General features: G+C 39.3%; 2 protein-coding genes across 2 annotated transcripts in view; both read right to left on the bottom strand.

Annotated features, from left to right (window-relative positions):
- The window catches only part of LOC139725379 (uncharacterized), a gene marked incomplete at its 3' end in the record, with an annotated part of 20200 nt that extends 11346 nt beyond the window's left edge, over positions 1-8854 (bottom strand). Inside the window, exons 1-2 of the mRNA XM_071636463.1 lie at positions 8414-8854; positions 3693-3779 (exon numbers count right to left, since the gene is read on the bottom strand). Coding sequence (XP_071492564.1) covers positions 3693-3730 — 38 coding nt within the window. The remainder of the gene's footprint in view (positions 1-3692; positions 3780-8413) is intronic.
- Positions 8855-16493: 7639 nt separating this feature from the next.
- On the bottom strand, positions 16494-53996 carry LOC139725378 (calcium-activated chloride channel regulator 1-like). Its single transcript, XM_071636462.1, has 17 exons — positions 53902-53996; positions 51657-51900; positions 50969-51110; positions 47689-47828; positions 46500-46601; positions 37787-37963; positions 37128-37305; positions 35913-36028; positions 34016-34178; positions 31200-31459; positions 29590-29764; positions 27624-27808; positions 27055-27244; positions 26392-26514; positions 25779-25940; positions 18774-18923; positions 16494-16519 (listed from the first exon to the last, which is right to left on the bottom strand). The coding sequence occupies exons 1-17, from the start codon at positions 53994-53996 to the stop codon at positions 16494-16496; spliced, it is 2628 nt and encodes an 875-aa protein (XP_071492563.1).
- Positions 53997-72089: the final 18093 nt, after the last annotated feature.

Genomic DNA, 72089 nt, shown 5'->3' with positions numbered 1-72089 from the left:
GGCTACTACTAAAACACTGATCAATTCAGTGCTTATTTACGTCGATGTAGGGCAATTTGTCAATCAGTTGCAATGAAAACATCTCGACGGAAGAACTTCATGAATTTGAATAACAAAGCAGTACCCGCTGCATGCTATAAGGATTAGAACCACCACTTGCTGTCGGGCGAAAGCTCGGTGGTCTAGTGGAGACGCCTGTCCGGTGATCAGGAGGTCGTAGGTTCGAATCCTGCTCGAGTGTACGCCCATGATTTTTTATCATGGCTACTACTAAAACACTGATCAATTCAGTGCTTATTTACGTCGATGTAGGGCAATTTGTCAATCAGTTGCAATGAAAACATCTCGACGGAAGAACTTCATGAATTTGAATAACAAAGCAGTACCCGCTGCATGCTATAAGGATTAGAACCACCACTTGCTGTCGGGCGAAAGCTCGGTGGTCTAGTGGAGATGACGCCTGTACGGTGATCAGGAGGTCGTAGGTTCGAATCCTGCTCGAGTATGTACGCCCATGATTTTTTATCATGGCTACTACTAAAATACTGATCGATTCAGTGCTTATTTACGTCGATGTAGGGCAATTTGTCAATCAGTTGCAAAGAATAAGCAGTTGTGTTTGTAGTAATGGTCATACTTCTGGTTATTTTGGTCTGAGTCGAGGAGTAAGACAGGGAGACCCTATATCTCCATACTTGTTTATACTTTGTGTAGAAATACTTTCAAGTGCTGTACGTCAAAATAAACAAATTAGAGGTATAGAAATTGATGGGCATGCAGTAAACATAGTACAATATGCAGATGATACCACTTTGGTTTTGGCTGATTTAGAATCCGCAAAGGAAGCGTTTAATATAAATGAAGAATTTTTTTCAGGTCTTAGAATTAATAAAAGCAAAACGAATGCTATGTGGTTGGGATCAAAAAGAAATTGTAAACTTAAACCTCTTGATATTAATTTGCCATCTGAACCCTTTCGGGTATTGGGCTTATTATTGTCTTCCGATATGGAACAGATGATTTAAATTTTGAGAAATGTTTAGTAGATGTGAAAGTTATACTTAATGTTTGGAGAAAAAGGAATTTGAGTTTGATAGGGAAATACAAATAGTGAAAACATTTGCTATATCAAAATTTGTTTATTGTGGGTCCGTTTTGCCCATACCAAGTCATATACTGAAACAATTAGAGAGTGTTATTACAGATTTTGTATGGAATGGGAAAAATAGATATGTTAAAAAATTAACCCTATTGGTTCGTATGAACAAGGTGGTTTAAATATGATACATATCCCTTCTTTTTTCAATGCATTGAAGGTAAAATGGATTTCAAGATTTTGAATGAAAGTAGCTCTCTGTGGTCAGTTATCTTTAGGTATTTCATGAAGAAATTTGGAGGTCATTTTATCTTATATTGCAACATGTCTAAAAAGAGTTGTAAAACAATGGGCCAGTGCCCAAGTTTTTACAGGGATATACTGAGTGTCTATTTTGATTTTCGACTTTTAGATTCAAAACATACAGAAAAAAAGTGAGATTATTGTATGGAATAATGAATATGTTAGAGTAAATGGTAGAACGGTGTTTTTGGCAGAATTTGTTAGAGCTGGTTTATGGTATATTTCAGATCTGTTTGATAGAGAAGGCAGATTGATAGATTTCAACACATGGGTGAGGAGGGGAGTTGAAAAGCAAATGTATATGAAATGGTGCTCGATTGTTTCTGCTATTCCAAAAGAATTGAAGTTGAGATGCCTTTCCAATCGGGAAACGATACCAGCCTTAAAACTCAGTTGTGTTTTTAAGGGCAAAGAAGTAGACTTTGAGAAGCTAACAACGCAGATTATTTATTGTATTTTGAAAGGCAAAAATTTTGAGACTCCAACATCGGAAATCTATTGGAGTAATAAAATATGCGATAGATGATATTACATGGAAGCTTATATACAAAATGTTCTTTGTGTGTTTAGCTGATACTAAGAGCAGAACATTTCAGTATAAAATTAATACAAGAACACTTCTTTTGAACAAAAGATTACACAAAATGAAAATTGTTGACTCTGAATTGTGTACCTTTTGTAAGCAAGTGGAGGAAACGCTAGAACATATATTCGCTGAATGTCAACATGCATGTGATTTTTGGGAAGAGTTTTTGAAATGGTGGCATACAAAGTTTGACATAAATCTACAATTGAAGGAAGAAGAGATCTTGTTCGGTGTATTTGGTGGAAGCCAGTATAGGCCCCTTTTGAATCACTGTATAGTTATAGCCAAACAGATGATATTATATTGGGTATTTTGCCAACATTTGAACTGTTCTGGTCAAAGCTAAAAATCATATATGTGACTGAGAAGCAAATTGGTTTTCAAAATAGACAACTAAGTAAATTTGAAAGGAAGTGGATAAATATGCATGCCTCCTTAACATGACATTTTGGCCGTTACTTTTCTTTGGTATGTGATATGGATAGCATAAATCAATATGTTAAATGTGAAATTTAAAAAAGCACAAACTTGTGTGCACCTGCTATTTCTTCCCTCTTTTTTGTCTGTTTTTGGTTTTTGTTATGTAAAATTATGTACAATGATTATTATTGTTTTTGTGAAAGGATGGAAATTTAAAAAAAAAAGAAAGATAAAAAAAAAGAATGATGAGAGAAAAGTACATTTTTCAGCATACATAACAACGATTCAAACCACAGCTGTTATATTGTCACCTCATTCCTATAAGATATTTTTATGAAGGAGACCGATCATGCAATGATGTAATGACTGACTGGCTTATGTGGTTCTTTATTTTGACAATGAAATCATTTCTATATGCTATGTGTGATCCCGACGGCATTGCTTTCGTACGCAATCAGTGTGCCAACAATAATGGAATGTTTGGTCAATTTAGGGCTTACAACTAATGATGACTCATCATGGTAAATACAACGTGTACGACTTTGTTGCACAACTTTGAATAACACAGCCTTACATGTTCTGAATGTCGGCATCAATGAAGAAGAGGCTTGTCTCCTGTAAGCATTGACGTGTAAACACGTGGGCAGGTGATGGTACTTATCGATTATTCCATGACTAACGTTCTTCGTTTGTTATCTGAATTTGCGCAATGACATGTTGGTTACGTAACGCCCTTTATCTTGAACGAATTACGTTTATACATACACTTGGAGATTCAAAACTGTAGAAGACAACAAAATGTATAAGTCATATTTATTATGTCAAAGATGTTCCTTTTCTACCAGCCTGGGGTAAACTTAATTCAGTTTATTTCGAAATGTTTCGAATTATTTCGGACTGCAGCCCATTTAAACGTTGTAGGACTTATATACAGCGGGGAAGGAGCAGATGCCTGTGTTGAGTAATACAATTAAGGCATCATACAAAACGAACAAAAAAAGGTACATGAAACATGGAGCATCACATCGTGATTATGGTTGGCCACCAAGAGATGATAACACGACATTTTGTCAAAATGATACAAACTCACCACCTACAGAATACAGACCATTACCCGACTTGCGCCCTGTATTTCACGATTTACATAACAGAACACACCTCCTCATGAAAATACTCAGCATTTTCTATTCACGTTGTTGCGTTAGATATCGTGCATGCTAGTAAATGTATTCATGGTTTGTGGCCATCTGAATTTTAAGGATCTTATTCTTAATTTACTCTACTTACTCAACAGGACAGGAGCGAAGTTCCACGTCTCCAGCCATCTTGGGTATATCCCCAGCAGTTTTGATGTGAGACGACAAGAAGATCGATCTGAAAAGTCGAAAAGAAAATCGAGAAATTTTGATTTTCATTTCAAAGAAGAGTTTACCTAAGAAATGATATATTCATCAATGTTATGTAAAAAAAAAGTATTCGGGTTTATTGCTATTCCTGCAGCTGTTACCATTGCCATTTCCTACTTAACTCAATATCGTAGTCAATATTATATCATGATCTATGTCATTATTTCCACTGTAACAGTTCCTAATGAGTTCCCTTGTCGGCAATCATTTACCCTCAGTCTTAATTGACGCATAGCGAAAATAATGCGTCACACACGCGTATAGGAGTTACATGTATTATTATGTGAAACGACCCTCGACGAGTTGGTTAAAAAAACAATAGTGATAATGGTTAAACAATTCTTATAGGATAATCGAACAAACAGAACAGTGAACATGGTGAAAGTGTCCTTGGAATCGAATCAAATAACACATTATGACTCTTTACTGAAAGGAAAAATATAATCCTGCTGGAAATTACATAGACATGGGAAATCGCATACCACGCATCACCCTATTTTGGAGTTGTATTGATATACAGTGATGTGCTGACATTTTTTTTAACACACGTATTGAAACGCTCCTTAACAATGATATTACTTCGCAAAGCAGAGAGAGCGTAAAGTGATGACATCATTGACTCGTCTATTTTGACTTCAATTATGACAGATATTAGTGTTTCAGGAAGACGGGTCATTTTCTTATTCTTTTATCATTTGCTTGATTTCAATGGAGCTTTGACTGTCGTGTTCCGGTGTACCAGAACATGAAGAGGAGTTTTTCTTTTTGGCATGACAAATATCTACAATAATCACGTCAATACGTGACTCAACTGAACTTTCGATTTGTGGCACAGTCATTACCCGTGGCAGTTTTAAAAAATCCATTATTTTTGTTTTTTATCTCACTACGGCAGGACATTCGAAAATAAAACATTCGTGCTACTCGCTCGAAAGCCTTATTCAACTTCCTGTCTTATTTTCACTTTCGGTTTTTTTTTTTTTTTGTTTTGTTTTTTTTTTTTTGGGGGGGGGGAGGTATATAGAGTCCTGGTGCCACGTGAGAATTGAATGTAGGTCGTTTCCGTTGCAAATTATAATAAGAGGAAGTCCAATACCTGTATGCATAGAATTTATCCAACCTTTTTTTTTTTAGAGCAAAGCATTCATTCTACGATTCCGTTTCTGTTGTTGTTGTTGTTGTCCTTCGCGTCATTATAACAATTGTCTAAGTTGCTTTCAGCTGTCAACGATGTTGTCTGTATGGTAAGTTTGCTTATAGTCGCAGCGTGTGTGTGTATTGCTGTTCACTCAGACTGGAAGCTTTGTTCCATGTTGGTGTCCAGTATTAAAGTATGTGAAATGTTTGTTGACTTGCAGACAGTACAATATAGGAAGTACACGTCGTACACGTTCATCGTTGTTTGTGTAACAGCGAATATAAAGTACAATTGTTAATGATAGCTATGATATTGATAAAGACAATGCTGACGATAATAACGATAGTAAGATAAAATCAAAATGAACATAACTTTAGAATGTAATGGCATGTTCTTATTTATCAAAATTATGTAAGATGCGTAAATATTGAACGTCATTACAGTATATGCCTACATGTGGATATGTGGATTATATTCATTAAATGTGGAAACGCTAATGTGAGCTGTTTCAACAATACCGTCAGCTATGCTCAGACCCGATTTCTTTATGCCATGACTTTTAGTTCACGGGGTTCAGGCGATTGAAATTCCTACATACATGTAGTGTACTATACATAATCATTTTCAAGGTGTCCACCAGTGAATACTAGTGATGGAAAAGATGTCCACACTCCTTGACAGATTTACCAGCTCATCTGTGAAAGGTTTTGAAATGGATGTGCACAATGTACGCATGTTGTACAAATGGCCTGCCTACCTGCAGTCGTAGGACCGTTCGGCTGACCCATGAAATGTTACACAACAACAATCTTGGGGATTCCCAGAATGACTGTGGACTATGGACATGGGTGCGATGCTTCACTAGTATACAACATCACAGCTCACATTGCATCAGACTATCGTGTGCGCTGCTGCAGCGCTAAGATGGAATTACACTCTGACATTATGGGTTTAAGGAGGTGAAAGAGAGCTTCCACCTCCCTGGTTTAACCAAAAGTACACAAATAATGCAATTTCACAGGGCGTAAGTGATTATGAATTGATAAATCCGATAAAGTGAGGTTGATAATTCTACGCCCTTACCAAGTAACGTACATTATTTGTTTCATAATGGTGACATAATCTAAATTCCGCGGCAGATTTTTTCCAAGATTCCAAGGCCAGTGCCAGCTCAAGCTACACTTTAACTGAACCGCACACACAAACAAATATACATGTATTTATTTAAATTATTTGCAATACACGGGCAATGCATCTGAGCGCAGACGAGTCTCGTTAGTACTGGCCATTAGTATGCAATGTACTATCACCCGGTGAACGATAAAGTGGGCCCTTAGACCAAATGAATAACATATCAATATTCAAGTATGCAACAATTTGAACATGGTAAATACAAATGCACCAATCCAACGTAAGACTGGTAAATTGAAATAACTATTAACGAGTAAGCACAAGAGGTATGAAAGTGCTCATCATTGCAACATTGCAGCGCCCTTATCCAGTATCATTTTTTTTATAGACATACACTTGTGTACTACACATCGCAAACAAGGATAAACATTCATAGTGATAATAGAGAGACTCTTATAAAACGCCCATTCTACCTAAAAGCTCCTGCTTTTTACATTCTAATTACACACAAAACACACACACACACACACAAAACACCATAAAAGTTTAGTCTCCTGGCTATAACATGCAATCTTACACATATCTATAGATACCCATCCTTTCTACATAGATGCGCTGTATGCTGTATATTCCAGTATTATTTTTCTTTATTATTTTGTTCAACACTGGTATTCAGACTTGACCTCTATTTACGACATGTATATTGGTAGGAAATTTCAAATTCTTCCACCTATACCACAACGACACATTCTTTGCTTCTGAACATGACTCTGTCGCGTTAATTTCTGGGGTATGCTTATATCTAGGGGAAGAGGTTTCAACGCATGATAAGGTACATGTAGAGGAATCAACACACTAATTTCTGATACTGTTCAAAGAAGAAAAACAAACTAGATCAAATAATAAACCACAGGGTCAAAAGTTATGTCAATGGTTATAAGAATGCGGTCTTTAAACATTTTAGTTCCTTTCATTACCACAATGACCGTGTATTTTTATGTGTGGAAAGTATGGAAATACCAATCTACGTGTGTAATTTGCTCTGCGCATGTTTTTAGCTGTGTATGAAAAGTTTGAAGCATTTACTTGGATAGTAACCTCAATGAATAGTGATTTTACTTTTTTTCTTTAGTTATTTACTCTGTGGCCTCCAAACAATATGAAAACCATGATATAGCGCTCTGAGTACATCCGAAGTCTTCTTGAATTCTAAATTGATATGCGTTGTATAATGCTTCTGGAATTACCTGTCAATTCCTACTTGAAATAAATATGTTGTAAATTGACACTACATTGTATTGGCAACACTTTATGCAGAGTACATTCACTGTCTTTATATCCTGTACCACTTCATTCAACTATCAGTAAATCGACAGAAAGTTAAAGATACTTCATCGCTCTAAGCTTTTGAGCGTGAGCGTGTGCGTGTGTGTGTGTGTGTGTGTGTGTGTGTGTATGCAGTTGGATCTATCTCAGATGCTCATTACACTGTCTCGTTGCTCTGCCATCGCGGTTTTGGACGCTAGCTAGCAAACGTACCATTTCCGGTTTCAGAAAGTGGTTCCTATTTGACGTCTTGATACAGACAATGCTTTGACTGAACTGTCATTTACAACACATTTGAAAAGAATAACATGCATGTGCCAATATACATTGTGGATAAATCTTCTTCCGAGGCAATGACATATTAATACAACAGTATGTGACAACTATGAAAGGGGAACTTAAATTCTTAACCGATACCGGTATCCGTTCATCATAATTTTGACGGATAATGTGCATTTATTTATAGCATGTGGCCAAAATATATCAACAGTGTCAACTTTCAGGGCATACAATCTACAAATAAAGTTAATTTGTGCGTTGTATATGTTGTGAAATAGATGGGCAGCACACTGTCCTCGTGGCTTCGGTAATATACCACACCAAAGGCCAAAAAAGCACTGTTCACCTCTGCAACTATTGTAAATATTAGTAATGGTGTGCCCCAAGGCAGTGTTTCAACTAAAGGTGACACGACATTATTTTGATCCTGCAACCCGACAATATTGGTTAAGAAGGTTAGAGTTGTGATTGGGTTTTACTTTTTAGGGTATACGGGTTTCGTTTGTGTGTAGAATATATGGTTTTAGCGTGCATAAGCAATTGTCGACTGAGCAAAATGTTCTTTGAAACCGTTTGAAACTATATGCAAATCGCCAACCTGCTTGACATACATGATTGTGCATCTTCTTCAAAGCAAAGTGCCGACAAAGAAATACACTGCAAAAGTTAATCGTATACATTATGGTATAGGTCAGTATACACGAATGGGGCACGAATGGTATACTCACCTCACCCAAACAGGAAGAATGTGGCACGTGTGTCGGTTGGGAGGTGGAGATATGGTACAGGTATATCGGTTTGAACGCAAGATCGGTCTGTATCTTGCCGTCGTCGGGTGTATGTTCAGAGGAGTAATCTAGTGGCTTCACGGAATCCTACGGAGGAGATCCGTGAATGTCAAAATATGATGGAAACTCCTCTAGATAGGAGTACCTTTCTGTCTAGGTCTCTACAAACTCGATGTACACTGCGGACAACAGTACCTCTTTCGATACTCGTGACTATTATAACAGCCCACAGTCAGACAGTACACGAAGTTTATTCCTTACGTTGGGTCTACACTGTATGTACAAATGACAGTGGAGATCAGACGGTGAAGAAAGCGTCCAGACACGTATACTACGATGTTTATTGTTCGCACCCAGCGGAGCTTTGCGGCTTGAATTCGGAAAGAGACTTCAGGCTTTTCCCAGCCCCCTATACTGGAGTATTGATCTGTCGCACTGACGCACAGCATACTCTATAGTACATCGGGCAACATACATAGAACAAGTGATACTGTATGTACCCAAGGAGGACCTAGGCAAAGAGTACCTCCTTGATGTACCTACGTCTACGGGCAAATATACTCATTGTACTGTAAGCAGCAATTACGTAATTGCTAGCAGAAGTCGCGCACAAGTTTGGTGCCACAATTCAATAGTACGTCGTGTAAGCAAGGAGGTACTAGGCGAGCCTAGTACTGTACCTCCTTTGCCAAGTACTGTCAGTGGCGTAGACAAATCTTCAAACATGGGGGAGAGGGAGGGTGATTTGCCGCGTGTCAGAGAGGCGATCCATGTATGTTTCATACACACTTTGTAATGGTTTAATGGAATTCTTTATTTGAATTTTATTCAATATCGGCACCATTTTCACAACGAAACGAGTGTATGAACAAAGATAAGCAGATGTGTTCTAAGTTTAGTGAATCACATTTTTCAGCATACAATAAAATATGTTATGCACATGCATCAACCATTATATGCAAAGTGATACAATATTCTGCTTAAATCTAATGACAATAATGATGATGATGATGATGATGATGATAATAATAATAATAATAATAATAATAATAATAATAATCATAATAAAGTTCTCCTGCAATGATCAACTTGATCACACTGTTCAATATCTGCTATATTAGACAAACTGCACAATTGATATTTATGATAATACAGCATTTCACCACAACCGCAAGCAGTAAACAAAAAACTCATAATTTTTTTTTTACCTATAACCCTTCCCTCATATATGATTTTGTTATACAAAACAGAATAATCACTACGTGTATATGCTTTATAATACAGTATATCGAAACAAACCGAAACTGATCTCTTATACCCTAACAATTACACCATCACGTACCCTAGGGATCCAGAGGGGGGCGCACTCTTTATTTTATGTTAAAACAAAAGAAATAACAAGAAGAAATGGGGGGGGGGGTACGTGCCCCCCCCCCCCCTTTAATTTTGTAAAGGCGCCTCCCCTTTATGGAATTCCTGGATCCGCCACTGCCCTAGTAAACTTTACCGTCCTATCAACTAAGGACTATACCCAACCCAACCCAACCCACGTAAGTATTTGCGACATCTCTTTAACATGATTATGTAATAATCTACCCCTGCTCACCTCCAAACACTCACCAAGAAATAGGCCCCTACAAATAACCAATATATGCACACACACACACACACACGCACACACACGCACACACACGTACACACTCGACAAAAGACACGCACATACACAAAAATTAACAAACAAACAAATACATTGTATACAAGCACATCCACATCAGATCACTGCATAGGGTCTACAGTTATCTTATTCCTTGACTTACACCAGAAACCGAAATTTTCTAAACGTTCGAAGTGGGGAAAAAGAGAGAAAATGCTAAGCAAAATTATGTCTCAGACAATTTTGTACATATTTCCCCACCAACTACAAAAATAAATCATTAAATTTACATATCTTCAAATGCTCTTATCTTTGCAAGTGTAACCCAAGCTTCCCTACTTTTATCGCAGTTTAGGTAAAAACGCTGTATTGTGTATAACGTGGTAAATTTGCAGTATTTCCTCTGGTCTACCAAGTCTCATAATACAATAAATCTCATAATCTTATCTCATTATTCAATCCTTATAAATAGCGTACCTGCTAAAGATAATGTATAGAGCTTATTATGTGTCACATGATTGTGTCCTACTCCGTGCATCCTGAAATGAATTGACTTGCATTGCGTTGAATTTATTTTAGTTTAATTCAATTTGATTTAATTTGATTACTTTAATTTCATTTCATTTAATTTGATTTAATTTGATTCAATTTGATTTAATTTAATTCAATTTAATTTAATTTAATTTATTTCAATTTAATTTTAATTTAATTTAATTTAATTTGATTGGATTGGATTGGATTGAATTGATTCCTTTACCACTACGTGTGAAGCTATATACGCCACAGACGCTTTATACCATATTAAAACAAATAGAGCCAACAAATTATATATGGTTTCGTCATACTTATGGGTAAAACAAGTGTCATGTCATGTCCTAGCGAGACCGCTACCACCAATTTCTGCTTGGTCCCAAATAAGAGGACAAACGTAGACTGCAGTGCGCTCAACGCGTAACTCTGTGAAATGGTAAATACCATACTCTTGATAACGACACAGTTCCAAAGTCAATCAAAGCCTAATATCATTGCACATAATTATCATGCGTGTGTATAGAATTCAAGATTGCCGTTCCTTTGGCTTCTTTGTTGTTTTTTCCTTCAGATTTGTAAAAGGAATAAGTTCGGGTGAGGGAACCCTGGTTCTAACCTCCATTATCATTACTATTTTGGTCAACTGAAAGGTTTTTCTATACGCTCAAATTTGATTTTAATGCAATGATGATTGAAATACAATGATTGCAATGATGACTGAAAGATGAAATATCATATCAGCACGAAGTCGTGAGCACGTCTGGATCTACACCAGTACATATAGGTCGGGTAATTAATTCTTCTTCTTCCAGGTGAAGTACTGACCTCTGGAAAGAGTATTTTCGTACTTTGTGCAGTGCTGAAACTAGTGTGCCATGCTGCATTGTTTGTTATATGTTCTGTGATATTTTGATTTCCCAGTACTTCAGGGATAAGATGTGGGATAAAAAAGGGAAGGGCTAGTAACTGATCAGTGGGGATCAGTGAAAATGCTGGGGATGATTGTTTCAATCCTTGTTGGATTCATTTAAGAGTACATTTATATCTATTGTTGTGTGAAAATTATTTGCTTCAGAACGGTCTCATATTCGAGTAATGTGGATTTAATGCCCCGTTACTGTACAGGCATGCTAACCTGGAATCATTAAACTGCACATTACTTGAATATGAGACCGTTCTAAAGCAAACAATAATTTTCACACAACAAATGTACTCTTAAATGAATCCCACAAGGATTGGAACAATCATCCCTCAGCATTCCCACTGATCAATTACTAGCCATCCCCTTTAAGGTCTGTTACTACTCTTTCATTTCATACGTGGGTTAGCACGTTTCTTCTGGGGACAATAATGCACAAAACAAACTTTGGGTTTTCTTTCTGAACGGTTTGACAACTTAATCATAATAATATGGCTTTATTCAGCCAGGGAGCAAAACCAGTTTTACCGAGAGGTTCCTGCTATTAGTATTTATAAGCGCTGCCTATAGTAGTCACGTATAGGGTCGAGATATCGGCGTAAAAATAAATAAATAAATAAAGCTACACACACGCGCGCACACACACACACACACACACACATACAAACAGATATATATTAATCGTCAGTGCAAGGATGTATGTGCAACCCTAGACGTCAAAACTTTGTCACGGTACAGCAGACAGTATGTGTGCCCCAAGACATTGAAAACCTTGCCAGTACTTGTGAACAACAGGAAAGTCCCTGCACGTTTTTGTTCTAGTTAACTGTATAAGCTACCGACTACTTCTTGAAGGGGATATCCAGTCCAAAATAAGTTAGTCTGACAAAAAGAGTAAAATCTTAAGAGTTCAAGGGTAAAAATTTGACTGAAATCGGGAAAAAATAAGAAAGTTATGAAATTTTTAAGTTTTGCTCATTTCTGCAAAGCAGTTCTTGCACAGTGCATATGGATGTGCAAATAAGTGAGCTGACCTTGTCATAACCTCACAATTTCCCATTGATAATGTACAAAAAGGGGCAAAAACAAAATCAGTGTTTCTGTCATTGAAGTCTGAAACATGGTTTTATTCCTGTTTGAATAACTTCAGAAGAGTGATGAGTTAGATATATCAGGATTTCAGCCCCGGGCATAATTGCGTTTGGATGAAAAACTGGAGATTTCAAAATGTTATGTATACAAACTACAAATAGCAAATTGTGAGGGGATGACATGGCCACTTTTCCATTTGCATATTCATATTGACCGTTCAAAAAACTATTTCCTCAAAAATTAGCGAAACTTGAAAATGTCATAACTTCCTTATCTTTTCATCCGACTTCAATCACAATTATACCGTTCAACTCGAAATATTTTACTCTTCCTTATCAGGCTAACTTATATTTGGAGTGGATTTCCCTTTTAAGTATATATATAGCTAATATGCCAGTGGCAATGGCGTAACGAAGATGCTATTATCCTGACATCTCGCTTGCATTTCCAGTGTTATATCGGTTGCTCAAGACAATAATGATAGCAGGTTATTTGGGGGCAATGGTACTGTATGTTATCTGAATGGTCTTACTATATTAACAACAACTAAACTAATGAAAAACCGCGGCTTGTGTCTCTCAACGATACAACGAGCTTAAAAAACCCACATGCATGCTATGCAGATTTTGAACCAAAAAACAAACACACACACACACACACACACATTTATATATGATATATATACTAGGTGTTTCAAAAAACATTTCCCACTTTTGATTCTTGATAATTCAAAAACTATATATCAGATAACACTGTCATTGATATGAGTGATAGCTGAATAGCGTACAATTTGGTTTAAGGTGGTTTAAATATGACAGCATAAATAAGTTTCATGAAATCCATGATTAATTTCACAGTTAGGTTCCAGACTTTGCTCTATTTTCAACCCTCTGTACAAAATTTCACTTTGCATAGGGGTCAATGGGTGTGTATGGGATTGTGTGGTTAACACCCTGACAATGGTCCTGAACAATGGCCAGGGTTTGAATGCTTTATTATTCATTCATGAGAAATTCCACTATCACAGCTAGTCTTTATTCAGCCTCTGGCAGTATCTGTGTAAAGTCAAACGCCTGTCGATACTGTCGTTGAGTCGCGTCAGTGCTCTCCCTACTTCTGAAAAACAAAATTACAATGATTGCCTTCTGTTCTATCGTAAACGTGGTGACAGGAAGTAAAGAAAATCAATTAGAGTATATATGCACTTGTGTATATGGAGCCTTAAATAAAGCTACTCTGAAACAAATCGCCCCAATGATAAATGCTGCTGAACTCTTTACCAAAAATGATCTCTTTTTATCGAAAAAGCGAAAAATTTGTCAGACTATTTAATTAGTAGACAGTTGTATTAAAATGAGGAACTTTAGATCATTTATGCTTATTTATATCCCAAATTTAGTGATATGTGAAGCAAAATTTGAAAATGATTGCAAGCTGGAATGAAATGTGGTGTTTGCAAGCACTTTACCGTGCATGAATTCAGACTAGCAGTGCCCAGGGAAATCCACATGAATTATTGATTAAGCGTTCATGTGACAGGGAGCGCCAGACTGACGCCTAGTCAACAGGTGGTTCAGGCATGTCCATTGTTCAGGGCCATTGTCAGCACACACTCACATACACATCATTGGTTCCTGTGCGAAGTTCCATTTTTGTACAGAGGGTTAAAATTTGACCAAAATCTGAAACCTTACTTCAAAATCAATCTTAGTTTTAATGAAACTGATTTATGCTTTCACGTGCAGATCACCTTCAACCAAATTGTCCACTATCCAGCTATTACTCATATCAATGACAGTTTTCTCGAATGAATAGTTTTTGAAATATTTATGATCAAAAGTGGAAAATGTTTTTTGAAACACCTAGTATATATATATATGTATGTATATACAGTATGTCCAAAACAAAAATACAATCCACTTTTCGCAATTTTAACACCCAATATGATTAAACTGTCTAAATGCTACTTCAGTGCCTTAAGATATAACATCTTCGCTCCATTTTGCACAAAACCCCATTCAATTTGGTTAAGTGGTCACACAGAAATGGGGATTGCTCTATGTCCTGCCATGAGTCTGATTCTACCAAGTTTAGCCCTTGAATGCTCTTGGAAATGCAAATTGATGTGTGAACACAATAGACAGAACTTGGTGAGAAGAAATTTCTGACATGCTCTACAAAATTCCTCGTTTCCCTTTGACCCTGAAGCAAATCGAATGGGGTTTTCTGTAAGATGTGGGCAATGAGTTATAGTTTCCTACGGTGAAATTGTTCAAGTTCAAGTTTACTTCATATTTCCACTTTCTCAGTGATGGGATTACAAAATAATTGACAGTAAAACAAGAATACAAAATATATACAACCATATCTTTTGATTGGAGAAGAAAGAGAAACAAGCATACTTAACACAAATGTATATGGTCATTATCATCTGAGGATATCACAAGTAAATGTCAGAAATATGATGGGCCTACATAAAAGCAAAGATGCTTCTAAAACTGTAGGTTCCCGTATTCATGGGCGTGGAATATTGTGCAGAGAACGGATATGGTTATCTTGACCAAGTAAAATTATACCAGTGCAAAAATCAATATTAAAAATTGACTACATGAATATCGCTCAAACCAGACTGTACATATTTCGCCGTGTTTACAAAAGAGTGCTATACCGTGTTTACAAAAGAGTGTTTACAAACGTGTTTACAAAAGAGTGCCAAAGTTGTATTTGTATTGATTCGCTACTTTTAAGATTATCATTGCACAAGGTACCGTTGTAATTTTTTGAGGACATACGGTAAATAAAGGGCGTATACATGTATCATTTTATAGGATTTACATTACATAGGTTAAGAATATGTGTGAATTTCGGAAAGCCTGCTGTTCTTCATGTATTGTTTGTTGTTGTTTTGGTACCTCTTTAGTTTGTTTGCATTTGTTTATGATTGTTGCAAAATGTAACTAGGCCAGTTAAAAAAAAAGATTACCTTTATCGTTTATGGCGCTGGCTTTCCTTATGTCCCATACATCTCCTGCGCTTTCTTGTGCCAGATATCTATGATGTCATCATTTCGTGAAATAATGTTTCGTATTGTATTCTAGTTATGATTCTAGGGTGTTAACATAAATGCTGTACTTTTTATGCAGTGTCTTTTTTTTATATGGGAAATAAACTTTAAAATTTAACTACATAAAATCCAAAGGAGATGTTTTATTCTATTGGAGTGATTGATTGATTGATTTTATTTTCCGTATAAAAACAATAACGGCTGGATGGCCAATATTCAGCGATGTCATTGGTCTTCCATTGGGTCCAGAACATAGAGGTAGAATACGAACATAATTATGAAGCACATAGATTGAGAAAAAACAACAACAACAAAAACAACAACAACATCGCATATTACAGCTGATTCAAGCAAGTAACAAAAGAAAAGGATACAAGGGAAAGAAAAGGAGAAAAAATAATAAAACATAACTTATAATAACCTGCGCTAATTCAAATGATTAATTGATATAGCTCTTTCTCATCAACAACAAAAAATAAATTGAAGGGGCAGTGACCTTAAAACATACTTATTTTTGATTTAAATGAATAAACACTGGGTGAAATCTTTGTATCCATTGGAAGGTCATTATATTCCTTAGCATATCTGTATTTAAATGAGTTCTTCAAATATTCAATTCTAGGTTTGGGAAATCTTAATTCATATTTTTTTTTCTTTCCACTCCTCCCCTGGAGGATTACAGTCATAATCGTGTGATAATATGGCTGTATTATAACATATCATATTTCTGATCTGAAGCAACAATCTTCATTGTTTCGGGCTACCTGGAATCTACCATCTCCACATCTGTCCAGGAAGACAACATTATTATGTTTCAGGGGGGCATTTCATGAAGCGTTTCGTCGGATATTTTGTCCGACAAACTGTTAAAAGCTACTGAAATCCTTGCATGATATTGGCTGAGAGCAAATTTGTCCGACAAGTTGTCAGACAAAATGCTTCATGAAATGCCCCCTGAGGTATCTTATTTCGGGTTATATTACAGATCGAAAGTATACTACGTTACTATGTTGTTTACATATTAATGTATCAAAAGAAATCAAATCCGACCAAGAGCAGGACACAATGCTGTACACATAGTCGTAAGCCCAAAGTATGTCCCAATTTAGCTTTACAAAAACGGGTCAACATCTGTTGCAAGGGTGCTTCCACTGTGTTAATTTTCAGTTTTTTAAATTAATTGAAAAATTTAACTCTCCACTCCCCTTGGATTGAAGGCAACACTTGTATTGATAAAATGATAACTACTCGAAAATATGGACAATGGTTTCTGTATTATCTAAAAAATGAATGTTGATTGGTGTAGTATAAATCAGGGGAAAAAGTGAATGATAATACCATAACCTCATGAATAATTACGTAGGATACGTGACTAATCCTCTACTTTTCAAAGGCATGTGCAACTTTGAAACCCCTAAAACTCCATCTTTATCTGATATCAATAAATCATCTTGTGTTATATCAGACTTAACTCTTCTTATTGTAAATCGCCTTGCCTTCTAATTTGGCGACTAAACAGCCGCTCCCCATGTTCCTACAGTCACGAAAGTCACGTATGCAACTCTGTTTGGTATACAGTATTACTAACACAAAGGTACAGACATCGACTGCGTGCTACATCGAAGAGCAAAACCGTTGCATATTATAACGTCATTTGTATGTAAATTGGTACAACTATAGAAATTAAATTTCCAGAGTTTGAAGGTAACATCTTTGCCATATCAGATTGGATAGAGACATACTAGCAGTGAAAGAGAAAAGGATGTATAATGTATATACAGGAAGTAATGGGGAATAAAAATGTTTTACATACGTTAACCACAGGGAATCTAGATTTCACGAGGTGCTTCTGCTTGTACACACGATACATACGACGGGTATGTCAAATAGAATGTTTTCACTCTATTACGGAAACGTCATAGATGAATAACATTCAGCAAATTTATTGGAAGATAACGTGAAGATGGAGCAATGTACGCATGTCAAATGCGTACATTTTATTCAAATACATGTATAACGTGTCCGACTGTCATGCAGTATATCAGTGTTTCTATGTTTGTTTGTTTTTTTCCTTCTTTTTGTTCTGAAAAGAATACAGGCCCTATAGACAAATTGAAGAAAACTCATAACTCAACCTTCACCCCTTTCATTGATATTCTCTTGATTTCAATAATATATACTTTCACTGAATAGTGGTTTGACTTCAACACACTTTGAATACCTGTCGATCTATTACTGCTTTTCCATCAGATTGTCAAATAATGGGTGATAAATATCGACGCATATCAGGTCTTCAAGGATTTCAATCGTAATTATATATTTGAGACATTTTGAATATGATATGGACATATATTTCTCATTTGATTACTCATAAGCGTGTATCTAAATGTGTATAACTACTATATGAAAGTATGTTTACCCATTATACGTATTATGATGCAACAAAACAGAGACACATTATAAACTCTACACTATTATACTGTTGTCATGTCAAAATATTACTTATATAACAGTTATGCTTTGTATATCTGAACTGTAAGGTATCCGAGATTATATATAGCCCGTTTAGTCCTTTATACTGTCCTCGTCTACTGTATGTGGCATCTAAGATGCGAATTCTAAGATCTCAATGAAAACTTTGAGAAACGACCTAGGAATTTTACATCTTGAGTACGATAAATATATGTAAGTATATAAGTATAAATATAATATGTGCCTCTTGTATCTTTGCACAACAGCACGCAATGGGTTCATGGATTCTTTGTCAACAGTGTGATTCGCCGCGTACGAATTGTTGCAAAAGCCATTTCTGTTTACGTTATTGCGTTCCTTTTTCAGGGACAAGATAGAGAAAGGGTACGATCTGAGTAGGTCTCTCCACCTATACTGGAATATAAATATCACAGTGCTGTAAGCGGAGAAAGTTATACGACGTATGCCGGATTTCGCACTCCATATCTATTTACAATGGCACTTCCGCACCTTCGCCAATGTCTGCAAGTGATAGCTGCTGCGGTCAGTATTATTATCAAAACGAGACCTGCAACAACTCCAGCGATGATATACACCGAGAAGCCTTCTCCGGGTGATGGGATAAGAAGCGATCCGGAAGACACAACGAGATTTGATCGCTCGTTCCGATTCCCTGCGTCGTCGAACGCGACCACTGCAAACGTGTACGTGATCGACCCTGGTTATCATAAACAAAGCAACATGTTTAAAAGGTTAAAACACACTGGAATTATCAAAAATGATGTTAGAAAGTAACTATTCATTGCTTATTGTTTTGTTTGATAGATACTTTATTTTCTGCAAATCAATATACATTGTACATAAACTGAATAATCGTGAACATGGGAAATATACAAAGTATATTTGAAACAGAGTCATTTGACTTGCATAAACAATGATATAAAAGGAAATTAATGATATTACAGTATGCATGTCTATGCAGCTGGGATTACAATAACAATATTATATTTTGGAAATGATAATGCAGAGGGCCGCCATTGTAAGCATTGCTTGAAAAGATGGCCGGCCCGAGGAAAAGGTAGGTATAGGTAAATTGGTAAACAATACAAATTCTGCTGCGAGGATAGCAGGGGAAAATAAACTCTGATGTGTGAAGGTGGTGAATGTGCGTGCGAGTGCTTGAGAGTGCACAGGGGCAGATAGGCTGGGATTTGGAATGATAAAATTGGTTTGCTGGAAGAGGGAATGACTTACGATGTTGCTACTATCGGGAGACCAACATAAGTCATATAAATTATTCGGACTTAATTCGTATTTGAAGTATACTGTGATAAAATATGCTTCTTTAAGTTTGCTTTGAATGAAAACAAGGAGGCACACTGTTTCAACTCTTCGGGAAGAGTGTTCCATGTATCCGGACCGTGATGTCTAATCGACTTTTGAGCAAGTAAAAGCTTTGGATTACTTAAATGAAAATCATGGGAACGACGGGTAGGGTATGAGTGAATATGATCATTAGTAACTAGGGCATTATGGAAAAATGGTAATAAATTTCGAATGTGTTTGTACATAAATATAGCAGTTAAATATGAATGTATATCATGGGCCTTTAGGGTTTTTAGGCGATAAAATATGGGATCAGTGTGAGCCAAAAAATTTGAATGTGTGCATATACGAAGAGCCTTCTTCTGAAGAAGAAAAATTGTGTTCAATTTGGTTTTGCTACAGTTGCCCCATACAATATTACAGTACATTACATATGGTAGAAATAAAGTGTTATATAACATCATTAAAGTTTGATCATTAATTAAGTATTTTATTCTCCTTAACACACCAGTTGCCTTAGATATTGCTGTTATAATATTCTGAACATGAGTATTCCAAGTTAGATTGTTATCTAGGGTCACTCCTAGGAACTTGGTTGAATGTTTCTCAGCAATGTTTATATCATCAATAGAAATACTTTGAGGAAGGGTGGGTTGAGATTGAAGCGTATGAAAATGTATAAAACATGTTTTATCAATATTCAATGAAAGCTTATTACTTCTAAACCATTTCGAAATATTACTTAATTCCATGTTAAATGTATCCACCAATGTTACAATATCCTTGTGGGAATAAAAAACATTGGTGTCGTCTGCAAATAAAATGAAGTTTAAACGAGGAGAGGAATTAATGATATCATTAATATAAATCAAAAAAAGTAGAGGCCCGAGGATAGATCCCTGAGGGACACCACATGACACGTTCAAATGAAACGAATGACTGGATTTAAATGCAACATATTGTTTTCGATGACTTAGATAACTTCTAAACCATGACAAAGTAATCCCTCTCACACCATAATTATGTAATTTTTCAAATAAAATGTCATGATCAATAGTGTCGAATGCTTTACTAAGATCCATAAAAACTCCAATTATGTGCTCCTTTTTAATAAGCGCATCAATAATATTATCAACAGATTTAATTATAGCATAATCGGTAGAAAATCCTTTCCTAAAGCCAAACTGATTCACATTTAATATTTCATTTTCAATCATAAACGAGGAGAGACGCTTATAAACTAATTTTTCTAAAATTTTCGATATTGCAGGTAACAATGAGATGGGTCTATAATTTTTCACCAGTGATGGATCTTCTCTTTTATAAATGGGGATAACTTTGGCGATTTTAAAAGAGTCTGGAAACTCACCGTTAAGTAAGGATAAATTAAATATATGGGTGAGAGGGGCTGCTAAGGGGTAGATTATTTTTTTCAAAAAATTCACCCTTAATTTGTCAGGCCCACAGGAATTACTACATTTCAGAGATCGAACAATATCAATAATTTCTGATTCATTTATTGGAGTAAAAAACAATGAGTTTTGATTACTTTCAGGTAAGTAATCTTTATAATTTTTGATATCATTTATGGGAATAGATGCAGCTAAAGAAGGACCAACATTAACAAAAAAATTGTTAAAAATATTTGCAATTTGATCAAAATTAGTAATAACTTTATCATTATGGGTAATGCTATCAGGACATTCCGTAGGTTTCTTTTTGAGTATTTCATTAACAATCCGCCAAAGAGCATTTTTATCATCCTTATTAGATTCGAGTTTATTTGAAATATATGATTTACGTGAAACTCGAATCAAAGAAGTTAATCTATTTCTATATGTTTTATACCTTTTCACGTTTTCAGGAGTAGGTTTCCTCAGAGATATTTTATAAAGACGGTTTCGAGTAAGAATGGAATGTATAAGACCTTGAGTAATCCACGGTTGCCGGGCTCTTTTCCTTCCATTTACTTTGGGAGTTAAAGGAATATGTTTATCATAATAATCTAATAGTTTTTGTAAAAAAATTTCGTAGGAAGAATTAACATCTTGGAGTTCAAAGACGTCATTCCATTGTTCTTCGAATAAATCTTTCAATTTGGATTCAGGGAAAATCACAGCACAACACACGCACTACTTGCCCTCATCGACAAAGTCACACACGCACTCGACACACGTTCACACACAATAGGTATCTTCTTGGACTTCTCCAAGGCCTTTGACACGATTAACCACGGAATACTTCTCGCCAAACTGTCTCATTATGGAATACGTGGAAAGGCCTTGGAGTGGTTCACGAGTTACCTATCAGAAAGATCCCAATTTGTACATGTCAACGGCTTTGACTCTCAAAGTAAAACAATTGCATGTGGTGTTCCACAAGGGAGCTTATTAGGCCCATTGTTATTCATTATTTATATTAATGATTTTCATAGATCCTCGGAGAAACTATCATTCATATTATTCGCGGATGACTCTAATCTTTTTTTTTCCCACCCTGACCCAAATATCTTAATAAGAACAGTCAATGAAGAATTGATAAAGGTCATACAATGGATATACGCAAACAAATTGTCATTAAATATTCAAAAAACAAAAGTTATGCTTTTTAGTAATTCTTTAGATAGCCTCCCAGGCAATATAACATTTGATACTACTCCCTTAGAAGAAGTTTCTTCTTTTAAATTTCTTGGTGTTTGCGTTGATAACAAGCTTTCATGGAGGAATCATATTGATAACATATGTAAAATTATTTCACGTAACATTGGCGTAATGAATAGATTAAAATATTATCTTCCTTCATCTGCATTATTAACTCTTTATTCTAGTTTGATACTCCCTTATTTAAACTACGGGATTCTTGCTTGGGGTAATACATACCAGATGTTACTTGATAAACTTCTTTTATTGCAAAAGAAAGCGCTTAGAATTGTTTTTAATTTACATACCCGAGAACATACAGATGCTTTGTTTTCTGACCATAAAATATTAAAAGTAAATGATTTGTATGTGTTTCAACTTGGTCAGTTTATGTTTAATTACAACAGTACCTTTTTACCTAAAATATTCCACGATTTATTCCATCGAAACAGTCATGTTCATAACTATCCCACGCGACGATCCGACGAATTCCATCTTCCGTTAATGAGAACCGCACATGCCCAAAATACATTTCTTTATACTGGACCCAGACTTTGGAATAATTTAGATAATAGTTTAAAAGATTCCCCCAAATTTGTCACATTTAAATATAAACTCAGAAAACATTTACTTTCTACTTATAATCTTAGATAATTTAAATTGCTATAATTTATGCTTGAGCTTTCACCTGTCCTGATGTCGCAGCACTTGGCGTGTTCTGTGTGCAGACCTCTCTTCTTTCTTCTCTCCTTTTCCTTTCCTGTCTATTGTTCTTCGTAGACTTGTATTGTTACCGTCTTCTCTCCTCTCGGTACTGTCTCGCGTCCAACAGTGTATATGCGTGTGGGTAATTGAATGTGTGTACGAATGTATTGTCCTTGTCTTATTTTCCCGGTACATGTGGTTCAATGAACAGTGTCCGGGCACTATAGCATTGGTATTTTATATTTTTTTTCCCGACCTGTGTATCTCAAAATAACTACATGTATATTGTTATAGAATAGTATATCATTCACTCATTATTTATCTAGCGATCCACGTCCGACAAGCTTTGCTTTTTAGTGGATCACTATTTTCCATGATCGAATTTACTTTCCGCTCGCCCACGTAGTATTTGTACAGTGTTCCTCTTTATTATTGTACATATATGTTGTTCTATAATTTGTCTCGTATATTACATGAATCTTTTGCAAGCGTTTGAACAATATCAGTTAATGACATGTATACATTGTACTATGTTTTTGATTTTCGTTGATTGGAAATAAACTATGATTGAATTGAATTGAATTGAATTGAAATCTTGATTCAATGACTCAATATTTTGTGGCGTTTCATTTCGATACATTTTCAAATATTGTTTGGGTTGGCGACGTATTGAAGTTATTACAGATTTATCATTAATCATAAAAATCGGTAAATGATCAGATATATCTGAATAAAGGATACCGTTGATACAGGTTTCAGTTATAACATTAGACAGTATATTATCTATTAATGTTTTACTGTTGGTGGTGTTATTTATTCTGGTAGGTTTATTGATGTGGGGATGCAGTGAATTGGAAAGTAATATGTCATGGAAATGGGTAGGTTGTAATAAATCTATATTGTAATCTCCCATCAAAAAAATGGATTTTCTTTCTCCAAAAATTTCGTTAACACATTGGTCGAAGTTGTCAATAAAAGATTGAACGTCATTTTGTGGAGGACGGTAAATAGTACCAACTATAATATTTTTCTCATTATCATTTAAGATTTCAATAAATAAACTTTCTGCTCCCTGAATACCCAAATCAGTTCGAATTTTAAATCTAATATGATTATTAACGTACATGGCAACCCCACCTCCTATGCCATGTTTTCTGTCATTACGAATAAAATTATAATTTTCAATGCCAAATAGGTCCGGGGAATTGGTGTGCAACCATGTTTCGGTGACTCCTATAACGGAGAATGGAAAATCATTGAGGGAACTTAAAAATAATTCAAACGTATCGAAATTTTTAGTTAAACTTCTTGAATTAAGGTGAATTAAACTGAAATTAGCACAAATCTGATTTGCCTTATTGAAAAAAAACTGACTGTTGAATTCATTGATAGTGAAATACTGGCTTGTGTGGTTGACTAGCTGTTGGTCATCTATTCCAAAATCAAAATCCATTTACAATGAGTGACATTACGCAGTAATGGCCTATCATGAAGTATGGTGCAACGGGAAGTGCAGTGCACACCGTATACACGGGATGTATACGATGAGGTGCATCGGTGCGTGACGTGCTGTAACTGACCATTAGGAGGAGTGACTGAAACAAAATTACTGACATGATCTGCAGGACTGCAGAGCATAGACACACAAAAACACAAGAAAGAAAAAAAAAAGTATTGAAGAGTAATAATCGACCGTAACTATCTGCCTTACGCAGAGCAACATAGAATCAAAACGGCAATAAACCAGCTCTGAATTTATCGGTTCTAACATTAACTTTAGAAAATAAACGTAAACTTTATAACTGAACTGAGAACAATATCACGATTTCGGTAATGAGAGTGACATGAACAGCAAAGTTTCTCGTAAATTTTACCACTGAATACCGGCAAAACCCGCGGTTGGTAAAGAGAGAGGGAGAGAGAGAGAGAGAGAGAGGAAGAGAGAGAATCTTTAGAGATTTTAAGAATAAAGTTTGAAACTTAAATCAAAATTGCAATGAGAAATCAATGTAAGTACACTATGGTCTAGCATCGACGTCAAGTCAATGAACCCATGGATCACCCCCCCCCCCCTCCACCCTCCGCAACAAGTCACCCAGTCAACCCGACGTATTGTATTATTGTGTTAAAGATATTACAGGGCTGAGAAGAAATATTCAGGTTTATCGGTTGACATTCATGGCAAGTTTGGAGGCAGTATCTCATAGAGATCTGACTTATTTCTACATACCTGTCAACGAACACATAGAATAGCAGGAATGATTTAATTTGTCCCCGGATGTAAGCATCGGTTTTTAACTCCCATCACTAGGAAAGTTTCTGCTTGGTATGTAAAGAGTCGTGCTTTCACGTGATTGACTGCGTAGCGCGGCCGCAAAGTAGATTCGCTTACACACAGTTCTCCAGCCTTTACGCAACACACGAATCTACGCATTTCTTTTTCTTTTTCACGTAGGCCAGTAGATTAATTTTTGAGTATTCCCAACATTATCGAAGTGTTTTGTTTCCACATTTTTTTACTTCATATGACTACTTATCTACTTTTTATTGCACGATTTTAAGGATTATTCCGTCAGTGGTATCTGTCTTGCTGTGTACCTCACTTTTCCATTTAGTACGACATATTTTGTGGATTGGAAATAAAATTTGTTGAAAAGAAGAAAAAAATCGATTGAAAAATGAAAACGACCTCGAAGGAGGCATACATGTATATCTATAGGGCAGATGAAAGATATAAGCCTGTACAGCCAATTATGCACTTACAACGATCATAAATATGTGCATATTTCCATATGCAAGTTAAAACGCACTTTCATATGCATGTGTATGCTCACCTGAGGACAGACAAACAATGATGAAGGTACACAAGTAAACATTTGACCAGTGAAAGTAAGTTTCATTACCCGTTTGATTGACACGGATAACGAAGAGTTCCACATGACCAGCCGGAGAGGGCGCGAATACGTCACCGAAGACAAACCAGTCATCGGGCACTGTTGGACTCTCTTCAAAGTTCTGACGCAGGTCCGTGAAATTTGTGGAATACCTTATTTCATAATGCGAAACTGCAAAGAGAGTATCAATATACAAGCTGATCGGTATGCTCGTAGCAACTTAAGGAGATATTTTCCCCAATGCACATGTGAACTGAGTGAATTCAGATATGCCTCAAATATGCCAAATCAATAAAAATTTCAATATATATATTTAAAAAAATGTCACTTGCTTCCTTTTGCCAAAGTAGGGCAGCATCGTTATTCGACCGTTTTCTTTGTTCTGTAGTGACGTCACTAATTAAAACAGACATATTCTTCTCATCCTGTGATGGCGGCACCAAAGAAAAAAAAACAACACTCTAAGCTATTACGTGATTATGTTTAACCAACCTACGTTTATTTCGCTAAACCATGCGATTGATAATACTTTATATGAACTGGTAAATCTTGAATATCATATGTGGCTCCAAAGGACAAGAAACTTGAAGTAAAACCTAAGCAGATTTGCCGATGTCCATACCATTTCCAACTGAGAGGTCATCTCCAGGAGCAGTGAAAGTCAAGTTGACCGTCTGCGTCACTGGGTCAACATGGGTTCCTGAGAGGTCAACAATTCGTGCTGGCGGGTAGAGATCGACCGCATCTATAAAAGTTATAAAAGTACAGGAGTTTACATTTTTCCACTTTCTGTGAAATCCGAGTTTAATTCTACTTATAATTTAGTATGAGTTATAACCGTACTATTATTTTTTTCTTCGGATAAATCTCTTTATATAAATTCTAGGAGACAGTTTTCCGACTGAATAGTGCCGATGATGAAGAGAACATGATCTAGCCTTGATTGCGAAAGACGAGGTGTCCCCTTTATTGAATAATTAGGGTCAGTTTTCAAACCTCAGACTTCAGTTGAGACTGTTGGCATGAATATGTATTTATGTAAATTAGAGTAACATGTTGAGCCCACGTGGAGCAGAAAATCAGAGAGGATTTTCGGACAGACATGGCGCTCGAGGGCAAGAATAAAGTTCAGTTGCTGTTACTCAAAGAAAGTCTCGTGGGGATCTGTTTCGTGTCATTGATGATACGTGTGACGTGTTGATTTGCCACCTTCTTTTCCTCGGGCCCATAACACTGTGGACACCTGAGTTTCTCTCCATATGAGTATTGGAGAATAGAATCATACCTGCGTCACACGTGGTTGCGTTCCGGCACTCAAAGCTACCGCCAATCGTTTCTCTGTTGAAATTTCCAGTCTGCTCGTACAAGATTTCCAGTGGTTGATAGACGCCGCCAACGGCGGGATTTGCAGGTGCCGGTGCTCCGGTTGTCACCCCTACCAAGACCCGTGTGCCGTCTTTAGCCTCGACTTCAATCTGTGAAGAGAATATGTGGCAGTTACGATAAGCACACACGCGACCTCCATTTTATATCCTATCCGAGGGGAAGAGTGTTTTGCCTCTTGCTAGAGAGGACGGTATGATTACACACACCATTCAGCTGACATATTGCTCAGTGAGACTCGGGTATCGAACTTGGGCCGCTTGGGTCGAAGGCAGAATCTTCAATGTAGAGACCGTTATCTTAATTCTTTTTGATGCTTCTTCATAATGTTATGAACTCGAAGGGGTGACGTTTTTAAAATGCCCCTTTTTTGTGTTAGGCTTTCCAATAGCTAATAAATGAAATTATATCTCTTTGAGATCTCCAAGACACTTGTCTTCGATTAACATTATAATGCGTGCGCACACAAACCTCGACGCCGTAACGCCCCGATCCGCTAAAGTCAGTGAAGTACGCGGAGTAGGTCCCGTCATTCATTCTAGAATCGGGCTCGGCGCCGTTATCTAAGGGTCGCAGGACTGTTTTCCCGACGCCACCGGCCAAAGAGTTAAGGGTGACAATTGCTGTGACGTCAGCTTCAATGACAGGTGCCGAACCTTCATGGGACAAACCATAAAGCCATGTGTGATAATACGCTGTATTAAATGGAAATATTTATATAACATTGACTGGCCTCGAGGGAGATATCAGAAAATATTGCCCAAACTGAAAGAATATCTATCTGGTATTTCCCTCAAGGCCAGTCAATATCATAATTATTACCTATCCCCTATAATCCCCATAATTGACAAATTGTTCATCAATGTATGTTATTCAACTCCAACTTCAAAGATACATATGTAGTTGTTACAGGCGAACTTCAAACATCTGAACGCTTTTACACTTTTTTTTGCTTCTGTTTCAATTTGGAGAGTTGTAATAACTGATGGTCACTGTGCAGTTATTGAGCACAAATGGACTAGTGCCGCTGGAAGTGGTCGACCTTGTATGAGTTGATTTATCGGCGTTCTTCTGCGGTGCGTGTAATCGACACGCAGCGACCTCCTTGAATGTTTTCTCTCCGTGGTCGATCGGAATGTTTACATGTAAAGCAGGGAGGTTAGATTCCACTCCTTCTCTTCCCACCTCCCTGTTTTGTAGTGCACTCCCGTTATAACGAACACGGTTATAACAAAATTCTGGTTCTAACGAAGTAAAAATTTGGGCTGCAATGTCATCCACTCTATGTATTTCTATTGTTTATTTGCTCGGTTATAACAAAATTCCGATATAACGAAATAAAACTGCCGGTCCCGAGGATTTCGTTACAATGGGAGTCCACTGAATATGTAAAAACCAGGATGCTCGTGATATGCTCTAATGTCGCCCGCTGAACTCCACGACCCTGCAAAATACCAACTGTAATTGCCTCGCAAAACTACCTCGTATAGGTAATAATAAGGATTGTTTTTTGATGGGGACGTTGTGAGAAAAAAAAAACTGATCTGCGCATGCGCAAAACCGCTTATCAAAATCGATCTCGGGTCGTCTGACTCTTCACGTCGGTTCTGGGCCATTTTAGCGTCCGCTCAAATTCAAGACGCAGAGAACTACTTGATGGAATACAATATTGAGGGGTGCCATTTTACTTTGCATAAGTTCCGTTTTCGCGAATCTACGGCACGAACATAAGGCTACTTTGCAGCAGGACGCAGGGAGAGAGGAGACAGGCCTACTTCGCAAATCGAAAGCTCCCTATTCAGGTCAAGTTGTGCAATTCACTCTATTAGTACATGAGTTTGTAAACTGCCAGTTTTGTCTTTTGTTTTCCATGTGACAAGATGGCTGAATAGTTGGTGTTTGTTACGCAAAAAAAAAAAATGAATAAATGAAAAGTAATGTCTCTGTATATCGCCGCGTAACGGAGTTCGATTGGCAAAGCTAGCATTATAATGGTTGCTACTTGATTTCACGAACCCATTACGAATATCATAACTTACAGAGACTGCGTTTATCGCCTCAGTTCAGAGATGATCATGATATATTGCATGGGAGCTGCTTATCTTTAAACGTAGATTTTATAGAGGAATATTGTTGTGTTTAACATTTTCTCACTTATTTGCTTCTGAAGTTTATTTTACCGAAATTATTTCTCACGATCGCATGTCCATTCTCTCCCTGTGAATACTTCCTCTAGCATTCGTTTCATCTCGCACCATTTGGTTCGAAACGATAAAAGCACCGTACGTTCAAACTGTAGCTCTAGATATTTAGGCCGATTGACAGATCTTTAGCATTTGCATTGCTTTTTTTTCAGGTTGATATTATGTCATCCTCCTTGTAAGAATAAACTATGATTATCAACATCACTGAAACATTGCATATGCTTCAGTCGTACCTCTGAACACCATCACGTAGAGAATCTGCTTCTCTGGCGGTGAGACAAACGGTAATGCCCACGCGCTGGTGACTTCAATGGGGGTGGCACCCTCTAGAACTTTCGGCTGGAAGATCACGCTGAAATCCCTGGTGTTTTCGTCGTCGTTAGTAACTTCCAATTCCCACTGTCCGGACTACAGTTATGAAAGTAAGTTCAATAATTTGAAATTGAGTGGAACATATTCAAAAGAATTTGTCACAGTACTCGATTGATGAAGCATAATGGACAATTATGATACCAGTAACAACGATCCGTGATCTGTTTTGATCTCACCAGGCTCAAAAGAAAGTGAGACCATCTTAACAGCTGATACTATTCTAATTTGCAAATAAAATCGTGATATTAGAGAAGGTGCCAAGAAGTTTATTGAGATGAGAATGTTAAGGGTTTTATTCTTGTTGTAGGAAACACATTCCAGTCAATCCCCCGATTTGGTACTGATATATGTTCAAGGTAGTATTAGTCCCCCTGCATGCTATCTGAAAGATTTAAATTAAGTGCTCTTTCGTTATGCTATAGTGGTTTTCTGGATATCACTGTCCTGTGATGACGTCGCGAATTCCTGTTGTCGTCTCCTCCAGCGCGATTGGCACCGAAACTTTAATAATTCGTAACTTTTGAATGGAATGCCCGATTTTCCTCAAAATTAACTTATTAAATTATTATTATTAAATTATTATTATTAAAATATTAACTTATTAAAATATTAACTTATTAAATTAACTTATAAAATTAAGTTCTACTGACAACGCTGCATTAACTTAATCTACATAATATTGCTTGTTATTACTCCCCTCTACGTGATGACGATACAAATCTTGAAAATGTAACACTGACATTATATACAATTAACAAACTTTCACTATTCCCAAAGACTCCACGAAGAAGGCTCGACAAACCCAAAATTGCAGGAAAAGATTTTAAGTTGTAATATGTTGTAAAGTCATATGACAAAAAGTCGATAAGAGACAAGAGGTTGATGTGTTGTATTTGCATATCACATAAATATTCAGAGACATAGGTATACAACTTATGCAAATGTGTTCATGTGTGAGGTATGTGTACAAGAGAATGGGGGCGTCACTGTCCGGAAATTGAGCAAAGATGGGCACACAATAAAGGAAACTTTCACATTCGAATCTGATCATAATTACAGGCTTCCTGATATTCGTGAGGGTACCTTAAGTCATCGTTTGACTTAAGTTTTCTCGGCTTCGGCAGCAGCTTTGTATTGGGAGGCAAAATCTTTTGCAGGCCAAAAATAGCAGGAAAACCTTGCAAAGCTTCATCTTAAAGATTCACATCTTCATGTAAGCTTCTAGTATGGTCCGGGTGTCATCGTGTGGCCTTTTATAGGCATCGTAATCACTCCGGCTCTTAATTGGCTATTGACCAAGTTCGGAGCCAACTTAATACGAAATTGACAATTTTATATTTTTCCGTCCCTCTTCTGTCAATTTCGGGACAGTCCGAAAGAGTGGCTTCGTGTACATCGCAGTTGGAAAATGATTCAATATCACAGGAATAAGTTTTCTTGAGTCATTGATATTGTCTGGATAATTCCTTACTGTTGTGTCCTCTTCTTGGATGTCAAACTGAATTTGTGTGAAGGATGGATTTGCTGTGATGACATCCGAAGAGCTGTTATACATTACTCCTGACGGACTGGTGAGGATCACGTCGTCGGGATTCAATTCTCCGGTAGTAGAGCTTACAACAGCTGTTAATCCGCCAGTCAGAGCAGGCTCCACATACGACACTGTTTTGTGGCTCTCTCCACCAGGGATTCCCACGAACTCGGAGCTCGTCGTAACTGCTGTCGGTGTAGCTTGATGGACATAAAGTGAATACGTAGATATAAATTTTCACGTCGGGGACGTTCAGAGGAAAAAAAAAATGGTCTGAGCATGCGCAGAATCGCGTATCAGACGCGATCTATTTATAGCTCGCGCGCCTGAGTTTTCACTATGCGTTCAGGGCTATTTTTACGTCCGCTCAGTTCACGACGTAGAGAGCTACTTGATGCACCGATCAATGGGGGCGCCATTTTCTTTTTTATACGTTGCGTCTCAGTTTAATCAGGGAGGTGAGCTCACCTCCCTGGCGTAATCTAAGACCCCGTTTACAGAGTGAGGCTCGGCCGCGGCCGAGCCGCGGCCTGGCCCAGCCCCGCTTCAGTGTAAACGCGCAAAAGGCCAAATGCGAGGCCAAAATTGGCCTCGCATTTGGCCTCGCTCTGGAGGTGGTCTCGGCCGCGGCCGAGCCGCGGCCGAGCCCGGCCTTTTCTCAGTGTAAACGCAAACTGGGCCAAATGCGCGGCCAATTTTAGTCTGGCTTCCAAACCCTCTGCCTGTACTATTTCACTAATCAGGATATTAACCCCCTCAACGTCGAAAACTAGTATAGTTTAAGGTGGTTTTGTCCTGCAAAGGATTTTTTCCTTCGACAAAGGCCTTTGCCCGAACGGCGAATTCGTCGCCGCGGTATTCAGTTGGCAAAGGGTCTGAAAACCAGACAATACCAAATTGGGTTTGCTTACAAGCAGAGCGCCACTACGACAAAATATTGAAAGGTTTTAATTAAAAGCGCGGCCGAGCCCAGCAGTGTAAACGGACAAAATTGCGGGGCTCGGCCGCACAATTGAGGCCGGGCACGGCCGCGGCCGAGCCGCGGCCGAGCCCGGCCCCGCACTGTAAACGGGGTCCTAAGCCCGCCGCGCACTACACGATTTTGCCCCGATTCACCGGTCTTGAGACGCACGACGCAGGGAAGAAGATTGAGAACGTCCAGCTCAAGCGTTGTCTCAAACGTCCGCGCTGCAAATCTAAAGCTCGTGTCATGCACGGAATCATTGATATAGTGTTGCTTCCTTAAAGTGAGGCAGTCCTCACGAATTTCAAAAAAAAAAAATAACTATGTTGTTGTTGGTACCTCCAATGAACTACTTTCACCAAAAACAAACTTTCAAATCATCAAATAAGCTCGTAAATTTTGATTGAAAAAGTGTGAATCTGCATGATGAATACGCTAATGAGCAAGTCTTGGCGGAGAGTCAGACGTCACCGAGGCACAACTCTTCCCAGCCGTGTTCTGCTCGTCATGCATACGCTCCCTAGTTATTCATGAATACATGTTTACTATTTATTTTTATATTAATTGTATATATAAATAAGCTTGAAATATTTTGTTTGAAATAATAAAACCACATATTGTCACATTTCATAAAAAAATCAGATATGATCATTTTGAACACTTAAACTGGTTTTCTGAGGCACGGCTGTCAACTTGAGAGTAGGGCATCAATGACGTTGCATCTTTTGGCAGGCTCTTACACGATCGCTTGCAGGAATTATTTTTTTTTCAAATCTCGTACAAAGACAGTGTTTGCTTTCCACGTGTATGGTGAAAGGTTCTATTTTTTACTCTTCTTAATTATCATACAGTGAAAATCCTCAGGACTACCTCCCTTTAAGTAAAACTTTGTTGTCATTGTATTGTATAAGAAGAAGACATATGGTACACTGACTATAGCTGAAAGTATATTTATCACCATCACCCCTACACCTTGCCAGGGAGGTGAACCTCACCTCCCTGACCTTGCCTAGTAAAGGCCCTCGATCGCTGCAGGATGGCTATAATGGGCGAGCGAAGCGAACTTAGCCGAGAGCGACGCCCACTAGGCTGGGCTCTCTTCATTAAACAGAAGGTCGCTACAAAAGGGTACACCTTGCCTCGAGGAGGTGTGGGGAATAGACACTTTCACCTTTTTTCTTGAGCTTACGGGGGATTTCACTCCTCATATGGGAATTCAGCTAAATCAAAAATGTATAAGAACACACCTTTAAACATCAAGGAATCTCAGACAATCCTAAAATATTTCAAGTTTCAAGTTTCATGAGACAGACTATGAACCTCAAAAGACAGAGTATTATAATAGTGTATAATCATCCTGAACTGTACTTATACTTTACCCAAAATATCAATTTTAATGAAAGATTTGGGATTGATAACAGAGCATCAAGAGGTAAACACCGAAACTATGCATGCATCATGATAGCGGTTTTCCTGGACAGGTTTGGGTCGTCAAACAGTTGGCACTGGTTAGTCGTTTACTCTTATATATCAACACACAAACACACACACACACTATATATATATATATATAATTATGTGTACATATAAACTCGGTTTCATAAAGATTGACGAGGATGTATATATGTTAGTGCAGTAGAGGGACACACAACAAGCAGGGCACAAGACTTAGAATTTTGAGGTCAACCTGAAAATGGAATGAGGATTTGGAAATCAATAATTAGGTATAATGAAAATTAATTGTGATTAAACTTGTGCTTGAGTACCAACGTTGCTAAATATCAGAACTTACCTCCGGTATCTGACGCGCATTCAATAAAAGACAGGAGGATGCCACTGGAGCTATCCAAGTGAGAGAAGTGTTTCCCATTTGTCGCTATTGCCAACTCTTCCAAATCTGCATCCGCATTTGGACCAACAGCAACAGTGCACACTCGCACGTTGGCAGCCAGAACCTGGACATAGATCAAGATATCGACTTTACCGTCACCACGTCAAAATAGCTTGCGTTTCTGATTTCGCATGCACTTCCAATTCGTCCAAGAGCTCGAGCTAGTCTGACATGAATCAATCAAGTTCAGTGTATCGCATGTTTTTAATCTTTTCAGAATCACGTGTAAACTTCATATAACTTTTATTTTTTGACTAAAGGGAGAGCAAGGCCTTTAAACTTGCGAATTCATCACTTTAGGACATGGCCACAAAATGTGCAAAGACTCGTCGCAGATCTCCAGCAGCCACAAATTTCTGGTGACCATCAACAAGCAATGGACGACCAAATCCCAAAAGTCTTGATCGGCGACTAGTTCCTCACCAATTAGCGATGAGCGTTTTGCTAATTCACGTTTTGCGGGGAATAATGATGTGACTTTTTGCAGAAAGGTTGCAAACTGTCCCCAATGGTGGGCTACCTATGAATACCACCGAACATTGGCGGTCAATCGGTTGCTGATTTTTGTTTGGGGCTCGGCAAAATAATTGCAGGATTAAACGTAGGCACTCTAGAAAAAGGGTTTCAGTACCATAATATTGTTATACATGTAATTAGGTTGGCTACTTCCTTGCAAAGGATAGGCGACCAGTCTGTAGGTGTTCAGCAATTTTTTTTTTTTGCAACTGGTTGCAGACCATATTCACGTCAATTCGGAGACCGCGGTTGGTGACCATTTCATGACCAATAACCACCCTGTTGCCGACCACTTTGGTCGGCAAAAGGTTTTTCTATGCAGCAACAAACCTCTGAACATCTTCTATCAGAAACCGATTGCCGACTACCGACAACCATGTTCCGAAGTTAAAAAAAAAAAAAAAAAAAAAAAAAAACCTTTTACGACCTGTGACAAGAAATGGCAGACAACTGATTTCAGCGGTCAAAGAATAGTCGGCGCCAGGTGTGATCAGGGCCGTAAATATTTTCCTCTATATCTTATCCCTGTTACAGATGAATCGCCGACCACAATAGTGAGTTCATGACAATTTCTTTTTAATATTTTTTATTCATTTTTTTTTGGTATCCCAGTCCGGCAGTCCTTTTTGTTCTAAATCTGTTGGAATATGATTCTTATTCTTTGGTGTTGTTTTTTTATGCTATCTATTTTACAGTATCCCCTGTACAGGAAAATGCATTGTTTTTAAACAGGACTTCGATGTATTAAGAGAGCTTTTAGCTGATCGTTTTTTATCTTGTATAAATATGTTTCAATAAATTAATGAATAAATATCTTTCTACATATGCATTTTTAGGTTGTGTCATTCAAAGTATAATGTATGGATTTTGGCCTATATAGATCCGACTTTCAATTGCATTGTGAAACTAATGCGTACCCAGGACAATTCTTAAAGTGTAAGGTTTACCAAGTTAATGATTAGCCTATCATGTCATTTATTGTGAAGAGAGGTTACTAAATTCAAGTATGTAACTGCAGGAAAATTATTTCCTGTTCATATGGTTGAATAATATGCTATGATTCATTTTCCAGACAACAGTCGTATAAAGAGCGCCGACCCGCTACTGCAGGCAGGACATCGTCGACGCTGCAACCTAGCAGGGGAAGTTAAGAGCCAAGCTCAAGTTAAAGTCCGAGGTTTTGAAATCTAGTAATGTTGCACTTGTTGCTTATCAGATCTTGGATCAAATCAGTGACAAATTATAATAGGAAATCACTGTTTTGGACGTAAACTTTTATTACCTCATCCATGGCGTGTGCAATAGTGACAGCACCGGTCTGTTCACCGTCCGTAATCAAAAAGAACCTTCGTCTAGAGGGCACGTCGTCTTCTAGGAGATCAGTTGCTTCGAGTATCCCTTTAAAACATGTGAAGTTACAATGTTATCAGCTTGCAGTCACATTTTCTTTTGAGATTGTCAATTGGCAGAAATGATATACATATCCATATTTAAGATAAACAAAAAATATGCAGCATATCAACTGCTATTTCTCTTTTGGATGCTATATCAGTTACATTACGGTACAAAACTTCGTGTTTCTTATTGCCGAAGACTCGAGTTTCCATTTTCTGCACTTGGTGCAATTTCAGCACGAAATGGAATTGTAAAAATCCACGCCTTAATCGGAGAATGAATCGAATTCACATTCACAATCGATGGGACATTTCTGGAACTGGCTGGTTTATTTGCTACTTACATCTAGTATTTTGGGAATATAGTCGAACTGTACACATTTTCTTGGGCATATATGCTGATACATTTTTATCATTTATCATAAACATAAACTGTTTAAGATTGCTCACATAGCATTTATGGAATTTTTAAAGTAACTCCATGAAATCTATATTGACTTGTTAACGATGGATAAAACAAAGGAAGTTATTGTGGGATTTGGCAAGCGTGTGCGCTCCTACCCACGCAGTGCAGTATTATTATAACGCTACAATCATTTTATTTGTCATAATTTCCATTCGCTGCTACCCACCAAGGTGAGAAACGAGATGCAAGCAAGTTAAGGGTCCTGCTCCCTTTTGTCCAGTTTGTGGGGTACGAGTTATCGTTGCCTTTGCTCTTTGACGTTCAATAAATGCGAAGTAAAGTACATCCATCTCATTTTCAGGTAAAGTGCGTCTACCACTTTCCCTTGACTGAGGACACGATCTGCAAAGTCTGTAGGCCTATTATGACTTGTCTGTGAAAATCTTATGAAAACAAATATTAACTTATGATCATGTAATATAAGTATGGTTAGAATAATGTATAAACTGTTGCCAGCGCTGTGCTCAATACGAAGAACAGCGAATGATCTGCAAGTTGCAGGTACAGTGTTGTCTTCTAAAAGGTGTAGTCCTTGCGTAATTACAGCTCGAGATTTTGCCTCGAGAACAGATCGATTCATGATTATTTTGAATTAAAGAATGAGAAATTTCAGTAGTGCTAGACACGTATAGCTCACCTGCTCCAATATTGGTGCCACCTGACGCTATGGAAGGGAGAGCATTCTCGAGAGATGTTCTGGTTTCGGTAGAGTCAATCACAGTAATGGGCTTCAACACCGTGGCGGTTAGAGCAAACCTGACTATACCTACTCTAGATCCATCAGGAAGCACATTTCTGATGAGGTATGAGGACGACTGGCAATAGAAAAAACAATGATGATTACAATACATATGTGAGAAAGATACATTACATTGACCTGCAGGTTTGCAGTCCTATAATCGATTCATTCTTTTATGTAATGCGCCTCCCCCCCCCCCCCCCGTCCGTGTTTAAGGGACATAAAACTATATAAGCATTCGTCAAAAGTGACAATGAACCATCAATAAGGCAGTTTGTTATTCACGTGCCGGGCATTCATGCTGATTTACATACTGTGACTTCCCATCTTCTGTACGATTGCTGAGTCAATAACCCCTATTATTCATGGTTTATATCCAAGTACGGATTAAAATCGTCAGTCACCATTTTCCAGTATGTGTGGGACCTTTACACGGAGGTTCGCACCTTTAACTTCGCGAGATATGGAATGGAGCGTTGAAGGGCGAAAAGTTCGACTGATGGATTGTTCTGACTCGTATAGGCCTATGTATATTTCGTAGTAGACGTCAGCCATACCTGTCTCAGAAGTTCTAGTCTCTCCGGAAATAGAATCATTGAACCTGATGTATCCAAGATTAAGATCGTCGTGGTTTCAGGGCTGTCTTTCAAAACAATGAATTCAGGTGTGGTGTCATCTCGTAACACCGGGTCAATATCTTCGGCTCCTTCGAAATCCTTGTGTTCCATGATAACCTTTTGAAGTAGTTTGAAATAAGGTGAGGTGAGGAAAATAGATATTTCATTAACGTGTGAAGGTCAGGTGATTGTGCTTGCAAGTAACAGTTAAGTAAGCCCTATAAGTACTTGTAACACATGGTAGGGCCTACTAGTATCACCCGTTTGAATGGGATTGCTTTTGTCATTGTCATTATAATTGTCAACGTTACCGTTAATTTTACTGCTATTTTAATAATGATTATCAATGATGACACTGGTACAAGATAAATTTGAAATACAGTATATCAAGGTATTACAAAACATTTATAGTATCGCACTTCTTTGTTATAACTGAAGCACTCTGGCTAAATACTTCATTTGTTTGTTTTTTCTCTCTCTCTGCTAGGAAGTTTGCAAACCAATTTGATGATTTCAGCGATAAAATTGTGATGCGTGTGTCCATCATGTGCTAATCAATTTCTACTGCATTGTACAGTACCACCACGCTCAGGCAACGTGTCAGTTTAAAGAGTTTCCTGATAACTGAGAAAAATCATTTCTATCAGCTAAAGAATGGGCACAGTAAAGAAATGAAAACAACTAGCAGTTCAAGAAAAATACCTTAAATCTATAAAAAGAAAAAGAAATATGATTAAGATTAACTTACAAGGTGTAGCGCAAAGACATTAATCGCAAAACCTTCAATATCAGACACTACTCAAAGCCATACGCAAGGAACAAAAGGAGAAACCAAACTTTAAGAGGGACGTAGGCCCTATTTTCTGCGGTATAAGCGAGGACGTGCAAAATCGGATGCACATTACGAGTTCGACACCCACGAATCATACAGCCCTCGAGTCATACTAGGTGTTTCGAAAAACATTTCCCACTTTTGATCGTTAATAATTCAAAAACTATTCATTCGATAAAACTGTTATTGATATGAGTAATAGCTGAATAGTGTATAATTTTGTTGAAGGTAATTTGAATGTGAAAGCATAAATTAGTTTCATTATATCTATAAGATTGATTTTGAAGTAAGGTTTCCGATTTTGGTCAAATTTTAACCCTCTGTACAAAAATTGAACTTTGCAGAGGAACCAATGATGTGTATGTGAGTGTGTGCTTACAATGGCCCTGAACAATGGACATGCCTGAACCACCTGTTGACTAGGCGTCAGTCTTGCGCTCCCAGGCACATGAATGCTTAATCAATAATTCATGTGGATTGCCCTGGGCACTGCTAGTCTGAATACATGAACGGTAAAGGGTAAAATGCATGCACATGGAAAAAGTAAGCACATGTTTCCATGTGCTTGCAAACACCACATTTCATTCCAGCTGGCAATCATTTTCAAATTTTGCTTCACATATCACTAAATTTGGGATATAAATAAGCATAAATGACCTAAAGTTCTTCATTTTAATACAACTGTCTACTAATAGTCTGACAAATTTGTCGCTTTTTCGATAAAAAGAGATCATTTTTGGTAAAGAGTTCAGCAGCATATTTCATTGGGGCGATTTGTTTCACAGTAGATTCATCTAAGGCTCCATATACACAAGTGTATACTCTAATTGATTTTCTTTGCTTCCTGTCACCATTTTAACGACAGAATAAAGACTAGTTGTGATAGTGGAATTTTGTACAGAGGGTTGAAAATAGAGCAAAATCTGGAACCTAACTGTGAAATCAATCATGGATTTCAAGAAACTGATCCATGCTTTCATATTTAAACCATCTTCAACAAAATTGTACATTATTCAGCTATCACTCATATCAATGACAGTGTTATCTGATATATAGTTTTTAAATTATTAAGAATAAAAAGTGGAAAATGTTTTTTGAAACACCTAGTACAATAAATGAGTCATACAGCCCATGAGTTTTACAGGCCACGAGTCATACAGCCCATGAGTTCGACACTAAGCAAACAAAACCCACGAGACCGACACATTAAGCCCCGTGATGTAAAGTCGAACTCGTGGGCTGTTTTTACCTAGTGTCGAGCTCATGGACCTTATTTGCCTAGTGTCCAACTCATGGGCTGTATGACTCGTGGGCTGTTTTACTCATGGACCTTTTTTTCAGTGTCCTAGTGGGCTGAATGACTAGTGGTTGTCGGTCTCGTTTCCCGCAAAATCAGAAGTCCTTGAACCTGAATTTGAACATTATTCCGTTTCATGGAAAAAAATTGTAAAAAAAGAAAGAATGAACACAGAAACCGAGTGTACACGCTTTGAATACATAATTGGTAATTGAAATGAAATGAAATGAAAAGAAATGAAATTTATTCATTCATATTCCACATAGTGGACATCTCATAAATATACAGGGTATAACACATAGTGGACATCATAACTATCAGAGTATAATATATACAAAATATCGTGATATCTTTAGATAAAATTACAACATGTACAAATGTGGAGGGGACTACAACAGAGACCAAGAGGTTGTTCCCGACATAGAGAAAGCGAACAATATTGTTTAGCAGTTGCGACGTGAGACAGAGGATAACAATGCAAAAACATAAACAAAAGAATGCGTTGTGAAAATACTGAAATCTGCAAATCTTGCATCAGTGATTAAGCTCACAGGGGGGAAACACATACTATGATTACGTGTATTCTATAGTATAAGATCTAATCATTTAACAGGTGTCTTTTGAGTTTCTTAGTGGCAGAATTGTAACTAGTATCTGGTAAAGAATTCCACAGAGAAGGGCCCTGCATGTCCAAGTGTGTGCATTATTATACAAATGATGCACAGGATAGAGTGTGTTAGTGAAGGTGCGGCGCGCTCGAGAGTATTGACAATGGTGCGACATGCACTCGGCTGCGCCTCGTGCATATCGCACCATTGTCAATACTCTCGAGCGCGCCGCACCTTCACTAACGCCACGAAATAATCCTGTGCATCATTTGTTTTATAAAATGGGTCGAAAACTAACAGCATTATTCACGTACCTTTGTGGGTCAATACCAGTCAGCTACATGTAGCACTCGCTCAAAAGTCAAGATGTCCGAAGATGTTCGTCCCAAACATTTACGCACGTCGCACTCGGAAATCCCGCACATAAGTACTGTACGTATGTATAAGAGTATACGTACGCCACGTGTTATGCACAAGAAAGGCCGCCGGCTGTTGTGGCAGCCCGAACTAGAAGTTGTTTACAGGATTGACAGCGCGTATAGTAGCGCGTGACGCACTTGTAACAACTGATTGAGTGCGCACTGCTAGTGTAAACATTGTGACGTACGTCAGGCCCCGGCCGTGCATTTACTAAGAAATTAATGCACGCACACGTGACTCATTTCAGCGCTTCCAATTGGCTACATTCTGGAACCCATTTTATAATATGTGACCGTGCACCTCAAAACGAACATAAAGTCGCACACATTGATTTTGCGTGAGGACTGAAAATAAGTGAAGTGGGTCAACCTAGCCGAACTTGACTTTTTCATATTTTCTGAAAGAGAGGGTCTTCTTTTACATTATGCTAAAATTTGGTATCATAAAACAGGCAGGAAAATGTGGTTTTTTTAGCAGTTTGTCTCGAACATTTTTGGTAGAATAGTGTGATTAGGTGTGTATTTAGAACCTCTTTTTCATTTCTGAAAAACTTCGTCCACACTCTTCACTTTCAACTCTAATAACTTTTGAAAGGATAACGCTACTGCTTTGAAAGTTGGAATTAATTATGGACAAAATGTGTTAATGAGGCATGCTTAATTTCAGTTTAATCTGATAATTCCTTCATTGTTGTTACTCTGGTGGTTTACTTCTTCTTTTTTGTCCCATTCATCGCACAGCCAGCACGGTTTGGTAAAGATTAAGCGCTTGAATAGACACTGTACTTCAGAGCCTCTTTTCTCAGTTCACACTTTTCCTGAGTTTGTGCTTTCTTTCCACTATTTAGATAGGTGGTTAGGAGAGTCCATTTGATTTGAGTTCTACATCATTTTAAAGCTTAAAGTCTGCTCTTTCAGAATATGGTCTTAACTACAAATTCATGTCTGGCGACTTTTTGTTTGTTTTGAGGTGCAGGGTCACATATACAAATGATGCACATGATAGAGTGCGTTAGTGAATTCACTAACGCCACGAAATAATCCTGTGCATCATTTGTTTTATAAAACGGGTCTATGAGTTATTTTTCACTTCCTACCTTTATAAAGCTCAGCCTCAGAAGTCAAACGTCGACCAAATTCAAGATGAACAGTGAAGTGAAGTGAAGACTAAACACCAACTCATGTACAAGTTCCAATATAATGTCATTGGCTTAATTGTTGTGGAAATGCACCTCACAGTTGTGGCAATGGAAGTGAGGTGTACGAACACGAGGCGAACACGAGGCGAGCTTTACAGAGACACTCCGATAATGGTACTCGTGAACCTGTTTATCTGTTTGACTTTGAGTCTGAGAACTCTGAATAGAAATTGACATTTCCTCTGACTCTCTTCCATGATCATGACCAGTGGCGTATCTAGGGAAAACGGCGCCCGGGGTAAGCGCGAAAATTGCGCCCCTAATTTCTGAAAAAGTGTTCAACCCATACCCCATCCCGGTAGGGACTTTAAAAAAAGTCCACATGATATGCTTTTTCAAGCACTTAAAAGGGGTCTTTTGAGGGTGATTTAAATGTAATAAATTTAGATAAATATTGGCGAGCGAGCCGAAAATTGTTGTATATTTCGCGTCATCATGACGTTTGGCTCTTATCTTTTCTTTTTTTCGATATATTTTGGCGAGCGAGCGCAGCGAGCGAGCCGAAAATTTTTGTATTTCAGCTTACAAAACATGGAATTCTTGTCATTTTTTGCTGATTAAATCTTACAATTCTAATCAAGATATAGTGACGGCCTTATAGACAACGATCTATACCAACAAACTGAGAACTTGAAAAAATACTCTAAATTAGTACGCACGAGTGAGCCAAAATTTGTATATTTCCGCGCCATGATCACGTTTTGTTCTTATCTTCTTTTTTTGATAAATTTTGGCGAGCGAGCGCAGCGAGCGAGCCGAAAATTTCTGTATTTCAGCTTACAAAACATGGAATTCTTGTCAGTTTTTTGCTCATTAAATCTTACAATTCTAATCAAGATATAGTGTCGGCCTTATAGATAACGATCTATACCAACAAACTGAGGACTTGAAAAAATACTCTAAATTAGTACACACGAGTGAGCCGAAATTTGTATATTTCCGCGCCATCATTACGTTTTGTTCTTATCTTCTTTTATTTGGATAAAATTTGGCGAACGAGCGCAGCGAGCGAGCCGAAAATTTCTGTATTTCAGCTTGCAAAACATGGAATTCTTGTCAGTTTTTTGCTCATTAAATCTTACAATTCTAATCAAGATATAGTGACGGCCTTATAGACAACGATCTATACCAACAAACTGAGGACTTGAAAAAATACTCTAAATAAGTACGCACGAGTGAGCCAAAATTTGTATATTTCCGCGCCATGATCACGTTTTGTTCTTATCTTCTTTTTTTGATAAATTTTGGCGAGCGAGCGCAGCGAGCGAGCCGAAAATTTCTGTATTTCAGCTTACAAAACATGGAATTCTTGTCAGTTTTTTGCTCATTAAATCTTACAATTCTAATCAAGATATAGTGTCGGCCTTATAGATAACGATCTATACCAACAAACTGAGGACTTGAAAAAATACTCTAAATTAGTACACACGAGTGAGCCGAAATTTGTATATTTCCGCGCCATCATTACGTTTTGTTCTTATCTTCTTCTTTTTGGATAAAATTTGGCGAACGAGCGCAGCGAGCGAGCCGAAAATTTCTGTATTTCAGCTTGCAAAACATGGAATTCTTGTCAGTTTTTTGCTCATTAAATCTTACAATTCTAATCAAGATATAGTGGCGGCCTTATATAGATAACGATTTATACCAACAAACTGAGGACTTGAAAAAAAATACTCTTCATTAGTACGCGCGAGTGAGCCGAAATTTGTATATTTCCGCGTCATCATTATGTTTTGTTCTTATCTTGTTTGATTCCCCCCCCCCCCCGTATATTCGACACCTTTGGCGCCTTCGTTTTGATCTAGTAGGCGATCGCTTCAGAACGAAAGAAATAAGATTGCAGCCGCTGCTTCGTGTAACATTGTGCCTTCTAACAATGGCATGTGTGTACACAATATACATTGTCATTTTGTCCGCGTTAACATCATGTTTTGTTCTTATCTTCTCTTCTATACATTTTGTCGAGCGAACACAGCAAGCGAGCCAAAATTTCAGCTTACAAAACATGGAATTCTTGTGTGAACACAATTCGCATTGTCATTTTTTTTTATCTTGTTTGATTTGGTTTTCTCCCCCCCCCCCCCCCCCCGGTCCGGGCGAGTTTTTTCTTCTTCTTCTTCTTCTTCTTCTTCTTTTTTTCTTTTTCTTCTTCGTTTTTTTTTTTTTTTCGTTTTCGGTGCCCCCAAGGAGTGGCGCCCGGGGCACGTGCCCCCTTGCCCCCCCCCCCCCCCTAGATACGCCACTGATCATGACGATTCTTCACTTGCAACAGTAGATCTAACACAGTACTGTACTGTATACCTGATTGTCTGAATAGATCTAACACTGTATCTACTGTAGAATCTACTGACTACCGTACTGGACTGCATACCTGATTGTCTGAATACTACGTTTGCTGTACGATGTACCGTCCTCCTTTCTTGCCCCAGCGCAAAATTTTGACAGTAGCTGATCCAAATTTTCACGGGAAATATCCGTCAATGAAGTCTTGGTAAACCCAATTTCGCAATTATCCTCGTCATTCAACAGTTCAAACTGCGCCTGCAACGGATCTGAGCTGGAGGCAGCCCTTTTTCGCTGGCAATCGATTTCGCGATATCAACCTTTGCACATAAGCATTGCATGCAATTCAAAGGAGCCGCGCGCACAGACGATCGGCAATTTGCCATAGGATAACACACGCAGTGCAATGGTACTAAAGTAAACAACGCCCACGTGACTCATTTCAGCGCTTCCTATTGGCTACATTCTTGAACCCATTTTATAATATGCACATACTGCGCAGATATTAGTGCGTAATAGTGGATATGCAGCGCACTCGAGGGTGTTTAATGGTGTATCAGTGCATGTAGCACGACATTGCTGAATGCCTTTGTGAATTTGATGGAAGACCTCTGACAGTAAAAGTATGTTCAGACGATGATTCTTGACCTCGATGATAAGCTAACTTTGAGGATAAGCTATATGGGCCGCCAAGTGTCGCACAGTCGGTTTCATCACGAAATCAGTCATATCGTCGACAAAATGACTGATTTTGTAATGAAATCGACCGTGCGACACTTGGCGCCCCATAGAGCTAATCCTTGAGATCACCGTCTAAACTTAACTATAATCACTTAAGACTTGTAATCAATATTCCATGGTCAATGAAAATAAAAGCTTTGAACAGATCAAGAAAAACGCCATGAAATACATGCATGTTATTTCGTAGGTACTTTCTCCGAAAAACTTCGTTGGTTGGAATGTACAGATATGGCATATACACGTACATATCTTTACTTGTGTCTATGAAGAAGACAGTATTATTATCATGAAAATCAAATTTGAAATAGCTGAGATATTTTAGTACAAAACAAAACAAAACAAAATGATCCCAATAAATGTTGGGTCCCACCTTTTATTACGCCCACGTTATCTTATTTTGTCTTTGGATATCTCAGTCATTTCAAAACCAATTGTCATCAAATAAAGTTCTACCAATCTTAGAATTGTATGCTCTTTGATAATTCATAAAAGTGGTTTCTAATCATCTCGCAGAAAGTTCAAACCTTAATACTCATCTCAACCAAAACTATACGATCCCTTTAACAAGTATTGGCCGGCGCCCTGGATGATGTGCTTTGCTTGATACTGGGAATCTCTGTAAGAGCTTTCTCTCAAGTCTTTGGTGCTACTCCAACCTCTTCCGTAGCAAAGTCGACAAAGAATGTCATCAATGCATTCCATCGCAGTTACCTTGATACAATGAATCCGCAGCCACACCATTCCTTCCTCATGTATAACCATCATAGCAGCGTTGAGCTACATCAGATGTAGCCCTGTGGTAGCAGAATGTCCTCGTTCCCATTCAGCTTAGTAGAACTACTACACTTCCATTCGATGCTTGCATGTTGAGTTGATGTTGAGTAAAATATTCCCTTATCGAAGTGAAAACTTTTATAATTGAAACGAGAAACTCCACAGACAATCAACTTTGAGCGAATGTGTTTTCTGTCACTGGTGTAAATATCAGGGTGTCACGATCCTGTTCATGCCCAGAAAAGGCAGGGTTACATAAATTTTTATTGGACAACGTTGGCATAGGGAGAATTTTATTCCGTATTGGAAGCTAAACCTTACATGAAATCAAATTAAGTTTGTTTCTTTATTTTTTTCTTTTGCCTACAGGACACGTGTTTGAGAACAGGAGATGATAGAATCAAATAATTAGACATATTTAATATTCTAGGAAGTATAATTCGTTTCACATGTAAAAGATAATTACATTTTTTTAAAATATGCGATGGAATATTGCTTACCTCCCAAACGCTTTTTTCCATGCACAGCCTATTTTGCCGATTTGGTGCAAACACGTTGTGCTGGAACTCCTCGACGCCACTGCTGTCACAGAAGTGAACATTCTGCTCAGAGGGTATTTCAACATAGTAACAACAGAGAGGAAATAGCAGTAGTAAGGATAAAAACAGTGATATAGTATCATCAACTGATGAAGTAGTGTGTATAACAATTTAGCTGAATTGCTTTACCTTTTATTCCACGATTTAAGTACATCTCCTCCGTAACCAAGTTTACAAACTTTCTATTGGTAATGCTTCATTCAGGAACATTGAACAAATGATCATAACACTAATCAAATCTGTTAAAACCTTTTGTAAACATCATTCGAAGCTTCCAGTTTGAATAAGCAGACGCCGTAATAGCAAGCCAACAGCAGCAACAATAAAATACCGCCCCTTCAGAAAAAAAAAAAAACACACACACACATTCACACAAACAAACAAATCTTTCTGCATTACACAAAGTATGGTCGGGACCAACACAAATGCGAAATGTTAAAATTATTGAGATATTCTATATGTCATCAAGCAACATTCTAACGGCAAAATGTTCGTAATATAGACCTTTCAATAGCTTTGTTGCCCTTTGAAAATTTCGATATGAAGTTGGAGAGAACTTGGATAACAATAACGGTAATAATACAACAGTAATAATAATGATGATGATGGTAATAATAATGATATTACTACTTCTACTACTAACCATTATAATAATCAAATAGGATTCTACAGTAAGGTAAGGAAAGACTATTTTCTTGCGTTTAAATGTTATAAACAAAACAGTTCCCCAATAAATCAAGTTCACCGAAGCAAACAATGGATGATAAGACAACAACACTTAAATATCACCAGAAGCGGAATTTATCAAAATTTCGTTTCATAGACCCGCAAAAAAAAATGACTTGTAAATTTTGAAAACGTACCATCTTTTATGTGTGCTCACTCGTGCATTACCTAATAAATCGTGCTCACATTCACACAGAGATTAGCCAGTAAATGCAGGAAACACACCTGTGAAGTTATCACTCAAAACGTCTTCTTTGAAAACTTACACAATTTAGGTTTTTGAGGGGATGTTTTTCTTATTTCATACTGTGTAAGCAAAATATTTAAGATGAAGATAATACGAGTCGAAAATTACGTTACTTACCCTTGGTAGATATGCTTTATACATGAGAGAACCGTGATCTGTGGTAGCTGTGTCTTCGTCAAACCTGCAACGGGATGGATCGGGTAACCCATCGGATCCCTCGAAGTTGCAGTCCCGGCCATCGAAAGTAATAATACGTCCTGTATTAGAGAAAAAATCACTTATCATTAATACCCATAAGACGGTTTTATATTTCCGCCATAATGAAGTTGTACTTGTCGCAACTATTTCCTATAGCACTGCATGATATGTTCTTACAGTGACTCTTGATTGCTGACAAGCATATATGCACACATAAACTAATTCATTCTTGCTGAATGATAATGCCTTGATTGTTGCTACTTTGAGTTCAAATTTACTAATCACACTACCAATAACCAGGAAGAAAATAGAAGTCATCAAGTTCACATTCATGTCAACGACAATGTAAAATTGGTCTTGTTGATGTTTCCCAACACCACACTAACACAAAAGATGCGGCTGGATTAGTACTTTGTCTGACAGCAATAACGTATTTCTCGGAACAAAACGTCTAAATCTAAACAAAATGTACTTCCGAAGGAATTCTTTCTTCACAGGTTTGATATGTTCCATACATGTAATATGACTATCAATCATCCTTCCGACAAAAGATGTCTTATCCATCCCATGTAATTTATACATCCTGATTTCTCAAGAGTATCTCCCATATGGAGAAAACCGTATCTGTCGTTTTTTTTAACTACACCATTAAATTAATTCATTTTTGATAGTATTCTCCTTGTTTATTTCATTTCTATCAATAGTGGTATGATCAGTTTGAAAAGTATACATAACATGTTCGAATCTTCAGAAAATGATTTGAAATTTGGAAAAAAGAATTTTATTAAACCATTTCTCAATGGAAAATACATGAAATACAATAAAACACAATGGTACATAATGTCAAGCTTCGATATACAAGAAAGAAATATGCATACTAACATAGAACATGGAGGTTGATTAAGTTTTGAACAAAGTAAAAGAATGCTATAGAGAAGTACGATGGAACCTACTTAAAAGTAAGCTTGTTCAGCGTAGGTCCAATGCAAAAGACGTACGCAGACGTACGTCTTTGTCAAAAACGGACGTTTCTATAACATATATAACGTTATAGTTCATACTTTTACCGCAAAGTACAGTTTGTTTTTGTTTTTTGGAAAACGTTTTAAAAATGTCAATGGACGTTACAAATTGTTTTCATTATATCTGCTACGTCTTCGGTATTTATGAACTTTCAAAAGAAAAAAGGGATTATTAGGTCTGCAACGTCTTTGCCTTTCATGAACATAAAAAAAAAAAAAACGTTTTTATTAGGTCCGCTACTTCTTCGTCACTGGTTCGATCTATATCAGGGAAAAAATATAGAATTTGAAAACTAGTGGAAATACATAAAGGACACTGAAATTTGAAGTATCTATGCTATGTTCAAACTTTGTAATTGTAAAATTGTACTTACGTTATGTTCAGCTATTCACAATTTCAAATTATGTTACGAAGAGGTGTTTTCATATTTTAGTACACCTGACTATGTGTGATTTCAGTAACCGTGTGTTAATTCATTACAACACTTTTGCCGGTATAAAAAAAAGAATGTGATACAGATACATCATCTGGGAATAGGATTAGGATTAGGGTACATTAATCCCAGATTGTGCCTATATTTTCTCTCAACTATACTTTTTCTATTTCCTTTCTAATGCCTGATAAAATACACATTGATATTCTTAAAACGTTTTTCTTTTTTTACGTTCAAGACGGTTTATCAAGGTAATCTGGACATCCACAGAACGTCCACATAACGTCTTGAACATTCTTAAAGGTCTTCTGACGTTTATAACGTTCAAAAGGCTTTCAGCAGGTCTTTAAAAACTTTCGAAGGCTTTTTTTTTCAATTTTTTTTTACGATAAAAAAAAGATGTTTTTAACGTCCACTTGAAACGCTTTATAAACGTCGATAACCTTCCACAAAGAGACGTTCTGACAACGTTTTGACAAAACGTCAAATAACGAAGTTGAAATGTTTCAAGAACGTTCAGACAACGTCTGATTGTTAGCTGGGTTAATACCAAAGTAAGTTAAAAAAATGGTAATTGTACTCGGAGTAAAAAAAAAATCTTTTCAAATACAATCAATGGACATGCAAAGAAGATGCAACCCCAGAACAAGATGAGGTGAATCAGATGAGAAGAACGTTTGACAGACCTGGGACCCCTCATAAAAAGTATAAGGAGAACAAGCCAGAAAAAAAAAAAACAGAAACCTGCAAGCAGATGGATTCAATATTCGTCCCCCAAATTTTGCGACAAAGATCTTAACATTAACAACAACTACTACAACAACAACAATCAAAGGAGAATAATAATTGATAACCACATGCTGCACACAAATTAGCGGTTGGTATGATAACAGTATCAGTAGTTGTAGCAACAGAAGTGTAATAATGTGATAGCGTCCTGAACTATTCATTAAGGCTCCTGTCCAAAATACAGGGGAAGTGTTGGAAAATGAAAGACATACACCAACAGTTCATACGTATAATCCACTAGCCAGCTGCGTGCGGCGAGAAAAAGAAAGAAGGAGAAATAATGACAGCATAATGCTGCGCCCCGAATTCTTCAAGTGGAAGGGAAACACTGATGAGCTGGAATAAGGAAGTGCAAGCAACTTTACATGACGGTATGCTAAATCCTGTTCGCATGGCAACAACCGAGCAGTGCAGCAGAACATATGTAGTAATATAGGCCTAAGCATAATAGAAAATAATGTAAATGCACTTGTGTATAGTGTAAATATGCCGGAAATGCTGTCTGATTTTACACTTAAACAATGGTAATGATAAACAACTTGTAACTTTTTCTGGGGAGATTTTTCAAGTATATTTCGGCCTGTATATAGTACATGATTGTTGGTTTGGGGTTTTTTTTTTTTAGCGAAAACTGCTCGAATGCGTGGAAGGTAATAGACAGGAAGATAATTCAAGGAAAATTTATTCATAAAGATACCGGTGTATTAATCAAAAAAGTCTGTCATTTTGAAAATTTTTGAAGTTTTTTTTTTTCGGAAAAAGATAATGTGGAAAATAGTAAATTATCCCCATAATTATTGTACAAAATCATAGAGTAGCCCCAATTAAGAACAGACCCTTTGCAGAATATCACCCCAATATATTTTTTTACAACAGTCCTGTGGGACATTAGTTTCTTGCAATTTCGCAATGTCGACAAAATCACACAAGTATCCTCCATATATTGTACCCCACCTGATATGCCTATGGCACACCTCGTAGCTTCCACTTTATCAGTATCAGGATTAGTGTAGAATTCGTGATCGTTGCTGTCGTCGGCATATGCGTGCTCGTCAAATACGCCATATCGCAGGTGAGCCCATTCGTGTACTATGACCTCCAAAATAAAAAAGATGAACGTATATTTTCAACACATAGATAGTGATGTGATCAAAATCCTGAACTTGGATAATCAATTTGACATCCCTTATGTTGACAAGAGAAACGAAAGGGACCAAACAAAATAGATGAGATCAGTCATATTGCCCCGAAATGAAGAGAGCCACAACTATTAAGAAATTTAAACAGCTACAAGAGTATAAGTAGATTGAAAACATAATTATGGTAAAGCGCTCTCATTTATTGCACTTTGTAAAATAAAAAGTAAACTGTATGAACTTTGATTATGATTGTTGTATCATATAAATCAAAGATGAGGGTTTTGATGATGAGAACTGAAGGTGTAAAGGATCACTTATTATAACTGAAAAAAAAATGTGACTGAAATGATTGTCCTGTACTTGCATATAATTTGCAATACAATAAAATTTGTTGAATGAATGCTTTGCACTATGTATAAAGCCAAAATTAAATGAAAGGAAATAAAGCATACGATTATATCAAATCAAATTGAATTATATATCATAGTCGTATATTCATGTACCTGTCCAGGAGATCCATATATGTCAATGAAATCTGGATTTGTTAGGTAAGATGGTGACAGGCGCATGTACATGCCTGGTTCCCCGCACTGACCAGGTTGCTCCGTCTCTGGCTGATCGCTGCCATCGCTATTAATTCTGACATCACTGGCGTCGTAGGTTTCCCACGTGACCTGTTGGTATTCGGCTGAATCCGCCCAATCAGCAGGAACTAGGATCCGAATTGTCTTGAAATAAGCAAGTCGCCTGTTTCAAAAGAGGTCAGTGAGCTTATTTATTGTGACGAATTTTACAGACGTATAAAAATATCGACCAACTTGATGATGAATTTATTGGTGAAAGAAACAGGCCACACCCTCAAGTTGAACTTGGCTATTGTGAAACAATGGGTGCGTATCATTTTGTGATCAATTGCGATTAGAATATAGAGTGAGAAGGAAATAAATGGTTCAGCATAATGTGCGTATATGTGCGCGGGTATACATTTGTGTGTGTTTGTGTGTGTGTCTCTCTCTCTATTTACTCCACGTGTGTGCGTGCGCATGCGTGCGTACAGAGGGTCGGCACATTGATTCATTTACACTTGAGAGTGAGAAATTAATGCCTATTGGAGGTTTGGAATTATTGTTTTGGTTATACAATGTACTTATAATTCGAGGCCGTGAAAGGAGAAAATATATATATAATATACATATATCTACAGGTTTGCAATTTGTTATCAACGGATCACAAAGACAGGTGTATTTAGCCCTCTGCGTGCAACTATATTACTCAGTCAATAATTGCCTTATATTAGATCTCCATAACGGTCCTCTACTATACCATGACCTCCAAATTGGTACACACTTCCACACCTGTATGACAAGTGGACGCGGAGTAAGTTCTATCGCGTGGGATTTGAAGTTCGAATTTAAAGTTTTGAAGGTTCTGAGCATTTTAATGTTTAAACTGTACCAAAAAAAAAAATTGATTATGAATATCCCCATACTTGCATGTATACCGTACATGAGCAGAACATGATAAGACACAGTTTAACAACCCCGGTCCCCATTCAAAAACAAAATAATGTGAAGGGTCATGGACACTAACAGACTACAGAGATTAGAGTGGAGGGAAGTACAGGCGAACTCTGCAAATTCATTGAATCTGTATAAGGGTGTGCTCGCTTTGAGTATTTTCACAATGAGGCAGATAGAGTTCTTTTGAATACAAAACAAGAGAAAAATTCCATCTGATTTGTTAAAAAAATCAGATAAATTGCGTGAATGCTTTGCAAGGCTTCGCATCTCCGGCATGTTATTCTTTGGTAATAGCCTTTTTTTTATCAGTTGCAAAAAGTCTTAGATGTTCCCTATATATAGGGTGGATGCATATCTTACAAAGGTACATTATGCATCAAAATTTTAGGACTGCAAGACTACATGTCACATCAGGCAAAGAAAGATTCTTCATGAACCCTCTGAGTGTCAAATTAATTACCAGCCGATAGGTTTGTGTGTGAAATTTGTGCGCACTTTACTTAGTGGCACAGAAAAGATGAAATGTTGATGCATTTTTACTTAACACAGCATTGTTGACTAATGATAAGGTCGTTTATCGTGTGTGTATATCGCTTAAGAGTCCCCCCTCCCAACAAATAACAAACAAAACACAACAAACAACAACAACAACAACAACAACTGTATCGTGTTTTCATGGTGATACATCGAAAAGGAGTCCATGTCACAGGGTAAAAACCGATCGAAAGATACGAAGAGAACTGAAAGAGAGGATATCACACGGAACATAACAGAAATTTCTGTATTTGTATGCTTATGATAAACTATTATCCTTGTGTTTGTGCTAATCAAGGTCGCATCAGTGTTATGTATAGGACTGTGACGGTTTTTGAAATAAGAATAATGCTGCATACGATTATGTTGTACGTGTACCACTATTCACCTATATTCGCCACACGAACCCTGTTTGACCCCTTCGATGTGATTGTTAAATGCTGACACCATCATGTTTCGAACTGCTATGCTGACACCATCATGTTTCAAACTGTTACAGTTTCATCTAATAATGCATCCCTGATCTGATTCTCCATCCATAGAACTAGTTCGGCCCGATACCAAATAGCTGGTCCAGTTGCATACTCACTACATCGGTCCGCCTTGATTCTAAAATTGCCCTCCTTTGATCAAGCTTGAATGTAGACCAGACCGACTTGATCTCAGAAAGATATAGGTCATGACCCAGTTTTACATCCACGCGCCTCTGCCTTCTTTGAGAAACTGGATGACCCAGTTACACATCGTTCGCATGGTAACTGGATCGCCCAGCTTTATGGCACGCGACATCCCAGATCGTATATAAACGTCTGTTTTGGCAATTACAAAGAGAGAAGAGAAGAGAAAAGAATTCCCTTTACGCCCTGCTTTTACGAGACTGGACTAGGAGTTAGTAGTTCGAGACCGCATGATGTGTTAGCCCTTTTTAATGTCTCGCCGTTACATGTGTGATGTTGTATTGACGCTCGTCTTATCAGTACGTGATGTCTTCTTTGAATAAAATACGAATAAAGTGAACACAATACTTCTCTTGTTATTAATTCAACTCTCCTCTACGACGAATTGTATGGGATATGCGTGTGCGTGAAATCACAATTTGAACCCTCGCCATCCATGACATGCATCCACAACTATAATCACGAACGCACCCAGAAAACACGTCGCAATGGTGTCAGGAGTGGGATTAGCGATCTTTAACACGTGCCTCAATTGTGCTATTTGATGGATTGACTGACGAGCAATAATATAGTTATTAATTGAATGGACTGCTCCACCTCTAGATTGATTTAGCGAATATTTGTTGACATTGATTTCCGCGAACTCATACCATTTCTGAAGAAGCAGATTGCGACCATAACAATCTGAATTTCGATTTCATTTATTTCTTCTACGGAGAACTATTTAGTCGATTAATCTACAATGTCTACCAGACCTAAGAAGAAAGCAGAGCTCCAGCGTGAGCTCAGACATTTGCAAGACGAATTGGATGCCGCAAGACGGGAGCTGCACGAACTAAAAGACACTATTCGCCATGACTGCGATGACGAGGAGGTGGTGGTCGCACCACAACACGACTACCCAGGAAAGATGGACGTACAGCTGCCACAACAAGATTCATTCGACGGATCGAGGCCGTGGAGCAGTTTTGTGGCCTCGTTTACTAATTTAGCTGCCGCCTGTGGTTGGGATGACCACGAAAAACGATTTAGACTGTTGGCGTGTCTGCGAGGCGACGCAGCAGACTACGCCTACCAGCAGCTACCCGACGACGTTGTCAATGACTATGGGAGGTTGACAAACGCATTGGCAGACCAATTTGCGGCGAGAAGGACCCCGGCAACGTTCATCGCGCAGCTCGAGTCGCGACGGTTGGCACCACGGGAGTCGCTCGTCGATTTCTCAGCCGACATAAAGAAACTGACCACGTTTGGATACCCAACCGCCGACGTCGCGACAATAGAGAGCATCGCGACCAGGCACTTCTTACGCGGCCTGGGGGATAACCAAATGACTTTGACAATTGGTATGCAGGAGCCGCAAACGCTACAAGAGGCACGAGATATTACCGAGAGGTACCTCAGCCTCAGGGAGGAAACGGCCAGGAGGCCTATTCGTTCGATCTCCACTTCGAATTCGGCATCAGATGTGGTCACCGAAGATCGCTTTCTTTCGTTTGAAAAGCGGGTGATGGAAACGATTGAGAGGAGGTTGAATGCACTCACGGAAAAGGGAGGCTCAGGCCGTGATCGCAGCAATCGGGATCGTTACAGTAGCAGTGGACGTTGCTATGAATGTAACAAAGAGGGACACTTCGCGAGGCAATGCCCGATTAGATACCAGCGGTTTCAAAGACAGGCGCAACAATCGCGGTCGGAATATCAACAGTGGCTGCCTCCTAATAGGCCTACCTCATTTCAACAGTGGCAGCAACCCCAGCAACAACAATCTTGGCAACAGCACTGGCAACCACCTCAACAACAACAACAGTGGCACCCACAGCCGCCACCACTACCTCAGCCGTCAGAACAACGGGACATGCCACCATCGAACGCTCAGGATCAACCGACATTGAATCGTGCTTCTCAATCGGGAAACTAAGCGGGGCCGAAACCGTCGACCAGGGACCGGCCCTCCCGTATCCACCAATTGAAATTATTAGGATAAGCGAACGCTCAGGAGTGTCTGCTAGCATTAATTCAATTTTAAATGGTGCAAATACACGATTACTGGTCGATTCAGGAGCCGCCGCCACTGTAATTTCCCCAAAATTACTTGCTGCCATGCCTGAAGAAACTCGCCCGAAGTTGCGACAATTGACAGAAAATGTACAACTCCAGGCAGCAGACAGCGGACTGCTCACTGTGTATGGGGAAGTTGACATTGATATTAGTTTAGAATCTGATGTTTTTCCATGGTATGCATATGTCGCCGATATCCCTGACGATGGATTGATAGGCTTTGATTTTCTCCATCACTATGACTGTGTTCTCGAAGCTCGGCGAGGACTTCGCATTGGCCAACGACTGTATGAAACTGTAATATATCAAATGTAGGAGTGTTGTTGCTACAAACCCGAGCTTCAACCACTACAGACATGAGGGAAAACTCCTTCATTGTTATTCCCAGAATCTTGTCCAACCCGACTGGTCATCACATCCTGTGGTCAGTCCACACACCCTACCTCCCTAGGAGCCTAACCTCTCCCATAAACATTTCTGGATAACCTGTCTCCCCATTGTCTATCAGTGCTAAGTTTCTCCCCCATCATCCCCATCATGTAATATGTGAGTCATTGGTGTCAGTGACCCATGGATTGACAGTGGTCACTATTAACCTACACCTTTGTTTTATTATAATCTGAACCCTCTATTTTTGAATATATGAGTATTATTTAAATTAAGCCCCTCCTTTGAGTATAGATGTACTATAAAAGTGACCATGTGCTTTTGGTCAAGAGTTCTCTCTTTCACCCTCTTCGGGTAGAGTCACATAAAGCGTTGGTCTCCCTTGCCATCCCTCTTTAGGGGCGATATATGGCCGCTTGATGGGGAGTACCTGTTAATATATATCTGTGCTGAGCGTTATATCCCACTGTGATTAAATAAAGAGCCCGTATACTTTGTAATAAGAACTGGTCTCTTGGTCTCTTCTGTGTGCTGTCGTCGAGTGTCGAGAAACTTTACCAATGTAACACCGCCTATCGTACGCCATCGAAGAATAACAACATACACTACAAAACAAAGGTGTTACATTCTGGTGGCAGCGGTGGGATTATCAGATCCATCTGTATTATATCGCTCTGGACGTTCCTGCTTTGGACTGTTTTATATCATTTGTTTCCTTCGACTGGATCATCTCGAGACAGCGACCTATCTCTTCTGTGGAACTGAATTCGAGCCTTTGTGCAGTATAGGGCTCCTGCTGACACAATTTATATATTTTTTTACACTGTGAGATTGCAGTTTCACACAGTGAACAGCTGTGAACTATCACTTCTGCAGAGTTAACTATTATATTTATCATCACTTTCCTGGATTTTGGAGCAGTGGATTGATATCCGTTTTATACTTCAAGCGACGTGATATTGTGCTCCTTAGCGGATTGTATCCTGTCGTCATTGTGGCATCATCATCTATATGCTGGAGTGTTCTGTATTTTAATGTAAGCTGTTCGCCACTGCTGGAGAACCAACCTTTATTACCTTGGATGAGCTGTTCTTCTTCATCCTGGATCTTTTTTCATCGCTGACTTGTGCTGTGTTAACGTAAGTCTACCTATGCTGTACCTGGCTGTGCCTCCTGTTCAGTCGTCATCAACCAGTGACGTCATACATGGACTGTACAGAGCTACCGGTCATCTACGAGGGATCTGGATGAGTTCTTCTTATTCATATTAGTTTTTCCTTTTTCACTGAACATTAATTACTAAATTTGGACAGACTCTTATTACAAATAGCCTTTTCTTTTGTCCTAATCCTGTCCTCATTTTATGAGATTTGTTTTTGATATTCTGAGTGTTGGTACATAGCTTGATTACACTCTGTTGTTTTAACAATTTTTTTTTGCTTTCATTTTATGCGCATGTTGATATACATATTTAATTGTAATTGTGTGACGTGTGTTTGTTTGTTGATGACATTACTTGTTTTTCTTACATTGAATACGGTTCATGATATATTGCTAGTTTTGTATGTCAGTTTATGCTTGATTGAGCATAAGTTTGTTTGCTGATTTTTTCCTTTTTATGCTTGCATAGGGTGATTTATTAACATCTTCACATTTTTGTTCTCTATATCTTTCTTTTTCTTCACTCTTCTCTCTCTCTCTCTCTCTCTCCTGTGTAATAAGTTAAGTAGGTTTACATAGTACTCGATATTTCTTTCTCATTCTTGACTTGGTTAAACATTTTAACTTCTAACAATGGCTACTGAACAACCCACTCCTACCACATCTACGTCTCCTTCCACCTCCCAACCCCTCATCCGCATTGATCTCCCTCCTCCTTTCAGCGGCGATGGGAGAGAAGATTTCTCCCTGTGGTGTAGGAGATTAGAAGTAGCAGCAGAAGCATGGCCAGGCAGTAGTCAGATTGATCTGGCCAAAGTCCTCCCCTCCCGCTTGGAAGGCTCTGCCTTCACTGTCTGGGATTCCTTGCCAGCTACTGACAAGTGTAATTTTCCAAAATGCAAGACACATTTGTCCAAAGTGTTCTCTAAAACGACAGAAATTTCAACATTCCAGCGAATGTTGAACGCCCGACCCCGCGCCCAAAATGAACCCCTTGAGGTTTATGTTGCAGACCTCACCAGATTAACATCCCTTGCTTTCCCTAATTTTGACGAAAAAGCGAGGGACGACGAAGTTTTCCGTCGATTTTTGGCAGGATTGGATGCGGAGTTGCAGCGAAAATGCCATGAGCATGGCGCTGCAACTCTCGACGATGCACTCCGCATCGCTCATCAGATCCAAAGAGCGGATGAGGCACTTCGTCTCCCCTTTCCCCATAACCGCCCCCAATCCCAAGTTGTTGCTGCTGTTGCTGCCCCCTCTGCAGATGTTTTGAACACAGTAGTTGAGTCGCTTGCTCAACTTCAGGTTCAAGTAGGTGATTTGGCAAAAACTGTCAACAGTCGTTCGCACCACAACCACCCTCCCAATACAGCCGCTAGACATCGTTCCCCCTCCCCATACTCTCGCTCATTGTCACGTGCACACTCCTCCCATTCATCTACATCTCGCAGGCAGGATACATCATATCGTTCCCCTTCCCCATATTCCCGCTCATTGGCACACTCACATCCTCACCACTCGTCTACATCTCGTCGGGAGGATACATCATATCGTTCCCCTTCCCCGTACTCCCGTTCTAACTCACCAATTCGATATCTCCCTTCATCCTCCTATTGTCACAATTCACGTCCTCGCTCCCCATCCCCATATCATCCTAACAATTCATGGCAGTATTCCCGTCGGGAATATCGTTCTCCTGATCGGTCTTCCAGTTATGGTGGACCTGACGTGCGAATTTCACGCCGAGATTACATGCGAGACAGGACTGATAGTCCCGCTCGCTCCCCTCCATCTCACTCCCCGTATCGTTCCCATGACTACCGCACCCCCACTCCCTCTCGCCATGTTTCATTTGCAGACAATCAAAATGGCGGCCCCCATGGATCTCAACATGCCTTTTCTCAGCCGGGAAACAGGTATTAGCTGGTACTGCGGGTCGACTACCAGCATCCATCTCTCCTGATAGACCCACTGATTCCTTTCGCTCCGATTGCCTTCCTCGTATCTTGGTCAGAATTGACAACATGCAAATTCCTGCCCTTATAGATACTGGTGCATCTGTCTCTCTTGTTAGTGATAAACTGCGTTCAGCCATTCCTAGTTTGCGTACACGCCCTGTCCACTCATTACCTGTTAAGGTTAATTCTGTATCTGGTGACCCCCTTGACACATTGGGTGCAATTGATGTGAATTTTCCCCCAACCTCTCATTGTTTCACATTTCCATTTCAGGTGGCCCGTGACATTGATCCCCCTTTTATCATTGGCTGGGATTTCTTGCTTCACTATCATGCACAGCTTGACCTCACTTCAGGTGTCCTCATCATTGGCAATGCTACTATTCCTTTCATGCATCCTCATGAGTTCACACCACTGGTGTGTAATGCTGTTGTTAAGGAGCAAATTGTAGTGCCTGCATGGAGTGAAATGACAATACCACTCTCTCTCGCTAATGAACCATTTTCTTTCCTCCCTGTCAGCTATGATGGCGTTCTCGAACCATCTACAGATACTCCCACTGTCGTAGCATGTACGTTAGCTTCTGTGCATGAAGGTACAATCCCAGTGCGGATTAGCAATCCAACCACAGGTGATGTTACGTTGTACTCTGGTATGATTTTGGGTGAATTTCATTCTGTCATAGGCCGACAAGGTGAAGGCTACTGTGCTGTTGCTGCCCCCTCCCCCTCTTCCCCTACCACTCCTCCCCCTTCAGACACCTTGTCTTTTGATCTGTCATCGACTTCTCTGTCACCATCTCAACAGGCTAAAGTTCAGGATTTGCTAACTGAGTATGCTGATATTTTCAGTCGCACTGCTGATGATTATGGTCGTACAGACCTGGTCCAACATGAAATCCCCACACCCGACACAAACCCAATTCGCCAACGTGCATATCGGGCTTCTCCCCAAATCAGGCAGGAAATAAAAGAGCAATGCGATCGCCTGTTGGAAGCAGATGTCATTGAACCTAGTTCAAGCCCCTGGAGTTCACCGATTGTTATGGTAAAGAAGAAAACCGGTGGCTATCGGTTTTGTGTTGATTATCGTAAACTCAATAAGGTGACACGCCCAGATTCCCATCCCCTTCCCCGCATCGATGACACAATTGATGCGCTTGCTGGCAACTGCTATTTTAGCACTATGGATCTCTCTAGTGGATATTGGCAGGTAGGAATGCATCCCAACGACAGTCCCAAGACTGCTTTTACTACTGGTACGGATTTGTTTCAGTTCAAAGTCATGCCCATGGGATTACGTAATGCTCCCTCTACCTTTCAGCGACTAATGCAGCTTGTTCTACGTGGACTGCACCTTGATTCGGTTCTTGTGTACCTTGACGACGTAATTGTTTTTGGCAAAACGTTTGATGAAAAGTTGCAGCGCTTGCGCGAAGTGTTCGCCCGTCTCCGATCAGCAGGTCTGAAACTGCGCCCAGAAAAGTGTAACTTTTTCCAACAAAAGGTTACATTCCTCGGTCATGTCATCTCACCAGATGGTGTCTTACCTGATCCGTCCAATATCGAGAAGGTAAGAGACTGGCCGACCCCTCGCACTGTGACAGATGTTCGTGCGTTTCTCGGTCTGAGCAGCTACTACCGCCGATTTGTGCAAAATTTTGCAAAAATCGCCCGACCCCTGAACCATCTCACTAATAAAGGTGTGCCCTTTGTTTGGTCTGATGAGTGTGAGAATGCATTTAACACATTGCGTAATATCCTCATATCACCCCCTCTCATGGCTTTCCCTACTTTCTCTCAACCTTTCACTCTGCATACTGATGCATCAAATTCTGCTGTAGGTGCTGTTCTGACACAATTCACTGATGGTAAGGAGCGAGTTATCGCCTATGCGAGCCGAGCGCTTAGCAAAGCTGAACGAAATTGGTCTACGTATGATAGAGAGCTTTGGGCCATTGTCTGGGCAGTGCGTCATTTCAGGCATTATCTTTCAGATAATCAGTTCATTATCGTCACAGATCATAAGCCTCTTGTCAGCCTCCGCAAATTACCCGTCTCCCTTGATAAGACTGGACGTTGAAGTCGCTGGGCGCTTGAACTTGACCCCCTCGATTGGGTCATTGAACACCGCGATGGAGCCAAGCATGCTAATGCTGATGCCCTCTCCCGAATCCCCACTGAACCACCTAGTGGATCTGTGTGTTCTCTTCATCCGCCACCTCCTCCTCCACATCATCCTCCACCACCTTCACCACCTCCTCCATTTCATCCGCCACCTCCTCCACCACCCCAACCTCCACTTCGTCCGCCACCACCTCCAAAACCTCCTCCACTTCATCCACCGCCCCCTCCACCTCCCCAACCTCATCCTCCACCCCCTCCTACTTCTCCCCTCACTTCTTCAGTATCTGACAGTGATAGTATCCCTCCTTTTTCACCTGTGTCTACCTGTGATACTCATGACCCAGATTTCCATACCCCGGAAGATAGTAATGACCTCTGTTTCTTGTTAGTTAATGAAGGTTTCAGATTACATCAAGCACAACACCAGGACCCCATCATTGGTGAGGTTCGGTCCTGGGTTAGATCTGGAAAATTTCCCCACAAATCATCTATCCCTCGTTATGAGTCTGCTCTTCGCAAATTTCACTCAGAACGTGATCGCCTAGTGCTCCATGATGGCTTGCTTTGTAGATTAAGACGTGCTTCAAATGGTTCCCTCGATCGTCAGGTTGTCATACCGCACTCTCTCGTTCCTAATGTATTGGCTATTTTGCATGGTTCCCCATTTTCTGGACATTTTGGTGCTGCTAAAACTATCCAGAAAGCTGACAAGGTTTGCTATTGGCAGTCTATGCGCCGAGACATTACAGATTTCTGTCTCCGCTGTGCGCCGTGCCAAGCACGTCGCAATCCCGTTCCCGCACTCCGTGCCCCCCTTCAACCCATTACCTCTTCTCGTCCCTCTGAACACATTGCCGCTGACCTGACTGAACTACCCCTCATCTCACGAGATGACAAAGGCATTCAATGCCATCTCATTGACCCATCCTCCCCTTCTTCACAGCCGAAAGTAATACACTATAATCGGCTCAAGCCCTATCTCGACACTTCCCTGCCTCTGTCATCCCCGACAACTCCACCACCTTCCCCCGATGCCCTCCCCCCACCAGTACCCCCACCATCACTCTCTACTAATATATGGCTTGTCCCACCTCCCTCCCCACCTGTCCCACCTGTTGTATCCCCTCCCAGTCACCCCAACTTGCCGCCCCCTCCTCCCTCACCATCCCATGATGCCCATGCACGTAACCATGATCCTCCAAACCGCACTCGAAGCGGCCGGATTGTACACCCTCCTGATTATTATGGTAACCCCATCTCCTCAGATTTCACCTCTTTCTCTCGTTAGGCCTTGGTTAATTTGACTTTCAGACAACCTTTATTAAGGATTGTTGCCATTTTGAAGTTTATCGCGTCATTGGTTTTATGTTCATTTATGTATCTGTTATGTGTTTGACTTCAGAATACAAAGTAAGGAGGTATTGCCTCCTATAATGCCATTCCTTTGTATACATTTTTTTTCATGACCATCAGCCAGTTAAAGCAGGTCATGATTTATGTTTATAGACAAGTGTAGTTCCTACCGATTAATGCCTTAACATTCGTATTTGCTATAATTTCATGTGTGATTATCTTTTAAGCCAACGATTTCTTGCTCATGTCCCACACGAGTGTTATATAGTTTAAGTTTTAATAATTGACTTTCTATTGCTTTGATTTTTCTTATGTTCTGCCTGTTCTCTGACTCCTCAGCTTTTGAATCTCCTCTTCCTATTTCATTTCACATGATGCTTTCAACATATTTCTGCCTGTCCACAGCCTCATGTGGACCAATTACTAAATTTTTTTTTGCACATTTCTGTGAGATCTCTATTTTTCACACACATATTCATATGACCTTATCGCCATACCTAGATTGGCCTATTTCTAATATCTGTTTGAATGTGTTTTTCTTTTAATTATGTTACGCTAACAATATCCTGGTTTCAGGTTTTGCATTCCATAATTCTTAAAAGGCAAGATTATTATATTTTCATTCCATTATTTCCAGTTGGTTTTATTTTTCCTACTCATTCGAGACATGGGCCTAATTATATTTATACCAAGATGTGTTTATTTTATTGACCTTTTTGTTTGCTGAATTTGAGTGATCAATGCAATCACTTTTTCCTTGGTTATTATTCAATTTTGTTGGACTTTTTATTCCTTTTTGTGTGTTACACCCTATTACACATGGAGTTAATTGTTTTGGATCAATGGGTTCAATACTGTAGTTTTTGTATATTGTTCAGATGAAGTTGGTTTTTGTTCAGTGTTTAATTTCACTGTGCACACATTTTTTCCTCATAGTTTGAATCAGTATTTATGCGATTCTTTGATTTTTGCCTAGGTTTTACAACTTTCAGTATTGCAACACGGAAACAGGAAAATGTTTCATGATTTTTCCCATGTGCTCATTGCCTTTTAACTATGATTTCACTTGATGTTTTTGTCGTAATGTTAACACGATGTTGAATTTGATGTTTCTATGTTCTTTTGCTTCCTTCTGCCCCTTTCCACTTTTTCCATTCCTTTAGTTATGCTTTATTATTCTGTTTATTGTATTTCAGTATTTTCTAGTTTTACACAAGTTACATTTTGTGTCCAGTTCCCTCTCTCATTTTCTCACTGGAGAATATTCTCAATTGGGTTTTCTTAGGTCACCTGTCCTACTGTAATAAACCTCCTTGAAACGAGGACGTTTCATTTTGAAAGATGGAAGTAATGTAATATATCAAATGTAGGAGTGTTGTTGCTACAAACCCGAGCTTCAACCACTACAGACATGAGGGAAAACTCCTTCATTGTTATTCCCAGAATCTTGTCCAACCCGACTGGTCATCACATCCTGTGGTCAGTCCACACACCCTACCTCCCTAGGAGCCTAACCTCTCCCATAAACATTTCTGGATAACCTGTCTCCCCATTGTCTATCAGTGCTAAGTTTCTCCCCCATCATCCCCATCATGTAATATGTGAGTCATTGGTGTCAGTGACCCATGGATTGACAGTGGTCACTATTAACCTACACCTTTGTTTTATTATAATCTGAATCCCTCTATTTTTGAATATATGAATATTATTTAAATTAAGCCCCTCCTTTGAGTATAGATGTACTATAAAAGTGACCATGTGCTTTTGGTCAAGAGTTCTCTCTTTCACCCTCTTCGGGTAGAGTCACATAAAGCGTTGGTCTCCCTTGCCATCCCTCTTTAGGGGCGATATATGGCCGCTTGATGGGGAGTACCTGTTAATATATATCTGTGCTGAGCGTTATATCCCACTGTGATTAAATAAAGAGCCCGTATACTTTGTAATAAGAACTGGTCTCTTGGTCTCTTCTGTGTGCTGTCGTCGAGTGTCGAGAAACTTTACCAATGTAACACCGCCTATCGTACGCCATCGAAGAATAACAACATACACTACAAAACAAAGGTGTTACAAAACTGCTGTAAATAGAGAATTTAACATGTGTACTGTGTATGTTAAGTCTGATACCAAAATACCTGCGAACTGCGAATACATCGTTTGTGGAACTGCGGAAAACTTCGAGTTTGATTGTGACAACCCGTTTGGAGTGATTGAGCCTATTCAAGTTGATGCGCTGCCACTCCATGTTGCCCATTCCGTGGTCGATGTCGCCCGTATGCGCGCTGGTAGTGGTATTCCAGTAAGAGTTATATAAACAATGATGATGTACAACTTTTCGCCGGAACGAGGATAGCATTCATTCAGCCCGTCGTTTCTATTGTGGATGTCGCTGAAGACTTTGAAAACAGTGAATCATTACTCACGACTTCGACCCCGATCCGCAGTTTAAGGTCTGGTGACCAAACGAACTTTGACAGCTGGTCGGATGAGCTCAAGGATCTGTACACTCGTAGTTGTAAAGGACTTGACATCGGCGGGCGTCAACGACTTGCTGCGCTGTTGGACAAACATAGGAAATCATTTGCGATGTCGGCCGACGATCACGGTCGCACTTCGATCGTTCGACATGCAATAGATACTGGTGATGCAGCACCCATCAAACAACGACCGCGACGACCACCACGGGCCTTCGAAGGGGAGGAAGAGCAGATTATCGCGGACCAGTTGGAATCAGGAGTTATTCGTGAGTCATCGAGCCCGTGGTCGAGTCCACTGGTGTATGTGAAAAAGAAAGACGGGACTACGAGGCAGTGCGTAGATTACCGGAAACTAAACGAAGTCACAAAGAAAGACGCATACCCGTTACCTCGAATGGAAGACTGTTTAGATTGTCTTGGTGGTTCTCATGTTTTCTCGACACTCGATCTCCAGTCTGGTTTTTGGCAGATCGAGATCGAGGAAGAGGATCGCCAGAAAACAGCATTCAGCACCCGAAACGGACACTACGAATATGTGACAATGTCATTTGGCTTGTGTAACGCGCCAAGTACATTTGAACTAGCAATGGAATTACTCATGAAAGGCCTCCAGTGGAAGACGCTGATATTGTATCTCGATGACATCATTGTCATGGCCCCATCCTTCGACGACCACCTGATTCGACTAGATGAGGTTTTGTCGCGATTATCTGCAGCAGGCCTTAGACTGAAGCCCAGCAAGTGCAGTTTATTTCGCCAAGAGGTTGCTTACCTGGGACATATAGTGAGCAAAAATGGAATCAGACCCGACCCTGACAAAATTCGTCGAATCAAAAGCTGGGCGACGCCGACGTCGATCACGGACGTCAGGTCGTTTCTCGGACTGTGCTCCTATTATCGGCGATTTATTCGCGGATTTTCATCAATAGCGGCCCCTTTGAACAAATTGCTTGAGAAATCGAACAGATTTGAATGGGACGACGATTGTGATCGGGCCTTCAACGATCTCAAGACGACACTCGTCAGTGATAGCGTGATGGCCTACCCCCGGGATAGCGGATTATTCATTCTGGACACAGATGCTTCCGCGACCGGCATTGGTGCTGTTTTGTCCCAAATGCAGTGGGATGAAACGAGCCAAAAGGAAGTCGAGCGGCCTATTGCCTACGCTAGTCGAACTCTTACCCGATCCCAACGACGATATTGTACTACACGGAGAGAATTGCTTGCAGTGGTTTCATTTGTTCGTCATTTTTGCCACTATCTGCTCGGACGCAAATTTCTTATTCGAACAGACCACTCATCATTGCGGTGGATAATGTCGTTTAGAGAGCCCACAGATCAGATGGCGCGCTGGTTAGAGATCCTGTCACAGTTCGACTTCGACATCGAACACCGAGCGGGCAAGAAACACGGAAATGCGGACTCATTATCTCGTATGCCGTGTGACCCTGATTCATGCGACTGTGACGACGGGTCTACTATCTTGTCAGATTTGCCATGTGGAGGCTGCACAACATGTCATCGACGACATCGAGAATGGTCCGACTTCTTTAGTGTTGATGACGTCATCCCGTTGTCATCAAAGAGTGTGAAGACCATTCACACGAATAAACCCGGAAGGGATAATGTAAATCGAACCTACTCTGCCAAAGTTAACTGTTGTGCCGACATGATCTTTTATGCCGGCTCCGTCATCGTTTTTCTTCTTGGACTGTTATCATATAATTTGAATAACTTGCGCATTGGATTGTGTAGTGCTAATGTGTGCCTAATTTTGAGCCTCGCATTTGTGATTAGGGGAACGAGTGATGCATTTTCGTTTTTGAGCAGGGGACATTGGCCTACCCCGGGATTTCTGAGTTTACGTGTGAAGAAATGTGCATCGATATCGCGAGTGAAGGCACGAATAAAGCGCAAGAACGCTGTCGACATCGCAAAGAATGACTCTCTGTCCTGCGTCTCCGAAACAGGCGCCGTCGCTGGAGATTTCTCCGGGCCGCAGGGACAATTTCTATGCAATATCGAACGCAATGAAATGATAACCAAGCAGAAGAACGATCCCGACATCGGAATTATCTACGAGTGGCTGGTCGAGTCAGCAGACAGACCTGATCGAAGCCGGGTTCACGACAAAAGTCCAGCAGTGCGTAATTTGTGGTTACTGTGGAAACAACTACAGATAATTGATGGAGTGCTGTACAAGAGGAATTATACAAACAACAGGCTGACAACGAGTTTACAGCTCGTCGTCCCGGCGAGTCTTCGTGATGAAGTCATGAAGGCCAACCATTCCTCAAAAATGTCTGGCCACTTGGGAATTAAGAAAACTTTGAGCAAAACATCACGAGGTTTCTATTGGTTTAACATGAAGCAGTCAGTGAGATTATATTTGGCTAACTGCGTATCGTGTGGAGCGAGGAAGAAGCCGACGACCAAACCACGAGCTCCACTCGGAGACTACACGCCTGGGTCGCCGATGGATCGCGTCGCAATGGACATATTAGGCCCATTCCCGACCAGTGCGAAAGGGAACCGATACGTACTCGTCATTGGTGATATGTTTACCAAGTGGACAGAGGCCTACGCCATCGCGGACCAGACAGCCCCGACAATCGCGAACGTGATCGTACATGAGTTTATAGCTAGATTTGGAACGCCCTTAGAGATCCACACGGACCAAGGGAGAAACTTCGAATCCGACGTTCGTCGACAAGAAACAGACGAATTGGCGCACTAGCCCTTACAGACCTAATTCGAACGGGATGATCGAACGGTTTAACAAGACGCTTGTCGACATGATTACGGCGTTCGTCGACAAGAAACAGACGAATTGGGACGAAAATATATCCCTCCTTACGTCAGCGTATCGCAGCACCGAGCACGAATCAACCCGATTTTCTCCGAATTTTCTTATGCTCGGTCGCGAGGTCCGAACGCCAATCGAGGTCGCCATGGGGATAGGACAGCCAGATGACGGCAATGGTGGTCATCTCCCTAACGAACACGCAGCTCGATTAGTCTCCGCGATGACCGACGCATCGAAATTGGCTAGGGACCACCTCGGTAAAGCACGGGAACGACAGAAAAACGACTATGATGCCAGGATTTCTATCAATAACTTCAAAGTTGGTGATTTTGTTTATTATGTGGATTCTACACGAAAGAAAGGACTGTCGCCTAAACTTAATCCACATAAATTTGTTGGTCCATGTGTCGTCGTCCGAATTCATAACGACGTTAACTTCGAAATTCGGACAAGTGCCAAATGTAAGGGGAAAACGTTGCATCATGACAGACTTAAACCATACATTTATAACGACATACCACAGTGGGCCATGAATTTGTCGCAAAGAGTGAAAATTTTGGATCCGAACATGCGGCAGACTGGAACTCAGACTAATGTGAAGGACATAATGACCCCAAGAAGATCAACTCGAACCCGCTGCCCCCCTGACCGTTTTGGTCACTCTTGGTAATGCCACAGCCGGAATAAGACAGAAAATCGTTCGCTCTCGCTCTCTCTTTCTCAACGCAATCAGCTGTTTTGTATTTTAACCAGCCCATTCATTTCTGGAATCTTTTATCCCGTCACCGTTTTTGGCACGAATGTGTTGAAGCTTTCTTTTTTTTTAGCCATAATGGATGTGAGCGAATTCATCTCTAAACTAGTCTCCTCCGAGATGCCGCCGACACCACTAGCTCCATCGAGACCGTCTGCGACGCCCTCATCGAACTTAAGAACACCAGCGGCGACCTCCACAACGGCTTTCTCGCCGATTTCGGAAGCAGGCGATGGTGCCACCGGGTACGATTTTAATCCGGACCCCCTTCCTGACCCACCCCCACCGGTTTCAGCTTTTGTACCCACCGCCCCCAATAGACATGTCTCCCAACGGTCCCAGCCAAATCTAAGCCATGTCATGGAAGCCATCGCCGAAATGGAAAGTAAAATAACGCGGCGAATAGAGAGAGTGGCAGCCGATGTCGACGATCTCCGTCGGAACTTCGAGGTCCTAGGCGCCACCGTCCATCGGTGCTCGCTCGAGTCAAGGCTCTGCGCTGAAAAGCTAAACAGCAACCTTCGGTCCGGATTTAGCCACGTCTCCGGTTTGGTGGTAAACGAGAAGCGAGCCATCAAAAGAGCAGCCTCTACGCTTCAGTGTCTTCTTGACCCACCCCCCGAAAAGGCTATGATGACATCCATGACGACAGCGGTCCCGACGACAACTCCCCCTTCGACGACGGTTCCAGTCACGGCAACCGCCGGGACGCCATTGCTTGACGAAATGGAGTAATTCAAATCATCGGACTCATGTGCGATTTTTTTTTCTTTTAATATCCACGAGGAAACTCTAAAGGGAAAATATAGTTATAACCATCGTTTCTTTGTTCTCCTGTGATGTTCGAAGTTGGATTATACTTCATTCGAGAACTGACTCGTGATCATGATCCCAATTGGTTCGGAACGTTGAATTTGTTTCGAGTAAGAAACATCACTTTTGGACAATGAACTCATGCATGTTGACCAAAAGGGACAAATAATGACTTTGTGCATTTTATCATGTTTACCTGAAACGTGGAATGTTTATGCACTCATTTTGGAGATTAACATGTTTGTTTTAATGATTATACGTTGTTCGCCCACATATTGCAGATGTTATTTTCTATTGTATGCATTATGTCTTTATGTTGACAGGGTTCTCGCCAGGAATTTCTTCACGCTTGTCGGCATTTATGCGCGCTGTTCTGGGGGTGGGTACGGGAGGGGGTTCCCCCTCCCGCGCGAAGCGCGGAAGCCTTCGCTAATGCTCAATACAACACAGATAAATCGCCGCTAAAATGCCACTAAATGCGACATTTTCACGGAGATGTAATGAACGTTGTGAGGGGCATATTCTCACAGAAACAATGCAGAAACTCCATACCTTTTGTTAGCGGCAGTTCCTAAATAATAAATGAAAGAGAAGTAGGTGCCGATGGTGGAGGTTCCGATTTCTTTTAGGCCTTTCCTGTTTCACTGTTGCAATAATTAGCCGCCTCTGCATGCATCGCAACAACGCGCGCCGTGTTGCTTTCTCGCCGTCTGCTCGACCACGTGGTAGGCCTATTGCATGCAGATGCGCGAGAAGCGATCGAGAACTTTCGGGACATCGTTGCACTTTCCTTTCTGGGTATACTGCGGTAGTTTGGCCGTGACATCAAAGAGATATCATACAAAAATGTAATGATGGTCATTATTCCGAAGGTTTGTTTAATCATAAAATGAAACGATTCATTACTGAGTACTTCGAAGGTTTGTAATCGGAAACAACAACAACACCAAAGGTCGGTACTATACAGATGAATGTTCAAAAGAAAACTGATTTCGTTCGAAGATTAACAAGCATTTTTTCTTTATTATTTTCCGATCAACGAACCTTCAGAAAGGAATCTATCATCTATCATCGTTATTGCTTCAGAAAAACAAACCTTCTGAATAAGAAAACACCCTTTTGGGGCCGTTGTTGTATTCCGAAATTATACTGGCAGAACATTCGAAATAACAAAACTGATTTCGTTTGGATATAAACGAATATTTTTTTTCTCCTTTATAATTTTTCTATTAACGATCATTCAGAATTAAGAATGTAGAGTATTATTTTGCCATTATTCTTTCGGAGTAACGAACCCTGAGGGTAAGAAAACTGTAACCGTTTTCATTTCTTCTTTATCGTTTTCCGATTAACGATCGTTCAGAATTAAGAATCTAAAGTATATTATATCGTTATTCTTTCGCAGTAACGAACCTTCAGAGTAAAAGAAAACTGTAACCGTTTGGGGCCGTCGTTTTATTCTGAAATTTCGAAATAACAAAACTGATTTCGTTGTGAAATGAACGGACATTTTTTTAAAATCATTTTTGGATTAACGAACCTTCAGAATAAGGAATAGAGCATTATTTTTTCATTAATCTGTCGGAGTAACGAACCCTAAGAGTAAGAAAAGTGCAACTGTTTTTGGGGCAGTTTTATTCCAAATTTCACTGGCAAAACGTTCGAAATGACGCACTGATTTCGTTTTGAAATTTACGGACATTTTTCTTTATTCAATTTTCGGTTAACGAACCTTCAGAATAAAGAATCTATTGTTATTACATCATTACTACTTCTGTCGGAATAACAGACCCTTATAGAGTACGAAAACACGCTGTTTTGTGCCGTCGTTTTATTCCGAAATTTCACTGACAGAAACGTTCGAAATAACAAAACTGATTTCGTTGTGAAATGAACGGACGTTTTTTCTTAATCATTTTTTTGGATTAACGAACCTTCAGAATAGGGAATCTAGCATTATTTTATCATTAATCTGTCGGAGTAACGAACCCTCAGAGCAAGAAAACTGCAACTATTTTGGGGCAGTCGTTTTATTCCAAAATTTCACTGGCAAAACGTTTGAAATGACGCACTGATTTCGTTTTGAAATTTACGGACATTTTTCTTTATTCAATTTTCGGTTAACGAACCTTCAGAATAAAGAATCTACAATTTATTATTTCATCATTACTACTTCTGTCGGAATAAGAGACCCTTAGAGTACGAAAACACGCTGTTTTGTACCGTCGTTTTATTCCGAAATTTCACTGGCAGAACGTTCGAAATAACAAAACTGATTTCGTCGTGAAATGAACGGACATTTTTTC

The sequence above is a fragment of the Diadema antillarum genome, unplaced genomic scaffold, assembly GCF_040938485.1.
Source record: "Diadema antillarum isolate AM-2024a unplaced genomic scaffold, OU_Dant_1.0 seq00000035_RagTag, whole genome shotgun sequence".
In the NCBI taxonomy this organism is placed as follows: Eukaryota; Metazoa; Echinodermata; class Echinoidea; order Diadematoida; family Diadematidae; genus Diadema; species Diadema antillarum.
The sequence above is the reverse complement of the archived record's forward strand: the minus strand, read 5'-3'. Positions and strand labels throughout refer to the sequence as shown.

Coding starts and splice junctions, on each gene's coding strand:
- LOC139725378 (XM_071636462.1), bottom strand. CDS start 53,996: ATGTCGCGTGCCATAAAGCTGGGCGATCCAGTTACCATGCGAACGATG. Junction 25,941..26,391: donor TGACCTCTCAGTTGGAAATG/GTATGGACATCG, acceptor CTCTCTTTGCAG/TTTCGCATTATGAAATAAGG. Junction 18,924..25,778: donor TATCCGTGTCAATCAAACGG/GTAATGAAACTT, acceptor TATGATAACCAG/GGTCGATCACGTACACGTTT.